The sequence below is a fragment of the Schistocerca americana genome, chromosome 7 (assembly GCF_021461395.2).
Source record: "Schistocerca americana isolate TAMUIC-IGC-003095 chromosome 7, iqSchAmer2.1, whole genome shotgun sequence".
Taxonomy (NCBI): Eukaryota; Metazoa; Arthropoda; class Insecta; order Orthoptera; family Acrididae; genus Schistocerca; species Schistocerca americana.
The window spans coordinates 262734181-262806269 of NC_060125.1; positions in this window are offsets into that span (position 1 = coordinate 262734181).

Genomic DNA, 72089 nt, shown 5'->3' on the forward strand with positions numbered 1-72089 from the left:
CCTAAGTAACCTAAGCACATCACACACATCCACACCCGAGGCAGGATTCGAACCTGCTACCGTAATGGTCGCGCGGTTTCAGACTGAAGCGCCTAGAACCGCTCGGCCACCTCGACCGGCTTTCCAGTAGTTCTCTATCTTCTCTTTAAGTTGGCTTTTCCTTTCTTCTGCCTTTGTTGCTACCAATTTCTTGTTTCTTCTGCATTGAAAGCCTTCTAAATTTAATATTTTATTCTTAACAAGATTTTTGTCTGTTATTTTCGATTCTTTGATTTTGTTCCTTTCTAGGTCATTTCTTATTTCTGTAATCCATATATTGTTGATTTCTTCTTCGAGAAACGTAGGAATATTTGTTTCGTGAGCATGTTTTCATTCGTTCGATAGAGGTGTCCAAAAAAGATTGATGCTCTTTTAGCCGTTACTTCTGATATTTTCCTCTACGTTTTCGCGGGTCCTGTCATTACTTCTCATTTTGCAGCCATCTGTAAGTTGTGACTGCACCCATTATTTTCTAACTACCCATCTTTCACGTGCCTCTGTTCTGTCCCGCTTAAAGTTCATTATTAAGCATTAAAATTCATATAAACATTCTGGCCGTAGCACTGTGGTGTAGTGTTTTAGTTTTTCTCCTCAACAGATGCAAGATAGTGTCTTAAGGCTCTCATCTGGTCAGGCTAAATGAGCAATAAATAAATAAATATTATGAATAACGATGAGACATATGAAGATGACTATGGAAAGAGATTATTTCAGGACGGAGCGTTATATAAAAACTGAACAAGCTTTTATGGACCAATAAAATCTGAATGACGTCCGTGATTGGAGTGCGCTGAGTGGAGCGTGGTGTGTGGGCCAGACCAGGGCACACGTCCGCAGAGCTGAAGTGCGTTTTGCACCTGGCGCCTAGGGCGGCCGCCATCGCCACCGCCACCCCTGCCGCCGCCGGCCGCCCGTAATAGCAGCGGCCGATGCCATCGCAGACGTCGCATACATCTGTAATGAAGCAGCGGCGACGTAGCGCGGTGTGGCCCGCGGCCGGGGGCGGTGTTGGCGGCGGCGGCGGCGGCGGCGGCGGCTGGCGTCATCCGCCGAGTGGCGCATCGATCCCTGGGCCGCCTCGCCGCCTCTCGCCTGGCTGTGGCGGCCGGCGCCGCTGAAACGAAAACTCGCCTCGGAGCAGCGGGGCCGTCTCGCCAGTGCACCAGCCGCCTACCACCGACCACCTCCTCCTGCATACCGCCTATGATGCAGAAGCGAGCCGTCCAAGGCACCAAGTACTCTCTATCAGCAACCGTGATGTTACTGGTGGAGGCCATGTGGCACTTCTAGTGTATCTGAGTCATTTCAATCCATTCTAATTCATTCCAATTATTTGGTTCTTACTTTCTCATATGCTCTCTCTTAAGAGGTATCAGTCCACTTACGACAGGACTGCCTCTCTCCCCTCACTAATTTCTGAAGCTGTCAGTGGTTGAGAGGAGGTCTCTAACGCACGCTTGTAAAGTGTCGCTCGAGTCGGTCTAATCCAGTTATAACACTACTGGTGAATGAAATTTTCACTGGACTCTGACGAAACGTTCACACGTCAAGATCGCAAGTGAAACATTAATTACACTTAGATCTCCGGTTTCGGCAAGACTATGTCGCAAGCGTCGGATCATAGGCCTCATAAGATTACTTCACCTTTTTCCTCACTACTGTAAGTGATATTACATCACGTATCTATGTGTCAGCATCATGAAATTTACTGGAACTTTGGTATGCTGACTTCCTGTGAATTCCACAAGCTAGCATAAAGGGTGGTTCGGTAGCCACGACCGACGTCGTTCAATGCAGCCAGCAACGTTATATCTAGCCTTCATTAACCACGCTAGAGATTTTCATGTTCTCTCGCTCTCTACGTGCAAGCTATCAGCCCAACAGAACAAAATGAGCAGAATCTTTTGGAGGAAATTTAACGCATTTAAATTATGAACTGGGACGCCTTTTCTCTAGAGACCGCTGTGGCAGAGCGGTTCTAGGCGCTTCAGTCCGGAAACAAGCTGCTGCTACGGTCGCAGTTTCGAATCCTGTCTCGGGAATGGATGTATGTGATGTCCTTAGAATACTTACGTTTACGTAGTTCTAAGTCTAGGGGACTGATGACCTCAGATGTTAAGTCCCATAGTGCTTAGACCCATTTGAAGCATTTTCCGAGCTATTCAGGAAAAGCCTAAAAAATAACCTTCAGACGCACCCACATTCGCACACTCAGTCAATTCCGCTCAGGATTTCTCCTATGTTGCTCATCACACTCCCTCCTACCACTGTAGAAAAAATTTGCGATTGTAAGAATTATTTCCCACATTCGACCGGTTTGGTCCTCATAACCTTCCTTATTACGGCACCAACTTACTCAAGCACTATACAAATTGTAAAAGTGACGTTTGTGTAAATTTTACCTAACAGTTCCGTAAATTACGTCGCTGAATTCGTCAGATCTTCTCACTACGAAACTGCTGTGCTTGTAAGGATTAAATTTGGACCGAACTGTCAAATGCAAGCAGTTTTAGCGTTACTTTTACAAAAGTCGTTTTCGGTTTTTATTACCCTCACTGCACAATTAAATTAACTATTTAAACGAAATAGCCGACTACGCTGGTGACGTAATCACTCAGTGAATAGAGACCAAATACGATCCAATTTCGGGAGTACTTCGTGTGGTCGTAAATCTTCGTGCAGTAACTGGAGGGAACAACATAGTACAGAGTCATATATGATGCAATTTTTAACAATGCAATAATTATACATTCTCTCAAAATGAAAGTGAAACTTCCCCTGTAAAAAATTAATGAACTACTGTGCTGCTAAACCTCTTACGTTATTTGATTTTCAAACAGCCGAGCCAAACTGAACGTAATCAGACATTTCTCTCTTTATTTATTCTGATCATCACTAAACTGACACACAATATTTTTTTTAGCGCAACGCAATCTGACTTTCAATAATACCTACAAAAGAATGGCCATGACTAACAATAACCTATACCTTTCATGAATCACTTACCTCACAAAAATCTTCGTTACACAAACTATTGCAATACAGCGTGCGCCAGTACTGCCAGCTGAATAAAAGATTCTAACTACTGAAGGCCTACTTACAAAAGGTTCACCTGATTTTGATGGGGCTTCCAATAGAGCAGTAAAAATTTGTTCTCACATACTTATCCGAAGTATGTAATGCATCACTAACTGAAGGAAATTTTCGAGAGAGGCTGAAATATTCCATTCTTAAACTCCTCATTAAGTAAGGTGATAAGGGAGATGACAATAATTACCAACCTGTTTCACTGCTGACATCACCGTCCAAAATTTTTGAGAAAGTGATTAACTGTGGAAGGTGATGTTGGTTCAAATGGCTCTGAGCACTATGGGACTCAACTGCTGAGGTCATTAGTCCCCTAGAACTTAGAACTAGTTAAACCTAACTAACCTAAGGACATCACAAACATCCATGCCCGAGGCAGGATTCGAACCTACGACCGTAGCGGTCTTGCGGCTCCAGACTGCAGCGCCTTTAACCGCACGGCCACTTCGGCCGGCGGAAGGTGATGTAGTATCTCACCTTAGCAACAATAGTCTCCTTAGAAAATCAGAGTCTGGATTACAGAAGTGTTGCTCTACTGAGAATGCCGTTGACAGATCCACTCACCAGATTTTACAACATTAAATAATGAAATAACACCGGCTGGTATTTTCTGCGATTTCTTCAAGGCATTTCACTATGTGAATCGCAGTGTTCTCCCAGATAAATCAACATTTTATGGTGTAGCCAATCAATGGATAATATCATATCTAACTAAAAGAGTGCAGAAAGTTGTAGTTAGTAATTCATGCAATATAGTCCACGGACATAATTCTGACGGGGGAGAAATCACATATGGGTTTCCCTAAGGTTCAGTATTAGGTTCACTACTGTTCCGGTTCAGTATTAGGTTCACTACTGTTCCTCGTATAAGTAAACGACCTTCCATCTAGTATACAACAAGCAGAATAACATCTTTCTGTAGTTTACACTAGTATTGTAATCAATCCAAGCAAGCATACTGAAGCAGAAGAAATATTAAACAAAGTTCTTAAAAGTATAACTGTTTGGTTTTCTCTGCAAGGTTTCACCCTCAATTTTAAATTGACACAAAATATTCAGTTCTGCATATCTAGAGAAACGACACCAATAATAAGTGTAACACATCGTGAGGAAATAATAAATAGGGTAGAAACTTAAAATTATTACATGTTCATACTGACTGAAAAAAAACACACTTTGAAACTCCTAAAACAACAGAGTTCAGCCACATTTGCGCTTAGAATCATTGCAAATCTTGGGGTAGAGAGAAATCATTACGATGACATGTTTTGCGTATTTTCGTTCAGTACTATCATATGGAGTAATACTCTGAGGAAACTCACCTTTAAGAAAGGAAGTCTTCAGGGCGCAAAAAGGTGCTGTTAGAATTATATGTGGTGCTCACCTACGATCATCTTGTAGACATCAGTTTAATGGGTTGGGCATTCTGACTACTGCTTCACAGAATATTTTTACCCTCGTGAAGTTTGTTGTAAATAATCCATTACAGTTCAAGAGGAATAATGACGTGCAAAATTACGACACCAAAAGGAAAAATGACACTCATCACTCCACATTAATGTTTTCTTTAACACAAAAAAGATGCACAACGCTAAAAATAAATTTTTTATACTTATTCACTGATATAAAACGTCTGACAGCAATATATAGGGGGAAATGTATAGGGCAGCCAAGTTTTCAATACAGTAAGCAGGTTCAAGTAGATGTAGCAAGCACAGATGAAGAGGCTTTCGCAGGGCAGACTAGCGTTAAAGGTCCATCAAACCAGTTTTTTTTTTTTTTTAACTTGGGACTTGTTTGCTTGAGGAAAAAGGGACTGATGATCCTATAGTTTGATACCTTTATACATTCGTCGTGCGTTGTTAATGTTTTACTACTGACGCAAACCAGTCTTTGAACGACGACCGCAAAAATAACAACAAAACTGCGACATCTTACCAAAAATGATTAGGAGGATCAGTTAATATTCCCATGTGGCTTCCCTCAATACCTACCAATAAATGATTTTCTTTTTAGCACGTTACAGTACTTAATACATTAATTTTATCTATTAACACTTTCCTTTATTTCTAATTAAATTTTTGTATTTGCTTATCATTCAGGTTCTTGGGGGTACATAGGTGTTTACCGGGCTGTCACTTGAGTGTTTTTCGAGTTCGAAGCAATTATGTTACTCTCGACGATCGGAAGACTCGTGGTAGACGCTCTGTGTCATTAGCTACTCTCCTGATTCACTGCTTCATATTTCGTAGTTAATTCATTACTTTTACTGTCGATGTAATATGTAATGGCTTTATTCCATGTGGTGTACATTTCGTATATTCCTTATAAACAATATTCCACAGTATTTGTTCAAGTTTATGTTCAGTGTTACTTTACACAACTTCGTACAATAAGTGTCAGTATAAACGTGTATGAGAGATAGCATACGTTATGCTGGCATCGAGAAATAAATGAGCCACTTACGCAGAAAATTAATTACTCTACAGAAGAGTTCGATACTTGGTAAGTTTTTTGTTTAGTACCACTGTAGAAACTATATTTTCCACCTATGGAAATGAAATTACTCTGAGCACTATGGGACTTAACATCTGAGGTCATCAGTCCCCTAGACTTAGAACTACTTAAACCTAACTAACCTAAGGACATCACACACATCCATGCCCGAGGGAAGATTCGAACCTGCGACCGTAGCAGCAGCGCAGTTCCAGACTGAAACGCCTAGAATCACTCGGCTCCACCTATAGAAAAAGAAATATTCTTTTTAAGTGTGGCGATAGAGTTAAGAGGCAGCGAAGATGGCTAACCATGGAAAAAAGTCAAATAGGACCTTAGTTAATCAGATTCGGTCATTTGTATTTTTCATTGGAGGAATGGAGGCGTTTAACGCCCGGTCGACGGTGAGACAGAGGTTTCAATTTCGTGATTTAGTAAGCAGCTGTCTTTCCATAATGGATTGGATGTGGTTTTAGGCTGTTTTCCATACGCAGCTAAGTAAGTATTGGCATGACCCCCACGTCTCACAACAGTTACATGAAGTGCGAACGCTTTGGAAAACAATGTCACATTTGACTATGTGATTACAGTTGACGCAGACAGACAGGGTACATGCATTCGACCCCTCTCCTGGCTATACTCTAAGACAAAATAAACGATGCACCATAAAGGAATTGTACGAATGGGACGAGAATCTGTAGATGAGATGTACAGATAAACAAATTATTACAATTTCAGAAAAATTTAACAATTTATCAGCAAGAAAGAGCTTCACCAAGTCAATAACGGACTGGTCCACCTCTGGTCCTTATGCAAATGTTTACTCCCCTGTGCACTGATTGATAGAGCTGATGCATGTTCTCCTGAGTTGCATCGTGCCAAATTGTGTCCAACTGGCACGTTAGATCGTCAAAATCCAGAGCTGGTTGGAGGGCCCTGCCCATAATATTCAAAACTTTCTCAATTGGAGAGAGATCCGACGACCTAGCCTTCCAAGGTAGGGTTTGGCAAGCACGAAGACCAACAGTATAAATTCTCGCCGTGTGTGGGGAGGCATCTTGCTGAAATGCAAGCCGAGGATGGCTTGCTAAGAAGGGCCACAAAATGGGCGTATAGCGTCGTCGACGTGCCGCTGCGCAGCGGCTGACATGAAATAAAATAGCATCCAACACCATCGCTGTTGGGCTGTACAGCGAAAGACAGCCATGTTGGTATGAACCGTTGTCTGAATCGTCTCCAGACACGTGTTCGTTGGTCATCGAGGCCCCTTATCTAAACGGAACTCATCATTGAAGACAATTCTACTCCAGTCAGTGAGATTTTAGACTGAATGTACCCAACACCACTCCAGATGGGCTTATTAGTGTGTAGTTGTCAATGGTAGTCAGTGCAAGGGACGCTTTGAGCTCAGCCCCTTTCTATTAGCCCCCTAATAATGGTCACTGTGATTACTGAAGTACCAGTTCCACGTCGGATGGATGGTGATGGTGATGGTGGAAGTCAGCTGATAGGTATTCCTGCTTAAGGGAAGTCTCTCTAACAAAGAAACCACTTTCTACAAAGCTTGGGTATCCGATTAATGAGGGAATTAGTATATTTCATCAAAATATACAAGGTATTAGAGATAAAGTTAGTGAACTGCTTATAGATGTTGACTCTGAAATTATTGGTATATCTGAACACTTCTTAAATAAGGAGATAATTCAGAGGCTTCCTTTACCAGGATACAGGTTGGCTGGCAGCTTTTCTAGGAGCTCTTTGCGGTGTGGGGGAGTAGCCATGTATGTGAAAAACGGTATCCCATTTGAGTCAATTGATGTTTCAAAGTACTGCACTGAAAAGGTGTTTGAATGTTGTGCAGGTGTGGTTAAATTTAGTGGAGCTAAACTTCTTACTGTTGTTATTTATAGATCCCCAGACTCCGATTTCACAACATTTTTGCTAAAGCTAGAGGTGGTTCTTGGTTCACTTTATAGGAAATACAAAAAGTTAGTTATATGTGGTGACTTCAATATTAATTGTATAAGTGATTGTGCAAGGAAAAGGATGCTGGTAGACCTCCTTAATTCATATAATCTTATGCAAACCGTATTCTTTCCAACGAGAGTGCAAGGGAACAGTAGAACAACCATAGACAATATTTTTGTTCATTCGTCATTATTAGAAGGGCATTCTGTTAGCAAAAAGGTGAATGGCCTTTCAGATCATGATGCACAAATTTTAAGTCTAAAAGATTTTTGTGCTGCAACACATGTTAAATATAGTTACCAACTTTTTAGGAAAGCTGATCCAGTTGCTGTACAGACTTTTGTAAACCTTATCAAGGAACAAGAGTGGCAAGATGTTTATAGTGCTGATACAGTAGACGATAAATATAATGCTTTCCTCAAGACTTTTCTCGTGCTCTTTGAAAGTTGCTTTCCGTTAGAACGTTCAAAACAGGGTACTAGCACAAACAGGCAGCCTGGGTGGCTGACTAAAGGGATAAGAATATCTTGTAGAACAAAGTGGCAATTATATCAAAACGTTAGAAACAGTCAAAATCTAAATGCAGCAGCCCATTACAAACAGTATTGTAAGGTGCTTAAAAAAGTTATTAGGAAGGCAAAAAGTATGTGGTATGCAGATAGAATAGCTAAGTCTCAGGATAAAATTAAAACCATATGGTCAGTCGTAAAGGAAGTGGCTGGTCTGCAGAGACAGGTCGAGAATATAGAATCAGTGCATGGTGGGGATGTCCGTGTTACTGATAAGTCACATATATGTACAGTATTTAATAATCACTTTCTGAATATAGCAGGTGAACTAAATAGAAACCTAGTCCCAACAGGGAATCATATAGCGCTCTTAGAGAAAAGTGTTCCGAGACTGTTACCTGAAATGCTCCTCCATGATACTGACAAGAGGGAGATTGAGTTAATAATTAAATCACTAAAGACCAAGAACTCTCATGGATATGACGGGGTATCTAGCAGAATACTGAGGTATTGTTCCACGTATGTTAGCTCAGTACTTAGCCATATCTGTAACTTTTCCTTTAGGAGTGGTCAGTTTCCTGACCGATTAAAGTACTCGGTAGTGAAGCCACTTTATAAAAAGGGAGACAGGGATAATGTTGACAATTATAGACCTATTTCTATGCCATCGGTGTTTGCTAAAGTTATCGAGAGGGTTGTATATACAAGGTTACTGCAGCATTTAAATTCACATAATTTGCTGTCAAATGTACAGTTTGGTTTTAGAAATGGCTTAACAACTGAAAATGCTATAGTCTCTTTTCTCTGTGAGGTTTTGGATGGATTAAATAAAAGGTTGCGAACGTTAGGTGTTTTCTTTGATTTAACGAAGGCTTTTGACTGTGTTGACCACAAAATATTACTGCAGAAGTTGGAACATTGTGGAGTAAGGGGAGTAGCTTACAATTGGTTCGCCTCCTACTTTAAGAACAGAAAGCAAAAGGTAATCCTCCGCAATATTGAGAGTGGTAATGATGTTCATTCCCAATGGGGCACTGTTAAATGGGGCGTTCCCCAAGGGTCGGTGCTGGGGCCACTGCTGTTTCTTATTTATGTAAATGATATGCCTTCTAGTATTACAGGTGATTCAAAAATATTTCTGTTTGCTGATGACACCACCTTGGTAGTGAAGGATCTTGTGTGTAATATTGAAACATTATCAAATAATGTAGTTGATGATATAAGTTCGTGGCTTGTGGAAAATAATCTGATGCTAAATCACAGTAAGACTCAGTTTTTACAGTTTCTAACCCACAATTCAACAAGAACTGACATTTTAATCAGACAGAATGGGCATGTTATAAGCGAGACGGAACAGTTCAAGTTCCTAGGCGTACGGATAGATAGTAAGCTGTTGTGGAAAGCCCATGTTCAGGATCTTGTTCAGAAACTAAATGCCACTTTATTTACCATTAGAACAGTATCTGAAATAAGTGACATTTCAACACGAAAAGTAGTATACTTCGCATATTTTCATACGCTTATGTCATATGGTATTATTTTTTGGGGTAATTCTTCTGATTCAAAAAGGGTATTTTTGGCTCAAAAACGGGCTGTTCGAGCTATGTATGGTGTAAGTTCGAAAACCTCTTGTCGACCCCTATTCAATAGTCTGTGAATTTTGACATTGCCCTCACAGTATGTATTTTCTTTAATGTCGTTTGTTGTTAGCAATATTAGCTTATTCCCAAGAGTTAGCAGCTTTCACTCAGTTAATACTAGGCAGAAATCAAATCTGCATGTGGAATGCACTTCCTTGACTCTTGTGCAGAAAGGAGTGCAGTATTCTGCTGCATCCATTTTCAATAAGCTACCACAAGAACTCAAAAATCTTAGCAGTAGCCCAAACACTTTTAAGTCTAAACTGAAGAGTATCCTCATGGCTCACTCCTTCTATTCTGTCGAGGAGCTCCGGGAAGAGCTAAAAAATTAAGCAAATTCCAGTGTTACATTCTTGATTTTCTTTATTTAAACTAACGACTTGTCGCCTGAATATGTTTCTTATATTTCATTTTATCTGTTTCTACAATCGTGTTATAATTTCATGTATTGACTCGTTCCATGACCATGGAGACTTCTCCTAAATGTGGTCCCACGGAACAATAAATAAATAAATAAATAAAATAAAAATCCGGGGTTCTGAGTGCCTCTCTGACGACTGCTTGGTCTTCTCTTTCTATCGCCTCTCTAAGTCGACCGCTTCCTTAACGCTGTGTTTGGCCATGGTTCACCCATTCCTGCCAACATCGCCGAATACTGCCATCACTCCTAGACAAATGTTGAGCGATCCGTCAGTTACTCGAACCGGCTTCTTTGAAGCTAACTACACATTCTCTCCCAAATAATTGCATCTGTGCATACTGTTCAAGTGCAGTTCTGCGAGGCATAGTTACTGTCTATTGGAGTAAGTCGTATGAAATTCGGAAACATTTTATGCCCTGGAATCGACAGCTATCATTTTTACAACCTTTGCCAGCTGTGCTTTGAAACTGGTCTGCCACGTCACACATTCACCCATCGATCGCCGAAGTTTAGAATTTTGCATTTTGCGTTGTTATCAGTATGAATATCGACGTATGACCAATCTGCACAACTTCTTCGTGGTGCACCTTCATTATTTGATAATAAGTTATCTTCTGTTACCGCTGATAATAGGAGCACTCATTTTCGGGGTATGTGAAGGTCTTTAGCCGCCTGCTGTCTTCATAGAAACTCTGGTAGTCACCTATTGCTTGTGTAATGTCATCAGCTCTGTGCCATGGGACAATGGACGAAGCTTGAGAGCAACAGTTCACCGGAAGTGTCACGAGAGATCCACCTGGTTTGTGGATCACTAACATGAGACACGACCAGAGACATAATGGAGTTCGATGCAGAACGCCGTTTGCCACGAGGATATCGAGTTCGCTTCCTACAGACTCTCTGATGGCATAAGGTAGCACAGAGTATAGGACGAGCACATGTGAGCCATGGAATGTCATCGTCACGAACTCTGTATTGTACTGAACACTCTTCTACCCTGAATCTTCTTCAAAGAGTGGTGAGGAGTGACTTCTGTTACCACATTAACATAGGGTGTAATGATTTGGGATCCTAATGATTGGCTGTTACAAGCCTAAGACAGCAGGTTCCGTATTTTTGTCTGACAAACGGCTAAAATTGTAATACGAACTTTGGCGTATCAATGTCCGCAGCTCGTGGTCTTGAGCTAGCTTTCTCGCTTCCCGCGCACGGTGTTCCGGGTTCGATTCCCGGCTGGGTCAGCGATTTTCCCTGCCTGGAGATAACTGGGTGTTGTGTCTTCTTCATCATTATCATTCATCCCCGCTACGGTCGGAGGAAGGCAATGGCAAAACACCTCCGCTAGGACATTGCGCAGTCAGTGGTGCTCTTCTCCAGCATCGTCCCCTGCTCTCCTTGGAGTATGGGACCTCATCATCATCATCCTCATATCAAAGCAGGGGTGTAACGCATGTCCCTGCACGTCTTCACAGACAACAAAACTGATACAGCACCACTGTCTAATTGACGGCGGCTGCCGATGATACGTACTAAAATATCCAAATGTGTGTGAATTCTTAAGGAACCAAACTGCTGAGATCAGCGGTCCCTAGACTTACACACTACTTAAACTAACTTACGCTAAGAACGACACACACACCCATGCCCGATGGAGCACTCGATCCTCCAGCGAGAGGGGTCGCACAATCCATGAAATGGCGCCCCAAACCCCTCTGCTGATGTGTACCCATAGGCGTCGGTCGTGGAACCCGATATGAATCGTGTGGACGATGTCTACCTTTGTTGGTGAATGGAATGTGCAATCTGTCACCTGTCGCTGTGACAGATGGTGGCCATATGGCCTCGCCGACAATGAACTGTACAAACAGGTGTGCAGTGGGGCCAGGCTGTGGCGGCGGAAGAGTTTTGAGCTGGGGGGAAGCCCCCTTCCATACAGGTGAGGAAGGCTGGTCTCTGATGCACGGAAACATTTTTTCTATAATTAAAGTTGTTTTTGCTGTTATTAGTGCGGTTACCAAATACTACCTGCACCCTGCTTTTCCTTTACGGACTAGTAATGTTTATGGTCACTGATCCTGTAGACATCTTGGGCACATGAGACTAATATGTGGTCGTCATATCCTGTAACCTACAGCAATAAAAACTGTCATATACTGTGAACACGTTTACACTGAGGTGACAAAAGTCATAAGATAAAGATATGCAAATATCAGATGACGGTAGTATCGCGTACACAAGGTACAAATGTTCAGTGCACTGGAAGAGCTGCCATTTGTACTCAGATGATTCATGTGAAAAGATGTCCGGCGTCATTATGAAAGCACGACGGAAATTAACAGACTTTGCAAGCAGAATGGTAGTGGGAGCTAAACGCATGGGACATTCCATTTCGGAAATCGTTAGCGAAATCAGTATTCCGCGATCACATTTTCAACAGTGTGACGAATATGGCAAATTCCACGCATTGCCTATCACCACGGACAACACAAGTACCGACGGCCTTCACTTAACGACCGAGAGAAGCGGCATTTGCGTACAGTGGTCAGTGATAACAGACATGCAGCCATGCGTGAAATAGCCGAATAAAGTCATGTGGGACGTGCGACTAACGTATTCATTAGGCAGTGCGGCGAAATTCGTCTTTAATAGGCTACGGCAGCAGACGACCGCACCAATGGCTTTGCTAACAACAAGACAGTGGCGGAAGCACCTCACCTGCGCTCGCGACCATATCGGTTGGATCCCAGACGACTGGAAACCCATGGCCTGGTCAGATAAGTCCCGATTTCAGTTGGTAAGAGCTGATAGTAGCATTCGAGTGTGGCGCAGACTCTCATGGAGGCACTCTGTAACCCGCTGGTGGCTCCATAATGGTGTGGACTGTGTTTACATAGAGTGTACTGAGTCCTCTGATCCAACTGATCCCATCATTGAGTTTAGTTAGATCATTTTCACGATTATTTTATGGATATCATGTGGAACAAGTCAGATTACAAGACATATATACAAACATGAACAGTGCTAAAATTAATATTACTGAAACTTTTAGTTCTACACATGCAACTACGTTTAGACTGGAAATGGTTACAATCGGCTATATCCTTTGTAACCATTCATGGAATTACTGCTCACAAAGAACGATGGCACCAGGCCACATTTGTTCGCGATTGATTTGAACAACGATCTAGGAGCTACAGTCTGGAACCGCGCGACCGCTACGGTCGCAGGTTCGAATCCTGCCTCGGGCATGGATGTGTGTAATGTCTTTAGGTTAGTTTGGCTCAAGTAGTTCTAAGTTCTAGGGGACTGATGACCTCAGAAGTTAAGTCCCATAGTGCTCAGAGCCATTTGAACAATTTTTTTTTTTGAACGACATTCTGAGCAGTTTATGCAAATGATTTGGCTATCCATAATGCCCGACACGAATTCCATGGAACATTTATGGGACACAATGGAGAGGTCAGTTCATGCACAAAATCCTGCATCGGCAACCCTTTCGCAATAATTGACGGCTATAGAGGCATCCTGGTGGTGGTGGTTAGTGTTTAACGTCCCGTCGACAACGAGGTCATTAGAGACGGAGCGCAAGCTCTGGTTAGGGAAGGATTGGGAAGGAAATCGGCCGTGCCCTTTCAAAGGAACCATCCCGGCATTTGCCTGAAACGATTTAGGGAAATCACGGAAACCTAAATCAGGATGGCCGGAGACGGGATTGAACCGTCGTCCTCCCGAATGCGAGTCCAGTGTGCTAACCACTGCGCCACCTCGCTCGGTATGAGGCATCCTGGCTCATTACACTGTTCGACATGGGTTCTATTTCTGATATTAAAGTATGTGCTTCTAGACCATTTTACCGTGGGAAATTCAAATATGTAAACAAAATAACGTTGTCAGGGATACTTTTTATGTAATATGTACATATATGTATATTCACAATTCATGGCAAACACAGAGACGTTGTAGAGAAATACGGGTATGTTGCCGCATCCAGTAGTGATAGAACGTGATAATTTCTTGTGCAACAGCAGGTGGGAAGAATCAGACATCATTAGGTTCTCCCCCGCCACACCTATGCCATTAAGACCACCTTAAACATCTCATTAACTCGAACGGTGACAGCCGGTCGCTGCCTCGGCAGTAAAGCTTCACGCCTCCTAGGGGCAGGTGCATCGAGTTTACAACAGTGGTGTTAGCCGCAATTTGTGTCAGTCTTAACGAGTGGGTGTTTTGGCTGCCAAGTAACTGTCTGTCATATTTCCGAGCACGGTTGAATTTTTTAGTTCCTGTGTGTAAACTGATTGAGCCTGGTGCTGAAGGTAAAACGACTGCTTGTTTTCACACATCAGCGTTCCTCTAGTTCCCTACTATTAATTTAATACAGGTGTATCACCAAAGTGGTATTTTTAAATTTGCAGAAATGCCACGTCGTCGTGGATGTCGATATAAGCCGGACAACGTCTGCTATATCTGTGGGAAGTTCATTTTTGCCAGAAATAGGAAGAAAATTTCTTCAGTCATAAAGAAAGCATACAAACATTACTTTGGAGTAGAGGTAGGACACCAAGATAAAGAATGGGCACCACATTTCTGTTGTGCTACATGTTGCTGCAAACTAATTCAGTGGTGGAAAGGTAAAGAGAACGTGGCATTGTTTGCTGTTCCCATGGTGTGGAGGGAGCCTAAGGACCATGTTACTGATTGTTATTTCTGTCAATCAAAAATTCAGGGTTTTACGATTGTTATTTCTGTCTAACAAAAATTCAGGGTTTTACAAACAAAAAGTCAAAGAAGCACATTGTTTACCCAGATCTGCCTTCAGCGGGAATGCCAGTGCAGCATTCCGACAATCTTCCAGTACCTTCAAGAGCTCGAGGTCAAATTCCGAATGACAGTGAAATAAGTAGTACTGAAGAAATCACAGATGATGATTCTTTATATCACTGCACAAGTGAGTCATCGCCACATTTGTTAACACAGGCAGATTTAAATGATTTAGTACGTGATTTACGACTAAGTAAACAAATGGCGCAACTGCTTGGTTCAAGATTACAAGAGTATAATCTACTGCACCAAAGTACTACAATCAGTGTGTTCAGGCACAGAGAACATGCCTTTATTTCTTATTTTTCAACTGACGAAGCACTGACATTTTGCAATGACGTTGCTGGCCTGATGAAAGTGCTGAACTTCACTTATATTTCACAGGAATGGAGACTTTTCATAGATGCATCGAAAACAAGTCTGAAGGGTATTTTGCTCCATAACGGAAATAAAATACCCTCTGTTCCAGTAGCTTATGCTAGTTTGACAAAAGAAAATTACGAATTCGTACAAAGGATGCTAAATTCATTAAAATACAATGAACACAAATGGAAAATATGTGCAGATTTCAAGGTAATTGCTATGGTACTGGGAATGCAACAAGGGTACACAAAGTATGCCTGTTTCCTTTGCGAGTGGGATAGTCGAGACCGAAATTCTCACTACGTGAAAAAGAAATGGCCTAGGTGAACATGGAAAGTTGGCGAAAAGAATGTACAACGTGAAAGTCTGGTAGCTCCTGAATATATACTACTTCCACCGCTTCACATCAAACTTGGCCTGATGAAACAATTCGTGAAGACCATGGATCCAACAGGCTGTCGGTTTGCATATCTAGCTACCAAATTCCCCCGTCTTTCAGCTGCAAAAATAAAGGAAGGTGTACTTGTGGGCCCACAAATCAGGGAGCTGCAGAAAGATGCAAATTTTGAAGCATGTTTAACTGATAAAGAAAAAACCGCATGGGACTGTTTCAAGATGGTGTCGGAAAACTTCCTCGGAAGAAGAAGAGCTACTAACTACAAAGCAATGGTGAAGGATATGATCAAAGCATATCAAGATTTGGGGTGCAATGTCTTTGAAGGTACATATGCTGGACTCTCATCTGGACTACTTCACAGAGAGTTGTAGTGACGTATCGGATGAACATGGGGAAAGATTCCATAAAGACATTTCTACCATAGAAAGGCGCTATGAAGGGAAGTGGGTACCTTCTATGTTAGCAGATTATTGCTGGAATATCATTCGAGAGAAGAAAGATTCACAATACAAGAGAAAAAAGTGATGTGCATTACAATGCAGTGGCTCAGTGTTTCACAATTTGCTGTAATTTCGTATGTCAAATAAATGCTTCAAAGTGTATACACAAAGGTTACTGTGTTATATGTTAGATGCCACCCTCCATTAATGTGATGAACATATAACATCATAAAGATGCGCATTTGTTTGTCGAATTTCACCTCACGTTTGCTGCACTATATCAGAAACTGAAAAGAGAAATAAAATTGCGATTACTCATAAACTATCCCTGACAGAAAAAAACCAAAAACAGTTTTCAATTCAGCACTCAAAATACAACTAGGATCACAATATTTTTTATCAGAAATAGAAGAAAAGGTTTTTTTTGTAGAACAGTGTTATTTCTATACCGGACTTCCAACGACTTGTTGAGTGCATGCAACGTCGAGTTGGTGCACTACGCCAGGGAAAAGAGAGCTGATACGATACTAGAAGGCATCCCAGAACTTTTGCCACCTGAGTGTACATAAATGACTGTGACGTTACCCCTGGAAATGACGGGAAATGACCAGTCTATGTCCAACTGCCAGAGAGGAAGATTAGGTTAGTGTACGTTATTTATTTTTGGCGGGATACAGTAATTACATGCTGGAGAGGAACGCAGGTATTTAATTTATTTATTAATAGCTCAAATAGGCTATCACCAACAACCTAGCTGGTGAGTTCACATCAGTGTGCACGGACTAACTGAGCTGGTGTTAATTACAGCCAGTGGAATTCACTGTTGACGTACCCCTCCTCCCACACCTCTCCTCCACTCCTATGATATCACCCGTATGCCACCACCACACCTCCTCTGAAATTAGCAGAAAACGGTCAGTCTGTGCCGATCTGCCGGAGAGGAAGGTTATTTAGTGTACTTTATTTATTTTTGATACAAAAATGACATCTGATTTCACATCTATATGCATCGTGCTATACAACAACTGAAGTTGCAGAGCAGCTCAAAACTGACGATGTCATACAACTCGTTTTATCCTGCAAGAAAGAAATTCACAATACCATTCAAAACTAGTAGCAGAAGGACTCAAAATAAATAGTTATTCCACATAGGAAGGGCAATGGCCTTGCTTGTGGATACACCGGGTCCCGTCAGATCACCAAAGATAAGCACTGTCAGGTGTGGCCGGCACTTGGATGGGTGACCATCCGGGCCGCCATGCTCTGTTTCCATTTTCCTGGGTGCACCCAGCCTCGTGATGCCAATCGAGGAGCTACTCGACCGCACAGTAGTGGCTCCGGTCACAGAAAACCATCATAACGGCCGGCAGAGTGGTGTGCTGACCACACGCCCCTCCTATCCGCATCCTCAGAAGAGGATCACACGGCGGACGGATGGCCCCGATGAGCCAGTTGTGGCCTGAAGACGGAGTGCCACCTAGGAAGCTCCTTTCAGCTCCAAGTCGAAATAAATCACTCTGCTCCACTTGTAAATTGGCAAGAAAAATATTCAGACTAAAATGATATCTGAAACAACACCCTGAACTGATACACGCATAGATATCACAGAGTGTTAAAAAACGAGAACTGCAGTGATGTTAAAAGAATCAAACCACACATATTCGTGCTACTGTGATGTTCATCATTTTTCTCAAATGCTGAGCAGGCTTAATTTATATTTGCTGTTGGGGAAAGGGATGTTATGGCACTTATTTTTTATTTTCCTCACTTTTCGAAGCACAGTTCTACAATGGGAAACCCACATTGGTGTCTAAACACAGACCCAACCAATTATATACCGAAAGGTTCATGACATATTTCGAAACACACAACAAATCTTGAGAGAAAACAAACACACACGGCAGGTCAGATATGTAAAAAATTTTCTTAAATTTCGAAGCACTCTACTAGAAAAGACAAAAATGGCTGGAATTGTCTATGAATTTTAGATGTCCTGCAACTGCTGGTCTACAGATGCCCAAAAGCTACGATTGTGGGTGAGGGGCAGCATCTCATCTGTTCGAACCAGAGGAGGCTGGTCTGCCTGGACTTTTCTCTCAACACTCGATCAAAGAAGATATCATGTGACTCTCAGACATCACAGAACTTTCCATAGAAGCGTTGTTCTGTCCCTGTCTAATTCGGACCAGTCTTAGAGATTCCTGTGTACCCCTCAAAGGATGTCTCGTGAGTTCCTGATGTCATGGAACTTCCTGTGAATGGAGCATCCTGATTGGTTCTTACAGCATTTATCTGGCAAACAGCTGCTGCTGGTATGAGAGCACTGTCGGCCACTTTCCAAAGGTGAACAAATTACGAGAATTTCAGCGGAAAACAATATTTGTACAGATTTAAAACAAAACATACAGCAGTCACAATGCATTGACAGTTAAGTCCTGTAAAAGCGATCTACAGATCGTGTATACGGAAACAATTGCCAAAGTCACTTAGTCAGTTACACTGGTCTTTACTATCGGCGAAAGCTGCAATTTGTTGGTTATTTTGAATTTTATATTTACTTAGGATTACAGCTACTTACGTTTTTGGATAAAGTAGGTTATTATATAATTGTGAAACCGATTTCCAACTAGGCTATATCATCACAAACGATTGTACCACCATTTCATATCGCTAGGTCTCTGTAGTAAACACAGTACATATCATGCAGGACACAAAACCATCACTTTTACATACTGCATATAGGTATCGACCGCCAGGCACTCCTACATATACCGCAAATACACAAAAATCCCAGAAACAGAAGCACATGCCCAATATACAGTCGCAATCCTGAATATCCGCTGCAAGGTCTGTCGGTCACCACCATGGTCAACGGTAACGAGGCAACTGGCCGCTCACGCACTGGCCCGATGCGCGATTGGGGCACTGTATGTGGACAGCGGCCACTCTCCAAATTGGTGTACAAAGGCTGGGCTGGTTCCTCCGGCACAAAGGTCTTCGCTAAAAGTACTGTTTCCGACCGGGTCTGCGTGTTGTTGTGGTTTCTGCAACGAGTTACGATCATCTCCAGACTCAGCGATTACAAGCATATTTACTTTCTGAGCTCTGCCGATGAGAAATGCTTGCTCACTCGTGAATTAATTTACTGACATCGAAATCGATGTCAGCTGCAACATCCGATTTCACACACCAAAAAACGGTGATATTTGCAACTGAAGTCCTCGAGTAGCACGTAAAAGTTTATAGAGTTTCCCGTATTTTGACGTGATTTGCCTTTTCTGTAATATCATACCGTTTACCGACTGTTCTCGATATCAACCGCAATACAGGACACTACCGACTGCCTGCACAGTATAATCCTTAAGATAAAGAGTGGAAATTATATCTTTAGAGAGCCACTTTAAAGCGGACGTGCTGCAAACAGTTAACTAGAAATTTATCTCATCTGCTTAGATTTTTATGTGAAAACTCCAAAACAGAGGAAACTGGCAGTTCTTCTTGTATTTTTTAACGAATACCGTCGTCAGTGATATAACAAACTGCATATTATCCTTGTACTTTACAAATTCAAATAAGGTTTCAGTACTGATAAACATATGTGTTTATCATGACTAGAGAATCAGCAAATGTCTCTTCCACCTGTGTTTCACGATCTCAAGGCCTAAATCACAATCGATGTTCTCCCAACCAAATGAAGGCGGGAAATGTGTAGAATGGTAGTATACCCCATAGTCGAACAAGACGCTTCTGTTTCCAGTCTGTAGCAATCAATCACATATGGACAAAATACTCAAGAACAGGAAGCTTCCTTCAAGCCGTTAAACGTTTTTCTCAGAAAGGCTGCCTCTCTCCCCCCCACATGGAACAATAGCCAAATGTCTTGAAAGGTGATGTGGTTTCGAGTGTTCTGGATGTGACAGAACTATCTGAAAGTGGTCCTCGGCTAAGTGAAATTAAGCTCATGAAATAAAAAGATTGGCTGGTCAAAGCAACTCTTTGGTACCTCTGATTGCTGATACCTCTATTCCTTCCTCATACATACACCTGCCAGAAACTTTTAGCACTAAAATGTGTTACCTGTGCATATTCCCGTTCGTCAGATGATTACATGTCAAACAAGTGTTATTTCATGTTAAAGTTTTTCGGAACAATTTCTCTGCGTCCCTTCAGCCAGTGTATTAGACTGGTCAAAGCTACTCTTTGACGCTTCTCAATGCTGATACCACTGCAAACTTTCATGATCTGTCGTTCATTGAATGCAGTGTCACGTGACATGTTCACAATACCACTTTCGAAAAAGATAACGAGAATGCTGCATTGCTTGATAACCTAGTCCACATGAATGTGACGACGGAGTTCACTCAACAATCCTTCCTAAACGCGCTTACAGATCACGCGCAAAGACTGCACACTGAACGTTTGTTGAATTGTCCGGCCTGAGCCCACAGCGGCAGATGGCAAGCATGGCCTCAGCTGCAAGATGAGATGGCATGTGGAGCCCTGTTATGATTTCACAAGAGTGACGTGGCCCACTCTGCAGGATCCAAAGACAAATATGCATTCAGTCTCACAAGTATAGATGAACGAGAAGAAACAGAAGCTGTCGCTGGTCTAGAACAATAGCATACTTCCACAGAACCTGTTCGTGCGTGTGTGTGGGTGGGTGGTACGCAGCCAGCAGTCCTCTTCATTCTTAAACTACGAACTCTGTCGATCATTTTCACACACAAAAACTGCTCTCTGACCTCCCCATTGTCAAAACTTTCAACAGCTGCCTTCAATAAGATGGGTCTTTCCAGAGCGTTCTGTCATTAATGCTAAAAGCTTTCTTAGCAGATAGAGAGAGGCAACACCTGTCGAAACCAAATGGTTCTTTGTAAACAAAATTCCTGTCTATAATATCCCACGAACTGTTTAGCAATCTGGCTTCAAAGATATTCCAGGGAGCCGAGGGGAAATGCTTTCTGCAAATGGAAACATGCCGGTCTTGTGAACAATAGCAAAATACGTTTCTGATCTCAACCCCTATCCAAATGTATGTCCCCACCTCGTATTCATGCGACTGAGCAAACGCACGTTTTCACATCTCTACAACGATGTGAAAATCATGTACAACAGTATGTCATAGATTATATATTATTTCTATGATTACTATGCTAGAAATACGACAGTATAATGGTGTCAGAGTGTTCGTTGACAGGACAATGTTCCGTGAGAAGTACGTCACTTTTTTTTCAAATGTAGCATACCTCCTCCATACGAATCTGAATGTATCACAGAGTTTCCAGTGCACTATCCACTGAATCATTTACATTGGTGCAACAACCTCACATCTGCACGCATAGATTGGAGCTACTGCAAGAGTAGGGAGCGATTTGGGACTTAATCACAATATTTCTCATTCCTTACCCACACAAACTGTTCGATAGTGAACTGACCATGACACATTATTCTGTCTGGAGCAGAATATATCCACATGGGTAGTAGGCATACGTGGAGTGGTAATTATTTATTTAGAAGGAAATCCAGTCCTTACACTCTCATCCAATTGTCGTACATTGAGAGCTAATTAACAAACAAGTACAAGTGGGCAAATATCAATGTCAGTGTTTCCTGCAGCAACAGCAGTCATCTTACTACCTCTTACACTTCGATCAGAATTGTAGCGCCACAGACTCTATGCGACATACCAACGGGATTTGCAGTCACTCGCCTCCTATGCAGTCACTCACTTCTCAGTGGAAGAATTACACTCCTCTTAAAAATCCATGTAAGCGAATTTCACCCTGACATATTCTTTTGTTGTAGGTTACTAACGTGTCAGTTCCTAGCGTTTGAGTTGCTTTCCTTAAGAGTCCAGCAAATGAATCAGAACCCGCGACATGCATTCTACTTCATCTCGCTCCAGGTGCTTACTGCTAGGCATTATACGGGAGTGAACTCTTCTAATGACTTTGTATCCAATTTCTAGTCCTTTTAGTGCGAAACTGATTTAGGTACGTTGAGGTCAACAACCAACTCCATTACAGGTCTTCCCGCATTCTTGCAGACAACTCCATCGCCAATGAACATCCTGCATCTGAAACAAATACACTGCAAGGGGCTGCACAGTGCATCGTAGACGGTAGATCACACCAATGTTACCGATTACCCGTCCATCCCAGTCTCACACGCCGATCGAGAAGAAAGTATCCTCTATAAAGCCATAATACCCAAATCCACCCCCATAATTCCAGGAGGAATACATTCTCTTTTCCAGAGATTTTTGCCCCGCCACATATTAGAAAGAAGTATGCCAACCTATATGGTCTTAGCAGCATCCATAGGATGCTTTTCCTTTACCGATACGTCATATAACACGAACAGATGTGCGCTCACAGGATTGGTAGACTGCGACTATGCAGTGTTGAGCTTTCGTGTCGATGCTACTGTTCACCAGTATGTATCATTTAACCACAAATGCGTCTATGCATGTTAATGTCAGGATAGCAGCTGACAATGACCTCGAAGTTATAACTGCCGCGTGGGGTAGCCGCGCGGTCTAGGGCGCCTTCCCATGGTTCACACGGCTCCCGCCGCCAGAGGTTCGAATCCTCCCTTGGGAATGGGTGTGTGTGTTCTTCTTGGAGTAAGTTAGTTTACGTTAGATTAAGTAGTGTGTAAGCATAGGGACTGATGGCTTCAGTAGTTTGGCCCCGTAGGAGCTTATCAGTTTGAAGGTATAATGAAAATTGAGAATGTTTAGTGAGGTATGAAAGTGGGACTCGTTCAGATCGAATGGCCTCAGCATTTTGGTCCCATGGGAACTTACCACAACTAATTTGTATGCAATCGCCCTCAAGCCTCTCATCAGTGGCCTTCTATCTTGTGTTACAGGATTTGCATTGCACAACCACACGCCCCATTGCCAGGCCTCTATGGATGACTTCCTGTTTCTCGCACACTCATGGAACCATTATTAAGGAAAATTGTCAGGTAGTAACCTTAACGTTACCAAATCGACGGTGGTGAAGGTTGGACGCAGACTACAAGACAAGAAAGCAGTACCGTTTACTCACTGTGGCAATGCTCCATTACCCGGGTATTGATTTTGCCAGCTAAACCCTCAATACTGCGTCAAAAACATATCGGTGGTTGCTGCAGTCAATCTGGTACCACATTGGCCACAATCTCTTTCACAGCTAGGGAGTCAACCTCAACAGTTCCTTCGGTATTTCATTTCAGCTGGCACCACCTCCAAATTCGTATGCAAGGCCCTCACCCTTCTTTTTACAAAAAATGGCCTCAATCATTTCCATGTTCAGACCAGACCCGCTGCACCATATATATATATATATAGATGCCCAACTGATCAATGTGTCACATGTTGCTCTGAAGCTGTCTCACGTCTCCACCTATCTTGTGGTGGTGGTGGTTAGTGTTTACCGTCCCGTCGACAACGAGGTCATTAGAGACGGAGCGCAAGCTCGGGTTAGGGAAAGATTGGGAAGGAAGTCGGCCGTGCCCTTTCAAAGGAACCATCTCGGCATTCGCCTGAAACGAGTTAGGGACATCACGGAAAACCTAAATCAGGATGGCCGGAGACGGGATTGAACCGTCGTCTTCCCAAATGCGAGTCCAGTGTGCTAACCACTGCGCCACCTCGCTCGGTCACCTATCTTGTCAAACTTAGTTATGTATATGATGACCATACGCCAACCATGGGCGAAAGGTTTTTATAAGTCGTTGTTGATACATGGACCCACAACGCAGTGGAGTTACAACACCCAGGCATAAAATGTTCAACGGTGTTGAAGACAGCACTTCACGTTTCCTCCCGTCTGCACAAGGGTGTTTTGGTACCACATTGTATCTGTGGCCAAGCGGTTCTAGGCGCTTGCTTCCGGAACCTAACTGCTGCTACGGTCGCAGATTAGAATCGTGCCTCGGGCATGAATGTGTCTGATGTCCTTAGGTTAGTTAGGTTTAATTATATCTAAGTCTACGGGACTGATGGTGCTTAGAGCCATTTGAATCATTTTTGTACCACACTGTAAATGGGGAGTTTCCCAATAAGCATCTACTACAACCTATTGGTCTAGTTGTGTCGCCACATTGCACAAGTTGCTTATGCAAGGACACCATTTTTGCACCACCTTATATGCACTAGTAAAGGCGATGTGTGCTTGATACTCCACCCCCCCCTCCCTCTCCCCACCAGTAATGGCCCAACCTCATCTCCCACTCCTTTCACAAACTTCTCATCCGCCCCCTCCCCCCCAGTTACGAACCACGTTATCATGTTATTCTGAGATAAGGCGACCTACCTTTCCCAGAACTTTCAACATTCCTTCAGCGTTTGCTCATACATTGCGGTAACACTTTCTAACAACAGATTCGCTACCGTAGATTATCACTGAAGGAAGATTGGGCGCTACGATATCCATCCATGCTCGCTGCTGCTATGCTCGGCAAGGGGTTGACCTATATGACAACACAAATATGGCCATGGTGAGGCCACTCCGCACTAGACTTTTGGTGTTATGTACTGGAAGCTCTCTCACATATCGTCTGATTTTTGCCAATTATTTGCGCAGTGTGAGCAACAACCTCCGCCCCCCACTCCCCTTCGAAGTAGCAAAGGTCCCACGTTCTTGACCGATGTACGATCATTTTAGGAACGGTGGCACACCATCAGGCCAGGACGACGAAATGAATATGTGCAGGGGCGTGCGAGGGACTGCTTATTTTTTTTTCTAAGTTTAAATTCTACTTCATATGTTTTTTTCCACCCGCGAGGTGCAGGGCCTCGCCCCACTCTGTCCTCCCTCCCCCCGCCCCACCGCCGCTGCCACCCCCGCCCCCATCCCTAGGAACGGCACGATAAGCCGAACCACTCTCATGTCGTTTATACATTGAAAAAGGTCTTGCTGACGTATCTTTCCGCAGCATCCGTTGTAGAGGGGGCGGTTAGGACGTCACAGCGTGGCCTCGGGTTGCGACCGCTGCACGCTTCGTCCCCCCTGCCCTCCCCATCACGACTCATAAGAAATAAAGGAGATGGTAACACTTTTACCAGGAAAAGGAAAGGATTACGGTCTGGTACGGGGTTTTAATCTACCAAGAAGTTTCAGTAACATGTCTGCTTCTCAGTAGTTCTTAATATGGACTAGGTCAACGGTAAGTGGTTGTCGCTACAATCATAATCACAAAAATTGAAAAGAGTCAACAATTGGAAATTTATTTCAATATCTCAAAGAACTGTTGACACGCAATTGTATACAGGAGAACATTACTTCGAACTGAGTACTGTAGACGAAACTGAAATACTTGAAAAAATTGCTGCTGCACTAACATTCTCCTAAGGTTGTTACTGTTTTTTCAACACTTCCCTTAGGCTCAAATGATGTTATGTAATAACTTTATCGAAATTTACTCTTATGAAATCTCATGGCATTACCTGCAGCGATCATTACTTTCTGGGAATCGTTCCGGTACCTACGACAGGCAGCTCTCTTAAACATAGAACTGTAACGTTCTTGCAACGGATGACGTAAAAAACTCGCTACACTTAACATCTCATTTCTGTACCCCTAGACAACGTTCTTACCCATGAATTCATTGGCTATAAAAAAGGAAGATGATGGTGATATGTCTGGTGTACTGGAATATTAAACTCTTTCCTCAGTCCGCACTCGCTTTTTGTCCTTATTCATTCAATAATAATAATAAAGCATCTGAGTGAATTGCTCGATGTAGTTGTCAGGAGCTTGATTAGCAATACGTCTCGCGTTGAAGTATTTGTGGAGCCAGATCCACCTTGTTCATAGAATGGAGGCAGACTAGCTGCCAGGCTGACACACGAATTCTCAAATACAGGGCATGTGTGGCAGTTTTACACTCTTAGAGATATAGTTTGTGAATTGTCCGTTACGGCTGACGATGTTTGTCATTTTTGAAGCTAGATTTCCTTCTAGTTCATCATGAACCATTGAGTAGTTTTGTGAAATTCTAACTATAACTCCAGTCGGTGTTCTAAGTTGCACTAGTAGCTTCAGTCAATTTCTTCAATAGATAGACAAATCATGTTCAATTAGCTGGCTGCACAGTACTAATGAATACACAGCACTGGTGTTGTACACGTTTTAGCGAAATGTATCAGGCTTCATAACTTGTGGCAGACTCTGGTTACAACACTGAAACGATGAAGTGGAAATATCGTGGTCTCTTTGTTTTCATAATGCCCCCCTCAGTGACTGATAGCGTTTAGTGTGTAGCAGAAGCGTTATTGTGACGTGTGATGTACCGCCCGTTTGCCACAGTCCACTGCGACTGCAATAGAAATGCACAAAGAGGAAATAACTCTGCGGTTTCATTGGTACCTACACGTGAATCTGCAATGAAGCCGTTCCTCATCACATGCTTTGGATTTGGCTTTAGCGGTCGCATGCTATTCTTCATTAAACAGGTCTGTACGTCGGTGGGGGTGAAAACTGTGTCCTCCTCTTCTCTGCACGTCCAACGATCTGTGCAGTTTTTGCAGTTTAGTTTGTGTATGACGTGTCAGATTCGAGGAAACAGTTGTGAGAATTCTGATAGTCTAAACGTACGCAGGCGCTTGAGCAAGTAAGTGGTCACCGTGCTGGCAAATGCGATGCGAAACTGCGATAGAAACGAGCGATTTAAGGCACGGGCGTCATTACCTAAGGCGAAGGCGTGACTCTTTCGCGGGAACAATAACAGTGGCTCAAACGTACAGTAATTGACGAGTTCGAATTAATAAAAAGTCGCAGAAACAGCAATAACTAAGAGAAACACGCAGCAACTGACACTAAACTGGAGTGAACCTTTACGAAAACAGTGTTAAAAAGAGCTGCCACTCCCAAACCTCAGTGCTCCAATGTGTGTGACATTAGTAAATTGTTTACAGCGCCGTGAATGTTGCAGTAACCACCTTGGTCGAATGTCGTAAATTCACCATTTATTAGGCGAACTGCAGAGAAAGGCTGTTGACAGAATGAAGACTGCTCTATCTCAGGCAGACGAAGCCACGACTTTAAACATTCCTTGAGCTGTTGCTCGTACACTGGGGTAACGTTTTCTAACACCAGGTTCGCTACCCAAGAGGACAGTCGAAGGAAGACTGGGAGCTACGATACCCGCCCATGCTCTCTGCTGCTGTGCTCAGCAAGGGGTGGACCTACCCAATGTAACAACTATGGCCTTTGTTAAGCTACTGAAAGAGAAACAATGCGAATAACGAGCGCAGCTGTCTTCATATAAGTAGGATGGATCACATAATAAAACTAACGTTTGTAGCTGATGTGTCAAAATATACACCGTGCACGTAGGTTCTTTTCGTTGTTGAATCATTGATAAGTCGCGACCCGTTCTGACAGTTTTACTTCCGGCGGTGTCTCATCTATAGCTACCAAACTTCATGAGGGTTCTCCGGCGTACTTTGCAAGACTAGCAGTCGTGGAAGAAAAAATATTACGGAGAAACTGGTTAGCAACTGCCTGCGGGATTGTTTTCTGAGTGGAAACAATGCCTTTGACTGTGGAAGCCATGTCTCCGCGTTGTCCTTTCTGTGAGGGGTTTCATCCCGCAAAGCATGCAGGAGAACCTCTGTGATATTTGGAAGTACAGATGACGTACTGCCGGTAGTAACGACAGGCTGGATCGTCGTTCTCGTATTCGAGTTATTGCTCAGCCGGTAGAGCACTCGCTCGCGAAAGGCAAAGGTTTCAGATTCGATAGCAGACCGGCACGCAGTATTAATCTGCACGCGGACTTCAGAAGTGTTTTGATTTGACAACAAACCGGAAAATAATACGCTTATTAATGGAGAATGAAATTTTCACCCTGCGGTGGAGTGTGAGCTGATACGAAACTTCCTGGGAGATAAAAACTGTGTGCCAGAAGGATATTCGGAATCCGCGACTTTGCCTTTCGGGGGCAAGTGGTCTACCGTCTGAGATACCCCAAGCAAGACTCACGACTTGTCCGCGCAGCTTTGTCTCCACCAGTATCCCATCTGATACCTTCCGAACTCGACAGAATCAGTCCTACGAAACTTGCTAGGCTAGAACTCGTAGAAAAAGAGTTATTGCGGAGACGTGGTTTAGCCACAACGTTGGGGATGTTTCCGGAAGGAAATTTTGGCCCTGCAGTGGAGTATGCACTGATATGAAATTTCCTGGTAGATTAAAACTGTGTGCCGGAACGAGACTCGAACTCGAGACTTTAGCTTTTCACGAGCAAGTGATCTTTCGTTGAGCTACCCAGGCACGACTGACGAGCCGTCCTCGCAGCTTTACTTCCCCCTGTACCTCGATTCCTACCTTACAAAGTTCACAGAAGCTTTCCTGCGAAGCTTAGTAGACTAGTACTCCTGCAGCAAAGGATATTGCGGAGACATGGCTTAGCCGGAGTCTAGGGTATGTTTCCAGAATGTGCGCGCTAATATGAAAATGCTTGGCAGATTAAAAGTGTGTGCCGCACTGAAAGACCGTTGCATTTTGCGGGCAAGTGCTCTACTAAGAGAAGTCCGATCGAAAGTCGTACCTGCATAGCTCTGTCGGTAGAGCACTTGCCCGCGAAAAGCCGAAGTCCCGATTTCGAGTCTCGGTCCGGCACCCAGTTTTAAGCTACTAGTAAGATTCATATTTGTTTTTTCCATTGTCACTGTAGCTGCACAAATCATTACAGATATAGCTAGAGTGTTTTAAGGTCTCTTTACGTCGGTACATAACGTGATCGAAGGGAATCGCATCTCATTCAAGCAGTGCGGACAAACATATGTAAGAGCACTCAATTTAAACCCTATGTACGCCGTTTTTTGTGCTAAGTCGATAGCTGTTGGCAGCTCAAGCATTCTTCTCCAGATCCTCACCTCTCTGTTTGAGATACAGTGGCATTCACCACTGCTTGTACTTTATAGTGTCAGGTAATCGCAGACCTAACGAACGTTACTATCTGAAAAGAATACTGTGGTGATGAGACAGCCGTAGCAAATCTCGGGGATGCAGCGTTGCTACGGCGAGATTTAAAAGCAAGTATGACTCTAGAACCGCAAAAGGGATCTGAGCCACTATGGTTTGGGGAAAATATGTTGTACAACTGCCTTACGACCTGGCAAAATTAATACAGCATCGCAGAAAAGTGAAAATGAGAAAAAGTAAACGTAAAACTAATAGTTCTGGAACGTATCGCGCTATTACAACTGGACGGGTCACACATATGACTTACGATATGTATAAAAAAAATAAGAATAATGTCTGTAGACTCAAATCAGTACTCTTCTCATTGCATTACTCTGAAAAGTCTGCCGCTACTTCTGCGAAACTAGGTCATACATATGACTTGTTAAAGGGAAACGTTAGTCTGGGTGCAAGAAACCTTATCAGTCCACTGGACTCGCATTCGGCAGGACGACGTTTCAATCCCGCGTCCGGCCATCCTGATTTAGGTTTTCCGTGATTTCTCTAAATCGCTCCAGGCAAATGCCGGGATGATTCCTTTGCAAGGGCACGGCCGACTTCCTTCCCCGTCCTTCCATAATCCGATGAGACCGATGACCTCGCTGTTTGGTCTCTTCCGCCAAAACAACCCAACCCTTATCAGTCCCAGTGACACTGTGAGAAAGCGGTGACACTTGAGGATATGCGTAAGTTAGTAACTGTTGAATCAGTTTCAGTCATACTGTCATAAACTTCTTGAAATAAAATGCAGTGTAGGTGAGTCACGCTTGGTGTGGGATGGAGATAAAAATTAAAAGTAGTAATAAATGGCTTACTAATATTGTGTCGGTGTCTAGACTCTAGACGGAATCGTGACAGTTATATGCAAATATAGCTAAAAAGAGCATTACAATACTGTCAAATATTCTGGTAGATTTTAAAATGAATAAAAATGTGTAGTACTTTCTAGAAATAACTAAAGGCACAAGGTGTTTTCCTATGCCAACAGTTAGAATATAATTCCCACTCTTGTTGACGTCCACACATACACAGAATTTTTTAAAAGGTGTTTGAATTGTCGCCAGGTGAAAAGACAAATAAGAAATGGACAGCGTCAAATAATCAGCTAGAAAGAAACAAATTGCATGCTGTAATAGAGCATGCCTTGAAGAGCAAATCTATAGAATGATGTAAAGCTAAGAATGAATGTAACCTATATTAGTAAATACTATTCTAAGATGGAGAGACTGGAACATTCTGCGTCTCATCAGACCAGTCAAGAGACTATCAACCCCCACCCCCACCGCCTCACCATTCAATACGTAAAATCCTAACAGCACTATGCTCTTGAGTAACTCATTACGCAGAAATACTTGTAATACAAAGGCATGGAAGAACGTTTAATATGTGGTGCTCAACCATAGTAGAACCCACACACAATGTCTGAAGTTTTTGAGGATTTGATGAACGTTATGATGTAACGCCAAAAGCTACTGACAAACGTTCTTTATTGAGCAACCTGTTTCAGTCCATAGACCATCTTCAGGATCATAAAAGCAGCTACAACATCATACTATGCGATTAAATCAAAGGCGTCACATAATAAAAATCCATAAATTTGTCATTGTTGCTAAATGGCAAAGAACTACTTGTCAATCATAAAAATGTGCAAAACAGGGTTCTCGTTCAAAGCAGCGTATTCATTCTCGTTATATAAATAGTAGGTACTAACATCACGAACAGAGTATTCTATATGCTGTTTTGCAGATTTTTATTGTGGACGACGTTAAGTTTTTCCTATTCCACAATAGTGACAAATTCATGGGGTTTACTCTTCGACGTCTTTGATTTTGTCATCACACACGATGCTGTAAATGTTTTGCTTAAGCCGATTATGGTGTGTGGACCGAAACTGCTTTTCAATAAGAAAATTTTATTAGCAGCTCTATCCGGTGAATCACGACTTTCTTCTAATATACAAGTGCTGTGGGTCACCACCTTCCTATAGTATATTCTTTGAGGGGATTGGTACAGAAGCGTGAATCAGTGATCATGATGAAGTCGTAGCAACAGTGGGCACATGGTACGAAGAACTAGCAAAGTAAGCAGTCACCTGAGCCTATCTTGATGAATGTGAAAGGAGGAAGACAGTTGTAATATACGCAGAGGTTGGATGTGGAGAAGATGGCGTAAATCGCAAACTGTAGGAAGAGTGGGAACAGCCGATAATTCTGAAACTAACTAATAAATAATAGGAACACCATTCACGAAATTCATGTGCTCCAGGATGAATACGACAGTGTGGTACGAGCAATACCGCTATAATTAGAAGCACACTACAAAAATTACATGAGTTACGATAGCACTACTACATGAACTTTATTAGATAACGTTTTAAGTACAAGTGAATTCACAACACAATAATTATAGTTAAGGCGTCAGACATTAGCTGAGGGAGGCCACTGTAGTCATTGATGATCGAGTAGTGCTAACTAACACACATCCTAAATTATAGTATATTCTGTTTACAGCTTGGTCCCTCACTGGGATCTCCGGGAGGCGAATTCCAAGTGGGAGATGGCCATGAGAAAAAAGTGAATAACCAACGAAAGGATAACGTTCTGTGAATCGAAGCATGGAGTTTCAGAAGGGACGCTAGAAAACTAGAAGAGGGAAACGCTAAGGTTCAGTCTAAACATAGTGGTTTCAGTGAAGTGGAATGGAAGAAAGACAAGGATTTCTATTTAGAAGAATACAGGGCAATATCGAGAGATGCAAAAAATGGTATAACGGGAGTAGAATTCCTCATGAATACGAAGGTAAGACAGAGAGTGAGCTATTGTGAACAATTCAGTAATACGGTTTTTCTCATCAGAATCGGCAGCAAACCATGACCGACTACGATAGTTCAGGTATACATGCCGACGTCGCACGTCGAAGACGAAGAGACAGAGCAAGTATATGGGGATAGTGAATGGGTCATTCAACACGTAAAGGGAGATGAAAATGAAATAGTCATGGGGGACTGGAATGCAGTTGTAGGGGAAGGAGTGGAATAAAGGATTACTGGAGAATATGCGCTTGATAGCAGAAACGAGAGAGGAGAAACTTTAAGCGTGTTCTGCAATAAATATCCGTTAGTAATAGGGAAAATTCTGTCCAAGAATTGCGGGAAAATTTCAGTTAGATTACATCGTGCTCAGGCAGAGATTCCGCAATCAGATATTGGATTGAAGGCGTACCCAGTAGCAGCTATAGACTCAGATCACAATGTAGTAATTATGAAGAGCAGGCGGCAGTTTAAGAGACTAGTCAGGAAGAATCAATGTGAAAAGAAATGGGATTATGTAGTGTAAAGAAACAAAAATTTGCGTTTTATGTTCTCTGATGCTTTGGATACTGCGATAATGAGTACGTCTTTAGGCAGTACAGTTGAAAAGGTATGGACAGCTCTAAAGAGGGCCGTCACAGAAGTTGAAAGGGAAAACATAGGTACAAGAAAGACAACTGCGAAGAAACCATGTGTAATAGATGAAGTACTTCAGCTGATCGGTGAATAAAGGAAGTACACAAATGCTCAGGGAAATTCAGTACAAGTGACTTGGATACGAAATAAACAGATGGTGTAGGAAAGCTAAAACAAAATGGTTGCGTGAAAAATGTGAAGAAATCGAATAGGATATGATTATCGGAAGGATTGATTCAGAATGTGGGAAAGTCATAACCACTCTCGTTGAAATTAAAAGCAAGGTCGATAATATTAAGAATTCAATGGGAATTCTACTGTTAAATGAAAAGGAGAGAGCGAGTACAGGCAAAAAGAGTATGCTGAAGGTATTTACGGTGGGGAAGACTTATCGGATAATGTGATAGAAGAAGAAACGGGAGTCGATTTGGAAGAGATAGGGGATCCAGTTTCCGAATTATAATTTAAAAGAGATTTGGAAGTCCTAAGATCTAATAAGACAGAAGAAATAGATATCACTCCATTGGAATTTCTAAAATCTCTGGAACAAGTAGCAACAAAACGACTATTGACGTTTGTGTGTAGAATGTGTGAGATGGGCATATAACATCGGATTTACAGAAAAAGTCATCCACACCGTTCCGAAGACAAGAGCTGACATGTGGGAGAGTTATCGCACAATCAGCTTAGCAACTGATGCATCCCAGTTGCTGACAGCAATAATATACAGAAGAATGCAAATGAAAATTTGGCTTTAGGAAAGGTAAAGACACCGTGTAAAATGGTGCAAGATGTTCGAAATTCTGAGAAATTTAGGGCAAGCTATACGGAAAGACGGGTAATATGCAATATGTGCAAGAACGAAGAGGGAGAAATAAGACTGGAATACCAAGGACGAAGTGCTCGGATTGAAAAAGGTGTAAGACAAGAATGTATTTTTCCCCCCTGCTCCTCAATATATACATCGAAGAAGCAATCAGAGAAATGAAAGAAAGATTTTATAGTGGGATTAAAATTCAGGGAAACTGGGTATCAATGACAAGATTCACTGACGACATGTCTGTCCTTAGTGAAAGTGAATAAGGACTGCAGGATGTGTTGAATGGTGCATCACTAACCGCCGTCTGCTTCACGTCTGCAGTGCAACGAGCTACCTTAATTTAAGTGGTAACTGTATTTTTCTTACTTGTCACTTCTTCTTCCGTGTGTTTTTGCTTTTAGGAAGCTTTAATTATCGAGTGCTATTAATAGTGTTCCATAGATTTCGTGTTTGTTTTGAATACAGTCGGAGAGAGTCCCTTTAGTCAACCATAGGTCCAGTAGTGCTAGTTTTCAATACGGTCCAGAGACAGGTAGTGCTATTTTCATTGTTTTCTACAAGAAGTGGCTAGCAATCACAGTTTAGTCAATAATTAGCCGCCTTTAGTGAATTAGCAGTCTAGTTAAAAGTTGATTAACTCTCTTGAGTAAATTGATTCCTTAGGATGGATAGGATGTGTGACTGCTGTGTACGGACGCAGGAGGAGCTGGCCACTGTACACCCCAGGTGTTACATGCTTCACCCACTGTCCCTGCTGTCGAGACATCTTCGCTGGCACCGGGCGCGGTTGGGCCACCCTCTCCCCAAGGGGAGTGGCGAGTTCAGCGGCGTTCGCGGCGCACGAGGCGGAGGGCAAATGTGGATGCTGGCCGTGTGGCATCGCCCGCTCTGCCTGTGAGTGAACATGTGGCTGCTCCTTCAGCAAGGTCCGAACAGGCCCACGGGGGGAGGGGTTTATTAGTTATTGGGAGCTCCAACGTTAGGCGGGTGATGGAGCCCCTCAGGGAAATAGCGGAAAGGTCGGGGAAGAAGGCCAGTGTTCACTCTGTCTGCTTGCCGGGGGGTCTCATCCGAGTTGTGGAGGAGGCCCTACCGGCGGCGATAGAGAACACTGGGTGCACCCAACTGCAAATTGTTGCTCATGTCGGCACCAATGACTCCTGCCGTCTGGGTTCAGAGGTCATCCTCAGTTCGTACAGGCGGTTGGCGGAATTGGTGAAGGCGGAAAGCCTCGCTCGCGGGGTGGAATCAGAGCTAACTATTTGTAGTATCGTTCCCAGAACCGATCGCGGTCCTCTGGTTTGGAGCCGAGTGGAAGGCTTAAACCAGAGGCTCAGACGATTCTGCGGAGATCTGGGATGCAAATTTCTCGACCTCCGCTATCTGGTGGAGAAATGTAGGGTCCCCCTGAATAGGTCAGGCGTGCACTACACGCCGGAAGCGGCTACAAGGGTAGCGGAGTACGTGTGGAGTGCACATGGGGGTTTTTTAGGTTAGAGAATTCCCTCCCTAGGCCCGACAAGATGCCTCCTGAGACGCGGCAAGGTAGGAGTAGGCAAAATGCTACAGGGAATAACAATATTAATGTGATAATAGTAAACTGCAGGAGCGTCTATAGAAAGGTCCCAGAACTGCTCTCATTAATAAACGGTCACAACGCCAATATAGTACAAGGGACAGAAAGTTGGCTGAAACCAGACGTAAATAGTAATGAAATCCTAAACTCAGATTGGAATGTACACCGCAGAGACAGGCTGGACAGTGAAGGGGGAGGCGTGTTTATAGTGATAAGAAGTGCAATAGTATCGAAGGAAATTGACGGAGATCCTAAATGCGAAATGATTTGGGTGTAGGTCACGGTTAAAGCAGGCTCAGACATGGTAATTGGATGTTTCTATAGGCCCACTGGTTCAGCAGCTGTTGTGGCTGAGCACCTGAAGGATAATTTGGAAAATATTTCGAGTAGATTTCCCCACCATGTTATAGTTCTGGGTGGTGATTTTAATTTGCCGGATGTAGACCGGGAAACTCGAACGTTCATAGCGGGTGGCAGGGACGAAGAATCCAGTGAATTTTTTTTAAGTGCTTTATCTGAAAACTACCTTGAGCAGTTAAACAGAGAACCGACTCGTGGCGATAACATATTAGACCTTCTGGTGACAAACAGACCCGAACTATTTTAAACAGTTAACGCAGAACAGGGAATCACCGATCATAAAGCGGTTACGGCATCGATGATTTCAGCCTTAAATACATATATTAAAAAAGATAGGAAGATTTTTCTGTTTAGAAAAAGTGACAAAAAGCAGATTACAGAGTACCTGACGGCTCAACACAAAAGTTTTGTCTCAAGTACAGATAGTGTTGAGGATCAGTGGACAAAGTTCAAAACCATCGTATAATATGCGTTAGATGAGTATGTGCCAAGCAAGATCGTAAGACATGGAAAAGAGCCATCGTGGTACAACAACCGAGTTAGAAAACTGCTGCGGAAGCAAAGGGAACTTCACAGCAAACATAAACATAGCCAAAGCCTTGCAGACAAACAAAAATTACGCGAAGCGAAATGTAGTGTGAGGAGGGCTATGCGAGGGGCTTTCAATGAATTCGAAAGTAAAGTTCTATGTACTGGCTTGGCAGAAAATCCTAAGAAATTTTGGTCTTATGCCAAAGCGGTAGGTGGATCAAAACAAAATGTCCAGACACTCTGTGACCAAAATGGTACTGAAACAGAGGATGACAGACTAAAGGCCGAAATACTAAATGTCTTCTTCCAGAGCTGTTTCACAGAGAAAGACTGCACTGTAGTTCCTTCTCTAGATTGTCGCACAGATGACAAATTGGTAGATATTGAAATAGACGACAGAGGGATAGAGAAACAATTAAAATCGCTCAAAAGAGGAAAGGCCGCTGGACCTGATGGGATACCAGTTCGATTTTACACAGAGCACGCGAAGGAACTTGCCCCCCTTCTTGCAGCGGTGCACCGTAGGTCTCTAGAAGAGCGTAGCGTTCCAAAGGATTGGAAAAGGGCACATGTCATCCACGTTTTCAAGAAAGGACGTCGAACAGATGTGCAGAACTATAGACCTATATCTCTAACGTCGATCAGTTGTAGAATTTTGGAACACGTATTATGTTCGAGTATAATGACTTTTCAGGAGACTAGAAATCTACTCTGTAAGAATCAGCATGGATTTCGAAAAAGACGGTCGTGTGAAACCCAGCTCGCGCTATTCGTCCACGAGACTCAGAGGGCCATAGACACGGGTTCCCAGGTAGATGCCGTGTTTCTTGACTTACGCAAGGCGTTCGATACAGTTCCCCACAGTCGTTTAATGAACAAAGTAAGAGCATATGGACTATCAGACCAATTGTGTGATTGGATGGAGGAGTTCCTAGATAACAGAACGCAGCATGTCATTCTCAATGGAGAGAAGTCTTCCGAAGTAAGAGTGACTTCAGGTATGCCGCAGGGGAGTGTCATAGGACCGTTGCTATTCACAGTATACATAAATGACCTGGTGGATGACATCGGAAGTTCACTGAGGCTTTTTGTAGATGATGCTGTGGTGTATCGAGAGGTTGTAACAATGGGAAATTGTACTGAAATGCAGGAGGATCTGCAGCGAATTGACGCATGGTGCAGGGAATGGCAATTGAATCTCAATGTAGACAAGTGTAATGTGCTGCGAATATATAGAAAGATAAATCCCTCATCATTTAGCTACAAAATAGCAGGTCAGCAACTGGAAGCAGTTAATTCCATAAATTATCTGAGAGTACGCATTAGGAGTGATTTAAAATGGAATGATCATATAAAGTTGATCGTCGGTAAAGCAGATGCCAGACTGAGATTCATTGGGAGAATCCTAGGGAAATGCAATCCGAAAACAAAGGAAGTTGGTTACAGTACGCTTGTTCGCCCACTGCTTGAATACTGCTCAGCAGTGTGGGATCCGTACCAGATAGGGTTGATAGAAGAGATAGAGAAGATCCAACGGAGAGCAGCGCGCTTCGTTACAGGATCATTTAGTAATCGCGAAAGCGTTACGGAGATGATACATAAACTCCAGAGGTAGACTCTGCAGGAGAGACGATCAGTAGCTCGGTACGGGCTTTTGTTAAAGTTTCGAGAACATACCTTCACCGAAGAGTAAAGCAGTATATTGCTCCCTCCTACGTATATCTCGCGAAGAGACCATGAGGATAAAATCAGAGAGATTAGAGCCCACGCAGAAGCATACCGACAATCCTTCTTTCCACGAACAATACGAGACTGGAATAGAAGGGAGAACCGATAGAGGTACTCAGGGTACCCTCCGCCACACACCGTCAGGTGGCTTGGGGAGTATGGATGTATATGTAGATGTAGATGTAGAATGGAATGAACAGTCTAATGATTACAGAGTATGGATTGAGAGAAAGTCAAAGTAAGACGAAAGGAATGTTAAGTATCAGAAATGAGAACAGGCAGAAAACATTACACTCGGTATCACGAATTAGATGAAGTGAAGGAATTCTGCTACCTAGGTAGCCAAATAACCTAAGACGAACGGAGCTAGGTGATTAGCACTGGCGAAAAAAGCATTCCTGGCCAACAGAAGTCTACTAGTATCAGACAAACTTGAGGAAGAAATTTCTGAGAATGTACATTTCGAGCACATCACGGTAATGTAGTGAGACGTGGAAACCAGAACAGTAGAGATTCGAAGCCTCTGAGATTTGGTACTACAGACCAAAGTTGAAAATTGTGTTGACTGATATGGTAAGAAGTCAGGAGGGTCTCAGCAGAATCGGCGAGAGAGGAATATGTGGTAAAGACCGACAAGAAGAAGGGACAGAATGATAGGACATCTGTTAAGGCATCAGGGTTAAATTCCATGGTACTAGAGGAAACTGTAGATAGTAAAAACTGTGGAGGAAGAATGAGACTGGAACACATCCTGGAAATAATTGTGGACGTAGGGTGCCATTTTCACTCCGCTGTGCAAAGGTTGACATAGGAGAGCAATTTGTCGGGCAGCATCAATCCGGTCAAAAGACTGATGACTTAAAAGACAAAAAGAGGAAACTATAGTTTTGACATCTTAGTTACTCTTAATGTTACGAAAGAAGATGCTTCCACTACAATTTTATCAGTATTGCTTGACTTACAAATAGAAGTTTGTTGATTTCCGAAGGTACGTAATCTGTTTTCGTAAAATTCCATGGGTTTACTTTTATGAGCTAGATGTTTAGTTCCCAAATGTCGAACTAATTTTCATGGCTTAATGCATTTTTCGGAACAAACTTTAAAGTAAACAACGCTCTGTGGCTTTTCACCCACTGAAGAGAACCATAATTTAAATAGCGCTCATTGTAAAACCTTGTCTGTTCTCTGGATGTAGATGGCTCGCTTCCTTTTTTCATAAATTTATCTACTTCGCATAAGAAACGAAAAAAAATTACAATTCAGTTTCATGGGTGACCGCACACAAAAACAAAATCACAAAAGGCTTACTTCCCATTCAAAAAAAGTGCTTTGGCCAAGTGCAAGCACCTCTTTTATCTCTTTTATGGTAGTGACAGCGTGACCTGTTCAAACGTTTTCATATGCATGTCCAGACACGCTGTCACAGCGAGTATTGTGGTTGAAGACCATTTTACATGTCGACTTGAAACTTGTAAATCGGCCATGTATGCACACGTCATACTTGCATTTTCATTGACGTAAACGCAGCAACGTAAAATAGTAGGACTGTTATTAGATTTTGAATACTGTCGGTATTGTGTTAATGTATAAAATTAGTGCCATATGAGTGTATAATACTAAATATTTTTTTACATTGATAATTACGGTCAAAATTCAGTTACTAGTTGCACAGCTTCTTGTTGTTATTCATTTTGGCGGGGGACCGGGGTCGCGAAATATCAACTTTATTGACATTTACTACATGAAGCCGACGCGGAGCTAAGAACGATAAGAATCATTGCTTCAGACGATCGAATACTGGCTAGCTAATCAGTTTAAAATCCCGGTGGATTGTCAACATTTATTGCACCCGCAGAATGGATCAGGATCTTTTAATTTTTGCAGCATGGGAAAGCCAGAGCCGTGAGAGACACGTAGGCGAAGTACGGCAGCAAGTCATTGAAGTTGGTGCACTTTATGTGTATTCTGAAACACCCACTAGAAGAGCACGAAAACACACCCCTTAAGAATAGGCCGTATTAATTAGTATTTCTGTATTCAGTATGTTTAATTTATCAGAAGCGTGAAGGACATATGTGTATAGTACAGAGTTATGCCGTCTGTCCAAACAGGTTCGAGGCAGGATTAATAAAAAAAAAAAAGTGAGTAGTAGAGATAATTATATTAATGCTTAGATGCTCCCTCCCCCCACGCACATACATTAATTTAAGAGCAATGACCAGAACATACATAGAACCATGTGAAACTGTCAGGAAAGTCCTTTTTTCACATGTGCTTCAGTGATCGATATGTCACACCTCAAGGTGAGTATCTGCACTTCGTCGTTTCTTGATAGGTTCGTGTTGATAACAGCAAATCTCGTCGCCTGTAATGATATTTACAGAAAGTAACTGTCCACAATTTGCATTTCAATCGAGTCGCTGCAGGTATCGACCTGTAGTTGCTTCTGTTCGGGAGCAAAGGAGTGTGAAACAAACTAACTGTTGCTTGCTTTTCCGTTTTTTTCCCCTTTCACTTGTTTCATATTTAGGTTGATGGAACCTTGTATGTTTGGGTGTGGGTACCTTATTTTTTATATAAAAACTTCGGAGAGAAATGCGACTTACGATCACTTACTGGGTTGTTTGTGTGTTAGGTAATCAGTGTAAACAGTGAGTGGTTAGTCATTTAACATTTAACAGTCCTTTTCTCCCATTATTTTGTATGAACGATAAGAATATGAAGGCTTTCCGTGGGTGTTCCAGATGGGGCAAAACTGCGTGGTTTTCAAATATCGAATTAGGCGCATTACTGTAAATATTTTTTCCGTTTTACTACAGAAAAACTTCCGTCAACTGTTCTTAAAACTGTAACCAATACATGACAATGAAAATCTCATTTATTATTTCAGAACGCCCAGTGGAGATGCCTTCTTAAAAAGGTGAAATGCGTCTGGATGCGTAAATAAAATTTAAAAAAAAATATTTGCAGCATGCAAAAGGCTTTTTGTTGTAAACCACTGAAACTTCATTGTCAATGTAAAGTCATTTTAAGAAAGAACTGCAGGCAGAAAGTATCTTAATGTAGCGTTCACATCCTCCGTTACTGTTTTTAAGACTTTGCAACACATTGCATCATGTAGCTGCAGTAGGAGTCTATACGTGCTGAAGGTTGTTAGTGATAAACCGCAGATTTTGAAATCGATGCTTAATCTTTCATACTCGGCACACTCCTTCTATCCACTGCAAGAATACTTGAAGTATAATTAAATTTTATGGAAACAGAATTCTTTGAAATGATGGACCTGTTCGCAATATCTGCGCGACTGCATTTTTTTTTTTTTTTTTACTATTAATCATTAAGTTACGTTATACGGATGTCGTTTGGTCTCTACTACAGATCTCTCGACGATACTTATCCCATTGCTTTCCCATTATTAAGATTCAGTAATAGTAGTATAATTTCATAGCAGTATTCATAGTATATGATTATTATTATTTTCAGCGTTACTCTCGTCCTGGTACTTTGTATTTTTTGTTATTCTATTATTCTATTTAATTTTCTTCCAATAAAATACGTCAATGTTATATTTTGCAGCATAACAGCACTGACATAGACGTCGAGATGAAAATTACTTACATAAATGAACTTAGTTTTCTACCAGAAATATATTTTCATCAGATATGTTTTTGGAGGAAAAAAACCGAAGATATAAACATTGCATTATGGATTACAGTACCACTGCGTGGCATTTATGGCTGCAAAAAATCAATGGTTAATATCGGAAATGGAAGTCGTGTCGGCTATGCCTCGTTGTTTCCCTTCGATCCGCTGGGAAGTGGCGAGTGCGAAGAGGGAGCGTTGACGTAGCCGTGACGTAACTAAAGTCCTGGTCTGTTCCCACGGACGACGAACGCTCCGTCGTGCGGTGCATCAGCCACTATATTTCTCGCCACAATAGGGACATTGCTCTACTGCACAGTATTTGATGTGTTGGACATCTGCCAACGCTTAACATATTCATACTGCTACTCACCTGAACTCAATGAGTAGTATACAGAATTTGTCTCATTTGTCGAATTAAGGTAACACAAAGTGAGTGCTGACAGTCTTGCAGGGTGTTTCGATATGACAAATCATTGGCAATCTCCAGCAATACACTGACATTATTGTTGAGATCATCAGTCCGAAGACTGGTTGGATGAAGCCTTCAATGCTGCTCTTTCCTGTGCGAGCCCCTTCCCTACGAATAACTACTCCGATCTACATCTATTTGAACGTGCTTACTGTAGTCGTTTCTTCGTCTCACTCTGCAATGTTTACTCCGCACACTTTTCTCCAATACTAATCTCACGATTTCTTGATTTTAGTCAAATTACGATACAAATTTCTTTTCTCCCGAATTACATTCATTCATTATTTCCCCATTAAAAACACTATGTAGCCGTCTAAAATTGAGCATTCTTCCGAAGCAAAACGTTGCATTTCTGTGCAACGCTACAATAAAAACATTTAAATAGATATTCGTTGTTAACTGATTTCTCTTCTTCAGAAACGCTTCCTTGTCTTTGTCGGTCTACTTTTTATATCTTCTCTACCTCGGCCATGATCAGTTCTTCTGCTGCCCAAATATCAAAACTCGTATACTACATTTAGTACTTAGTTTCCTAAACTAATTCCCTCAATTTCACCCCTTCAATTCGAGTACGTTCCGTAGTTTTTGTTTTGCTTTTGTTGATGTTTACCTCACATGCATCATTCAAGACTGAATTCCATTCAACTGCTCTTTTAAGTCCCTTACTGTCTCTGGGAGAACTACAATATCATTGGTAAACCTCAAGGTTTGCATTTCTTCCCTCTGTGCTTTAATTCCTTTTTCCAAATTTTTCTTTGGTTACCTTTAGTGCTTGAATTATGTACAGCCTGAATAACACCAGGGATAGACTACAACCTTCTCAGTCACCGGTCTTCTTTTTATGTGCTTTGATTCTTGTAACTGCCGTCTGGTTTCTACACAAGTTGTATATAATCGCCCTCTCCTTGTAGTTTACGCTTCCTACTATCAAAATTTCAAAAGGTGAATTCTAGTCACTATTTTCAAAATCTCTTTCTAAGTCTACAAATGTCATAAACGTGGGATTACATACCTTAGACCAATCTTCTAAGACAAGTCATGGGATTGGTATTGCCTCCCGTGTTCCTCAATTCCTCCGGAACCCAAACTAATCTTCCCCTAGGTCGTCTTCATTCCTTTCATCTGTAAATAATTTACGTTAGTATTTTGCCACAATGATTTATTACACTGACATTGCAATAAATTTCACATCAGTCAGCACCTGCTATCTCGCACACCTTGCACATCATGTGGAACAGTTTTTTCGTGGCTAACCTTCCCATAAATACCAGTACTTCTGTTGGAACGCCGTCTGCTTTTACCTTGTTTAGACTTTTTGGGACAACCAAAGCTGTTCTGGTAACATGTTAGTGGTAAACAAAACCGCCACAGTTGTAGAGTATTTTATTGTATCTTACATGATACATGTCCCTATACAGTACCATGGTTTCGAGGTCTTATCTCCATCATCTGGTGTATCTGAAACCTTATATACCAAACATTTCTTATTAAATTTTACATTTGACTAATGTATGACGTTAAGATTCGTAAAATAGGTCCCAACATGCTGCTAGGCATCAGATAGCATAAATATTTATTTTTGGCCCATCCACAACTGTTCTGCAACATGTTAGTGGTAAAAAAAATAAATCAGCCACAGATGTCAATTACTTTACTGAGCGAAATCTTGCACCACGGAAGTCACTACACACTACCACGGTTTCCGGGTACGTATCTAAATCTATGTTCTAAGTTAGTCTAATGTTGTACTAATATGAAATTTAATAAGAAATATTTGGGCTATAAGAGTTCAGGTATACCTGAGGATGCTGCTAACACCCAGAAACCGCTGTAGTGTATTCTGTCCTGCATGATTTCGGTCTATACAGTCTGTTTTCAACAAATTGTCGTCAGAGCGCACATCTGCCACTGGAAATACGTTACAGTTTAAAATCTGGTCCCGAAATCTCTGTGTTATCACTGAGTAATTAATTTGAAATATTCCAGTGTTTCCAGGCCTCTTCCAGACTTTCATCATAATTCAAATGTTAGCGAAGATCAAATTACGCTATGTGTAAAATTCTGCCGCGTGGATTAATATTTCATTCCCCTCCCCTAGTCCATATTCTCTTCCTTTTCCTGCTATCGGATTCTAGTACCGCATCACAATTAAATTTTTCTTTTCCTTGATTATCTGAACAGTTTGGTCTCATCACACGTTCTGTCAACCCCTTCATAATCTGAGGAGCTAGTTGCCACATATACTTGTACTATTGTTACGGATGTTGGCTTCGCGCCTATGTTGGAATATGTAATGCGGTCACTACGCAGTTCGTAGTATCTTATCGTCATTCCTGATTTCTTATTCATTGTTAGACCTCCTCCTCCATAACCCTATTTGATCTCGTATTTACAACTTTGTACTCGTATTGCTGGAAGTGCTATTCATCGTGTCAACGAACTTAATTCCTACTATATCAACCTATCTGTTTCCCTTTCTAATTTTTTAATCCTACCTGTCTGATTAACGGAGCTAACATTTCACACTCTGACCCGTAGAATGCAAGCATTCTTACGAGTAAATCCCGCGTGGAGATCCAGACGTAAGGCTGTGTTACTTCCAACATAATTTATCCGAGAGGGTGCCACCATTGTTTGACAATGCAGTAGAGATGCATGCCCTCAGGAAATGTAAGGCCATTGTTTCCCCTTGCTGTCGGTTGTTTGCAACAACAATACAGCAAAGCTACGTTACAAGACCAGGTCTGTCAGTCATTCAGAATGTTTCCCTTGCGGCTACAGAAAAGGCCGCTACCGCTCTTCAGGATCCACACGCTTTTCTGGCCTGTCCACGGATATCCTTCCGTTATCGTTGCACGTTCGGTACTGCTATATGTATCGTTGAGGCACGCAAGGGACCCTACCTTAGCAATACGATATTGCAGTGGCTGTGTTATTCTGCTTACGATGCAAAGTTCCTTTGGACAATCATGAATGTCCCAAGGAACAGGCACTGCGGTGACTACAGCCGTTATGAAATACATTAAATATATTCGCAGCTGCGAATGGGAACAACCGTCAGCTGTATAATGCAATGCCGACAGGAAAATGTGTGAAACTTCGTGGCAGATTAAAACTGTGTGCCCGACCGAGACTCGAACTCGGGACCTTTGCCTTTCGCGGGCAAGTGCTCTACCATCTGAGCTACCGAAGCACGACTCACGCCCGGTCCTCACAGCTTTACTTCTGCCAGTATCTCGTCTCCTACCTTCCAAACTTTACAGAAGCTCTCCTGCGAAACTTGCAGAACTAGCACTCCTGAAAGAAAGGATATTGCGGAGACATGGCTGAGCCACAGCCTGGAGAGCTTCTGTAATGTTTGGAAGGTAGGAGACGAGATACTGGCAGAAGTAAAGCTGTGAGGACCGGGCGTGAGTCGTGCTTCGGTAGCTCAGATGGTAGAGCACTTGCCCGCGAAAGACAAAGGTCCCGAGTTCGAGTCTCGGTCGGGCACACAGTTTTAATCTGCCAGGAAGTTTCATATCAGCGCACACTCCGCTGCAGAGTGAAAATCTCATTCAGGAAAATGTGTGCCGGACAGGGACTCAAACCCGGATATCCCGTCAATCGCGAGCGGTCGCCTTACCATGCACGACTATCACCTATCCGCCCACGATTCGCGGCCAGACACACATGCACGTTCAAAGGAAACGTGCCTCGTAATCAGAATAACACAGGCCCTGCAATATCGTATTTCTCTGCCGATACCGGGCAAGCGACGTTCAAGTACAACGTCTGACCTGTAAGGGAACATACATAATGGACGTACGAATACATGTCGTAGACGTATGGTTGACGACATGTGGAAATTTGGGTCTGGCCGTGAGTCCTGCACGGATAGCCAACTGGTAAGGAAGCCGCTCGCTATAAAACGGAAATCTTGGGTCGAGTGCCGTTTAATGTACTACCTTAGGGAGGTCCTGACTCGTGCGGCTAGCAACACAGTAGCGGATTTTAGTTCGACTAATAACAGATGATATTGGCAACACAGCCTTCTTTCCCTTTCAGACAGTGATATCAGCTGTCTTTTTTCCTCGAGATTGTGTTAGTAACGTGTACTGAATGTTAACTACGAAAGTTGTGAATTTCAGTTCCAGAATTGACCCATAAGTGCTCTTTGCCCTAAGAGGTCCACCATTCATCGCTGCACAATCTGTCGTGAAAAGTGGCGGTAAACCTCAAGAACAGATCCTGTAGAGAAGGAATTTGTATTGTTACGTACTGTGCTGCACCAAAATTGCTATTGGTTCACTCTTCATTTTGGAAGTTTCAGTATCTTTTCTCGCACTCATAATTACATCCTTAGGTTATTAGTGGCAAGTGCTAATTAATCTGAACCACGAGTGACATGATTTAACGAAACAGCGCACACGTTTAGGTTCCAACACGTTTAAACTTCTGCGGAGACAGTTACGACTTTGTACGCTCGCACCGGTAGTTGCAGTAAGACACCGAAAAAATTACTCCTCAACGAACGACTACAGGCCAAAGTTTCGTTCATTACAGGGACTCTGACTCACTCTGCATAGCAGCAACCACCATACAAAGTGGCTGGAGCTGGAAAACTGGGGAGATGTTCCTATTGCTTCGTGGCCACATTTTGAACTGCCCACTCCTCCACTCACACCTCCCCAACCCAAATAATGTAATGTTTTGCTGACGCATGGCCGTAGAGCAGCATATCTCCAACTGATTTACTTCGTAATTTCGTATAAAGAAGGACACTACATATCTTATCAAACCGTCCTTATCGTCGTCTTCCTTTAAACAACAAATGAGACTGATTTTCCCACACTAGACGGTTTTTGAAGCTCTTGTTTCTCCGAAAAGAAAGACGACTTTTGCGAAACTGTTTGACTACCTGGAGGGCTAGGCACTACTGAGTCAACAGCAGAAACAGTAAAAAATGGCTCTGAGCAATATGGGACTTAACATCTAACGTCATCAGACCCCTAGAACTTAGAACTACTTGAACCTTGAAATGCCCCCTTTGAACAATTATACAAGACTGTCCTTAAACTGACACACAATATTTTGTTAGCGCAACGCAATCTGACTTTCAAAATTCCCTACAAAAGAATGGCCCTGACTAACATTAAACTATACCTTTCACAAATCACTTACCTCACAAAAATCTTCGCTGCTCAAGCTACTGCAATACAGCGAGCGCCACTACTGCCAGCTAAATAAAAGATTCAAACTATGGAAGGCACTAACTACTGATAGGGATAGTTAGCAAATGAAAGATATTAATAGAGAACAAACAATGTATTTACCTTGATATCATCATATATAAATATAGCAGTTCATGACAAATTTCAAAACTCCGCCATCTCTCTCCCTACATCCACCACTGCTGGCGGCTCACCTCCAACTGCGCAACGCTACGCGCTGTTCACATCCAGCTGCCGCTGCCCAACACTACAATGGCGAGTATTACAACAATGCAAAGCAGCCACAGACTGCACACAGCACAGCCAGTGATTTTTCATACAGAGGTGGCGTTACCGATAAAGAAACCTAAACAGCCTACTTACATAGAGAAAACATAAACAGCCTACTTACATAGAGAAAACATAAACAGCCTACTTACATAGCCCCCATGCTCCCCACAAAAAATTTTACAAATTGGTTTGGGCAGTGCCCAATACAGATTTGAAAAAATTTTTCATCATTACAATAACAAAGATATCAAATGCACACACTTATTGATACAACGTTGGTCAAAAGCTAAAATTTTGTCACAGTCCATAAAGACAGTCCTGATCATTCATTACGGTAAAATATAGTGTTTTTCTCAAAGTCTGAGCAGTAGAAGAAAATGCACACGGAAGTAGTGGATTTCCATGCAGTCTTGAAGAAGTAGTGTTGTCCTTCCAACGGAAAGACAGTGCTGACTCTCGACATGCAGACAAGTATTGGTTCACAACAGAGCAAACCCACTGCAGAGTCAGTCGAAGTTTTGATGAATATTGGTAGGTAGGTCATCACAGAGCAGACCCACCGTAGTCCTGGTAGAGATTACGATATTGGTGGGCCACCAGAGGTGCAGACCCACTGCAGTCCTTGTAGAAATAATGGTATTGATGGATCGTCAAAGATGTAGACCCACTGTAGTCCTTGTAGAGATAATGGTATTGGTGGGCCACCAGAGGTGCAGACCCACTGTAGTCCTTGTAGAGATGGCCAGCAGCCATCTGTTGCGATTGTGCAGGTGCACATTCACCATCGAAGAGTCTTGCGGAGAATATAGCAAGTCCATAAACCACCACTTGTGCACTCACAAAGTTTTTGGAATTGTCCTTAGAACCAGCAATGCTGTTATCCAGTCCCTTGCTGAATTATTAACACACGTGCAAACACTAACAGTCCCTACTTCTCACATATTATCCATATACTATGTCCAACAGAAACGTGTGCAGTGAAATGTAACTTACAAGTTAATAATAAGATGAACTGGTGTCAATTACAATTTAATAACATAAGAATACAATTACAAAGGTACAAAATACATCATTAAAAACATAACAATACAGATAACATTTGTAGTACCGGCTTTACAACAGAATAGAAATAAACATATACACCAGTGGAATTATGACATGAGTACATACATAAAAGATCACAATAACTTTTGAAACATCAACTTCACACATGAGCATTAAACAGAACAGAATTAATAATGTCTAACATCTTTACAAAGTAAATAACATAGTATCAGAAAAATTCTACAATGTAACTCATATCCGCTAAACACATAAAGACAGGAAAAACACAAATATACAAGAGTACACAAACACATAGCAGAATAACACAAGAGGAAAGGGCAGGGTTTGTTTTCAGTGTAACATTTGGTACTGCAGTCCAACCTAAAACTTCATTCCATAGATCTTTCGTCTTATTTCAAAATTTGTTTCCACTGAAAAAATCCTATCAAAGCATGCTTTCTGTATTTATATGTTCACATATTTCTTACCTCATGATTTATTTCCAAGAAAATGCTACGTAAACCTGTTGTCCCTAAACCCTACTTTTTTTACTCATATCCTCTTTCAAAATACTTTTTTTTGGCCAAACCATTTTCTTATAGCTTCTCAATGCATTTCTTCCAATTCATCACATCTCGTTCTCTCATATAGCCTACCCCATCTTAAGCTAACTTAAATCTACTGAGCTCAGATGCTAAACTAAGGGACGAGGCAATGCATCAGCACAAAACAATTAACACAAGCAGCAATGACAAAAAATACAGATTGGCAAAGCTAGCAGCAGCAAATGTAATAACTTATATCAAAACATGACATAGCTCAAGCAGAAAAAAATATTACACTAAAAATGGCCATGTCTAATACCTATGTCACATCTTAACACTAGAGTGATGCATCACAATTTATTCTACAAAAGAAATTACCAAGTACTTGAAAAGAAAATTATGAATGCAGTTCCTGTGAAGGTAAATGTCGCTTTGTGCTCCCTCATTTTTTTGAAAAAAATTATTATATACTCGATCTGTAGACAGAAAATATTTATATTAGTACATCTATAAAATTTTATTTTAACCAATGCTGCAGTGCAGCTAGAAACTAGATATCAAATGAAATAAGCAACTATGTACAAAGCAAAGCATAAGAACATCGTACAATAGTCATGTGGCATTTCATAAGTAGTAAAAAAATCTCTCATCTAGAAAGACAGTAGTCATAGTCAGGTGTGTAGACAAACTATTTCTTGTCATTTCATTAGGCATTTCAGTAAATATCAGAAAGTACGATGTGTTTCCAAGTAATTAGCGTGTCGGATTTGCGATGCTTTCTCTAAAGGAATGACAATGGCCAGGATAATGGCCTCCCTTTTTTTTTTCTTCCTGTGCTCTGAAAGGCACGCGCCAATGGCCCTCTCTCCAGGCATCCAACACAGCTGGGTGCCCACGACGCATTACGTGCAGGTGGTCACTTAACTTTCTTACGGAAATATTTACGACAGCAGTTTCCGCTACAGTGACAGTCTCACATAAAAATATTTCACAGGTCAAGAATTAGCGTTGCAAATCTGTAGAAAGAAAATCCTATAAATATAAGTGTCCAAATAAAATATTCGTCAGCATTGTGATACAGTCACGCATTTACGCACATTTCATAACTCTTAAAGTACGATTCTTGGTTTCCAACATACTTCTTATTCCTCATATACGGTAGCAACATCTTATTGATCATAAACATATCTCAACAGCATAGTACACATCGTCGTCGTAATAATATCATAACACCTCAGTCAAATCTCAAAATCGTCGTAGCTTCCTCCAATAATTTCAAAACCTAAAAAAAATTCTCTGCTCATTTCAATAGTGTCATCTACCTCAAACGTACTTTAAAAATCATGAATCCATACGAGATATATCATTCAAAGCTCTCATAGTATCACAATGATTCCGAAAAAATATGAACAGTTTACAAAGTACAGACAAAATACAGTTTCATAAGTGTGAAGTTACCCAACTGTGTATTGCGTAAACATGTGTCACTGATGTAGTAAAAAAAATGTTTATCTCTCAGTTAAATGATCAGATAGCTGTGTAATTTATGTGTTAGAGAAATATGGTACCGATGTGTAAAGTTGTATAAGCAAATACCATATTAGCTAGGGTTCCTTGTGGTTGCCACACACATGGTACACAAAGTAAGCGTGTACCCCACTGAGGACAAATGTAATTATACCCTCAGGTGTTATAGATTATTGCAATGGAATGAAATGTATCACGGAAAACCTTCTTAGTAATTCAAAAATCTTTAAAAATAAATGGCTTAAGTACAAAATTAATCTCTCAAATGCGTGTCCTGTAGCGCTAAATGTGCATCTTGCTGTAAGATAATTCTGTGGAAGTGTCGTAGTTATCGTCCTCCGAAAGCTAAGTTCTGCAGAAGTCAATGTACTTACCTCATGATAAACAAAAGTGAAATGCTTTGCGTATAGATATCATAGTTATTATGCTTATTGGCGTGATGAAGAAAGTACTGTACAGTAATGTATTGTTGTGCCATGAAAAAGGCTGTCTCATTGTTGCTATACCACAAAAGTTACTACTAAAACATGTTTTTCTTTCCAGAAGAATTCAGAAAACTGTGCAGATATAAAACAGATACACCGCAAAAGCAACATTGTAAATTGTCACTCATTAGTAGTGTCGTGATAAAAATCGTGTAGCTGTCACATAAACTAACCTCTGTGTCATCTGGTATCTCTCAGAAAGCACTTTAAATTCAGAATTTATTTTCAAATAAACCAAAATGTTGCATTAAAATCTCATTAGCAGTACTGGTAAATGTTCTAAGTATGTAAGCCTTATAGTCGTTACGTAATCGTGCAACAAACAAGCAAGAATGTACACACACAATAACACTGTGACGTCTGTTCACTATAACAATGCATTCGTCATTTCTGTTTAAATAAGTTCTCTTGGTTCTTGATTGGATATTTAACTTCAAACATTGTTGTATGTTAACAGATTCTAAGTCTGACAAAGCATATTAGTAATGTGAAGCGAAAAATTTTATGGCAAAGGCAAAGTTAAAAAGCAGATTATCTTTCAATAAACGGTTTTACGTGTGAAATGTGCTGTAAACCTTTACTCTTCCTAGTACGCAGAGTTTCAACTTCAACGCAATTATCATGTGGTATACGTCGGATTCTGTAAGGTCCATTGTAAACTAGAAATAATTTGTGACTCAAGTGTTTCTTCTTATGTGACAATGAATGAGCTTTAATGAGAACTTTCTGACCAATATACAATTTCTTTGCATTTGCTTTACCGTGTAGTTTTCTCCTTTTGTCTGCTGCAGATTTTATATTTTTAAGAGCCAAATCAATTATGTCTTTGTGTCGAAGTTTACGTGTATTTGGGAAAGGTACAAGCTCTCTGATTCTGTTCGTTGGTTCTTCATTCTTTAGTACAAGAGTAGGTGGTAAAGCAGTGGAATCATGAGGCATTTCATTCAGCACATTTTGAAATAATTGTAGATATCTGTCCCAATGCTGATGCTTTCTGTGACAATAAAGTCTGCAAAGCTTATTGATTTCTTTCATAATCCGTTCAGACGGGTTGCAATGTGGTGAGTACAATGAAATAAAAACAGGTTTGATTTTATGATTCCGAAGCGTGCGAGACCAAACTGCAGATCTAAATTGCGGTCCGTTATCTGAAATGACTTTAGCAACGTGGCCAACTTCACGTAAGAAATTTTTTAACAAAGGCGTTGGAGACAGATCGTCCAGTGGCTTTACGTAACGGTGTGAAAGAAACAAATTTTGAAGTAAGTTCAATAGCGACTAGAACGTACGAAAATCCATTGGATGTTCTGACAAGCGGTCCCAAGAGATCAACAGCAGCAAATTCTTTTAATTTAGAAGGAATAATAGGAAACAACGGAGCACGATGTGAGACAGTAGATGGTTTCGCCTTTTGACAAAGTTTACAAATAGACAAGACTCTTCGAATTCTTTTTTCCATATTGTTAAAATAACAAGTCGTTCGAAGAATATGATAACATTTTCGTGGACCAAAATGTGCGTAGCTGAAATGAATGTACCAAATGAGCTTATTAACAAAATCGTCAGGAATGCAAAGTACCCATAGCTTGTCATCAACAGTGCAGCGTTTGAACAGTATGTTGTTTCTAACGAGATAATAATGCCGAATCTGTGTGTGTGTCTTTTCATGCCATTTGCTCTTGATGTCTTTCCAAATCGGATCTTTATCTTGTTCATGAGCAATGTCCTTTAAAGATGTGGTGATGAAGTTTTCAAAGGCGACTTTCTGAATGTAAAGAATACAGAAATTTTTCTCGAGGATGCCTTCTGTAGTACTTTTCTCAAGCCCAGCCGGTGCGCGTGACAGTGCGTCCGCAACAATGTTCTCCTTGCCGGGAATGTAGACTATTGTGAAGCGGAATTCTTGCAGAAACAATGCCCAACGTTTTAACCTGTCATGATTTAATTTTGAAGACATAAGAAATTGTAATGCACGATGATCACTGTATACTTTTACGTGCTTACCAGAAAGAAAGAAACAGAATTTGTTAAATGCCCAAACGATAGCTAACGCTTCTAATTCAGTAACGGAATAATTTTTTTCAGATTTTGTTAGCACTCGGCTAGCAAAAGCAATGGTTTTCTTAATGGTAGTGTCATTTTCTATGGCTTCTTGAAATAAATGGGCACCAAGACCGACTTTAGAAGAATCCGTGCTAAGGCAGAAATCTTGTGACAGATCTGGATGAGCTAGTATTGGCGCGTTAAGTAGCGATACTTTCAAAGAATTGAATTCCAACTGTGCTTGTTCGTCCCAGTTCCAAATAGTATTTTTTCCAGTGAGAGAACAAAGTTTTGGTGTAACAAGAATTTGCATATTCAGAAAACGACGGTAAAAATTTACGAGACCTAGAAAACTGCGGACTTGTCTTTCTGTAGATGGATCTGGAATGGCTCTGATTGCTTCTAACTTTTCGGGATCCGGCTGAATGCCTTCAGAAGAAATAATATGTCCCAAAAACTTCACTTTTGTCCTACCAAATTCAGACTTTTCCAAGTTAACTGTAATTCCAGATTCTGCAAAAATATGTAACACGCTGTTGAGGATGCGATTGTGTTGTTCCCATGAGGCTTCTGCTATCAGAATATCGTCTACATATAAGGTGATGTGACGTTTTAAGAATTCAGGTAATATGGAATTTAGCCCGCGAATGAATGCTGCTGAAGAAATGTTCAAACCAAAAGGAAGTTTCCGAAACTGATAACAAACGCCGAAACAAAGGAAAGCTGTGTATTTTCTACATTCTGGATGAAGTTCGATCTGATAAAAGCTGGATCTGAGATCAATGGAAGACAACACTTTTACACCATTAAAATTTTGAAGAAGTTCTTCCATCGTCTGCGGCCTGTCTGTTTCAGGAATAATGATAGTGTTGATTTGTCTCGAATCTAAGACCAGCCTGATCGATCCATTTTTCTTCTCAACAACATGTAACGGATTGTTGTATGAGCTTACTGCAGGCTCAATAATGCCCTCGTCAAGCATAGGTTGTATTTCTATTCTAACACGGTCCCTATAATGTGCTGGAATTACGTATGGTCTAACACAAAATTTAGTATGCTCACGAACAAGAAATTGGTATTGAAATCCCTTGATTGTTCCTGTTTTGTGAGTAAAAACTGTGGAATGTGCTTGTAAAATCTCAAAAAGGTCCTGCCTATCAGTGTCATTACAATTCTCAATTGTTTGAATTTTATTCTGAATTAACTTATTAGTGTCAAATGCGCCGTCGATATCATCCCTGTCAGTACTTGCAGAATGATTGTTAGCGTCAAGTTCCGTCGAAAATTCCGAACTGTTGTCTAACAGGAGGTAAAGCCGATTAATTTCTTCGTCATGGTTTGAGAGCCAATCTTCAAATTTCAAAGCTACTGACTTACCTTCTTTTTCTAAAGTTATTTCAGCATCGTGAAAGTTTAAGATTGCTTTGTATTCATTCAAAAAGTCTACTCCCAGTATAATTTCCGTCGACAATAATGGAACAATAAGAAAGTTCATAGAGAAGCTGTGGCTTTGACAAAAGAATTCTAAGTTGGTTTGTTGGCGTAGATCTACACTTTTTCCAAAGATTGCACCTTGTAATTTAATCTTACGTAACGGAAGTGTGGGGCAATCGTTCGATTTGTTGCATTTGCTAAAGGCTGTTTCACTGATTACTGAAATGGGACTGCCAGAGTCAAGTACTGCCGTAAATTTTACGTCATTTACTGTAATGTGAATCACAGGATATGCAATGTTGTTATGTTTTACGTCGTGTTCTTGGAGTAAGATGTCCCTAATGTCTTCCACTTTTACGTAATTACTAGCTACGGCAGCTGCGTCGTTTGTTTCATACGTGCGTTTTGTGGCTGCCTGCGGTATGAGTCATTGCCTATTGTCTCTTTGTTGGCGCGCGTCGTTATTGGGATTTGGAGACCTAACTTCTACAAATTCACCGTGACGAGAGGGCCCTGCCCTGTTTAAATCCCGCCAGTTCTGATTCAATTCAGGTCTGTCGTTACGATCACATCGTCTGTCGTCATGTTGGTAGTTCCTGTAGTTTCTTTCTTGTCGGTTAAGTGGTGGAGAATTTCTCCCTGAATCGTAACTGCGCGCTGGACCGTTGCGTCTAAAGTTATTCTGTCTCCCGTAATAATAATTATTTTGGTTCCCATATTGTCTGTTTCTCTGATTGTCTCTGTAATAGTCATTACCGCGGAGAGGTGATCTTTCCCTGTAATTATTACTACTCTGCCAACGGTTGTCATACGGGTGGTGTCTGTTTTGGTCACGATTTGTGTTGTGAGAATAGCCTTGTCGCGTCCAGTTATTATTTCTTTCATCGCGGAATTGCGACTGATGTGATCTGTAATTGTTGTGCTCCTGTGTTCCGCGATTTCCAGTTCTTGTAACAGTCCCTGAAAAGCTTCAATGTCGTCTTTGCAAAGTTCTGCCAAAATAATATGTCGTAAATGTTCAGGTAATTTGATTAAGCAAATGCGGATGAGTTCTGAGGGGCTGTATGGGTTTGACAGGTACTGATTCTTGTGCAACATGTCTTCAAAATATTTCACAAGACTGGAGAATTCTGATTGTTCGAAATGTTTCATCATTATGATACCATGTTTTACTCAGTCTTGTGTGGCTTGAGACCAATATGCTGAGAGGAAGGCATGGTAAAATTCTCCTTCACTGTGGCAATCGTGAATGACCGATCGCATTCTTACAGCTGGTTCATTCTCTAAATAGCCACACATGAATTCTAATCTGTGTTCTAACGACCAGTTGGGAGGAAAACAATGAGAGAATTGATGGAGCCACGCTTGTGGATGAATGTCGTTGCCAGAATTCTTAAATGTTTTGAATTTACGTGTAGTAATGAACAGCTTATAGTCAAAATCATCACGTCGGCAAGTCGCATGTCGGTCATTGTTACGTCGTTTCGGCGGTTCCATCTCAAAATTCGGCGTACCTTGCCAACTTCTTTCACAATTTCCGAAGTGCCCTGTGTTGTTATTTTGTGTCTGTTCCGTATTTGTATGTCCCTCTTCCCGTATTGGGGCGCGAGTGTCCTCTGAAATACGTAATTCTTGTACTACTTGTGCCAACTGATCTTGCACTTCCCGGATTTCTCTTTTGTACTGTGTATTGATTTTCATTTTGATTTTGTTTGAATTTTCTAATTTGTTCATACTCTTCAGTGTCCATGAAGGCTACAGGTGTTGTGTCATTCAGATCATCATCTACCTTTGTAGATAAGTTAGTGAACTGATCTGAAAGTTCAGCTACTTTATCCGATAGTGAAATCATTTCCTCTGTATGTTTTTCTGAACCAAGTTTCAGAGTGTCCATTTGTGTTGAAATCGTGTCTACTGTGACCTTTAAGTTTTCCTGAGTTTTTGCAAGTTGCATAACCGTATCGGTAGATGCAACTGAGTCAAATTTTGCTTGCAAGGTCTCATGATTTTCATGAACAATAGTTTGCAGTTCTTTTATGGCTGCTTCGTGATTCTGTAGTGCATTTTCATGACGCGAAAAAATAGGTTGGAAATGCTCACAAATTTGTGTTTTTACGTCATTACAGACTTTTTGACATTTCGATTCAATGTGATGTAACTCAGCAGTTAAATCCTCACGTGTTCGTTCAAGAGTTTGCTCCAATGAGTCTAACTTTTTAAGATTTTGTTCCATTGTGTCTAACTTTTGAAGCTTTTGCTGTGTTTGTCCCATTTGTTGTATTAATTGTAATAACAATGCATTGGTGTCTGAAACATGTTCCTCAGTGCTTTTCGGCAGTGAATTTACACCGGAAACATTCACATTTTGACAAGCAGAAAATGTGTCTTGACTTATTTGAGAAAACGGTGAGGATCCAAAACCTGAATCTACAGTATTTGCGAGATCGTGTCGTGTCATTTCGGCTTCCTGAGAAGAGCTATTGCCGACCGATCGATCGATAATGCTTCCCTCTTCACTAACTGTTTCACTGTCCACGCCATTGTTTGCCGCCCGCTCCATTTCCCTATTCACAATTACCAAATTACTACTTTGAACATCAGTTAATTCATTACTAGGTGGCGCTAACACACTGCATTCATTTTCACTGTCATTTCTCAGTTTACTTTGGAGCCTAGTATTACGTTTTTCACACGCCATTATTGTCACAGTATTTCACACGACAACACAGAAAAACACAATTTGAAGAGCAAAAATAAGAGAACACATTACCATAACACTGAAAATAATATCTAGTTAATTGCAGCTGCGAAATACTTGGTGCAAATCTACATGCATGCCACAACTGTTTTAATGTACAACAATGAAAGACTGCAACTACAAAGGAGATTCTCTCTACAGTTACGCGCTAGCAATAAACAAAATCTACACTAATTACACAAACTACAAGAAAAATCAGAAGATTCCAGTGAGGTATCCTAGGCTAAGGGTCGACATATGAAATGTCCCCTTTGAACAATTATACAAGACTGTCCTTAAACTGACACACAATATTTTGTTAGCGCAACGCAATCTGACTTTCAAAATTCCCTACAAAAGAATGGCCCTGACTAACATTAAACTATACCTTTCACAAATCACTTACCTCACAAAAATCTTCGCTGCTCAAGCTACTGCAATACAGCGAGCGCCACTACTGCCAGCTAAATAAAAGATTCAAACTATGGAAGGCACTAACTACTGATAGGGATAGTTAGCAAATGAAAGATATTAATAGAGAACAAACAATGTATTTACCTTGATATCATCATATATAAATATAGCAGTTCATGACAAATTTCAAAACTCCGCCATCTCTCTCCCTACATCCACCACTGCTGGCGGCTCACCTCCAACTGCGCAACGCTACGCGCTGTTCACATCCAGCTGCCGCTGCCCAACACTACAATGGCGAGTATTACAACAATGCAAAGCAGCCACAGACTGCACACAGCACAGCCAGTGATTTTTCATACAGAGGTGGCGTTACCGATAAAGAAACCTAAACAGCCTACTTACATAGAGAAAACATAAACAGCCTACTTACATAGAGAAAACATAAACAGCCTACTTACAACCTAACTAACCTAAGGACATCACACACATCCATGCCCGAGGCAGGATTCGAACCTGCGAGCGTAGCAGTCTCGCGGTTCCGGACTGAAGCGCCTAGAACCGCACGGAGTAGAAAAAGTACAGCTACCTACACTCCTGGAATTTGAAATAAGAACACCATGAATTCATTGTCCCAGGAAGGAGAAACTTTATTGACACATTCCTGGGGTCAGATACATTACATGATCACACTGACAGAACCACAGGCACATAGACACAGGCAACAGAGCATGCACAATGTCGGCACTAGTACAGTGTATATCCACCTTTCGCAGCAATGCAGGCTGCTATTCTCCCATGGAGACGATCGTAGAGATGCTGGATGTAGTCCTGTGGAACGGCTTGCGATGCCATTTCCACCTGGCGCCTCAGTTGGACCAGCGTTCGTGCTGGACGTGCAGACCGCGTGAGACGACGCTCCATCCAGTCCCAAACATGCTCAATGGGAGACAGATCCGGAGATCTTGCTGGCCAGGGTAGTTGACTTACACCTTCTAGAGCACGTTGGGTGGCACGGGATACATGCGGACGTGCATTGTCCTGTTGGAACAGCAAGTTCCCTTGCCGGTCTAGGAATGGTAGAACGATGGGTTCGATGACGGTTTGGATGTACCGTGCACTATTCAGTGTCCCCTCGACGATCACCAGTGGTGTACGGCCAGTGTAGGAGATCGCTCCCCACACCATGATGCCAGGTGTTGGCCCTGTGTGCCTCGGTCGTATGCAGTCCTGATTGTGGCGCTCACCTGCACGGCGCCAAACACGCATACGACCATTATTGGCACCAAGGCAGAAGCGACTCCCATCGCTGAAGACGACACGTCTCCATTCGTCCCTCCATTCACGCCTGTCGCGACACCACTGGAGGCGGGCTGCACGATGTTGGGGCGTGAGCGGAAGACGGCCTAACGGTGTGCGGGACCGTAGCCCAGCTTCATGGAGACGGTTGCGAATGGTCCTCGCCGATACCCCAGGAGCAACAGTGTCCCTAATTTGCTGGGAAGTGGCGGTGCGGTCCCCTACGGCACTGCGTAGGATCCTACGGTCTTGGCGTGCATCCGTGCGTCGCTGCGGTCCGGTCCCAGGTCGACGGGCACGTGCACCTTCCGCCGACCACTGGCGACAACATCGATGTACTGTGGAGACCTCACGCCCCACGTGTTGAGCAATTCGGCGGTACGTCCACCCGGCCTCCCGCATGCCCACTATACGCCCTCCCTCAAAGTCCGTCAACTGCACATACGGTTCACGTCTACGCTGTCGCGGCATGCTACCAGTGTTAAAGACTGCGATGGAGCTCCGTATGCCACGGCAAACTGGCTGACACTGACGGCGGCGGTGCACAAATGCTGCGCAGCTAGCGCCATTCGACGGCCAACACCGCGGTTCCTGGGGTGTCCGCTGTGCCGTGCGTGTGATCATTGCTTGTAGAGCCCTCTCGCAGTGTCCGGAGCAAGTATGGTGGGTCTGACACACCGGTGTCAATGTGTTCTTTTTTCCATTTCCAGGAGTGTATTATCCACAGAACAATAGCTACTGAGAACAGAAGAGCGCAGTGCATTGTAACCGGCGTGTTAATTTGTATCAAATGTGGTGCGAAATTACTTCAGGAACCTGGTAGAAATTCGTTTTATTTTAGTTATGTCCTTCGGATTATTAATTTTAATAAGATTATATTCGATGATTTTTGTCTTATACTATGGCGAAATAATTATGAGGTGAGGAGCTACCCTACCTTAGGCTAATCCGCACGTCGTGTTTGCTGCAGTTTTGACTGGTCAGTCTGTCTATGGGTTTTAGGCTGTTTTCCACAGTCCTAGGAAGAGTGGTCTATTTTCTAATGTTCTAATGTCGTCCTTCGAAATACCACATACAGGCAGCAGGAAAACATATATTTAGCTACAAATACACGATTAGGATTCATGAACCGCACATAGGTTCCTCGTTTAGTGTCCTAATCTGTGTGTGTATGCGCGCGCCATTGTGTGTGTGTGTGTGTGTGTGTGTGTGTGTGTGTGTGTGTGTGTGTGTGGTGAAATATACAGGTATAGTACACTTATCTTCTTCCTACGGTGTTAATTTTTGTGCTTTCACGATGAAATATAAAGGCAAAACATTCGCGAAGGAAGGGAACATCACATTGACAACAAGAACAGACTAATATTTGTAAAAATTGGAGGAAAGGCATTGAACCTTTCACTGTCGTTGTTGCCTAAAATATTTCTGCAAGAGAGCATTTCGTTACTCACAAATTTTTCTACAGGCCAATAAATCATCGTTGGAAAGCAATAAACTTGACGATACAAAACCATGTAACTGCTAAGTATTAAATGCAAGGAAATAGTTTGCATAATAATAAATAATAATAATAATAATCTCAGGTTGTGAGAAACATAGACTGCAAGTTCGACTTATGAATGCTGAAATGGGAATACGATAGCTCGCTTTTGGCACACGATAGTTGCTTCACCAAACTTGCTACTTCCAAATACTTTTGAAGTCTGAGAAAGATACGCAAAACATTTCATTAATAAAGGCTTACGGGGTTATGCATTTAGCTACTAAAATAAAGTCTTAAATTACTCAAGGAGATTACTATTTTACAACAAAATTCATGTACAGTAAATCGTACAACCTTCTAGTAGCGAGGATCGAACAATAACAAAGAATTAATAATAGTCGTCTTATTTTTTTAAGTCAAGAAAACCAAAATTTTACAGATAATTGTAAAAGTGAAGTATTGTTCATACTCTGAGATATAGTCTGATCGCCATCGCTGAAATGCAATGTTTTACATCAATAGGTATTGATACAATAAGCCACAATATTCTAATTTTATACTGAATATAAACATGTAATGCCCAAATGAACGGAGGTAGTAACGCGATCAGACTCGAAGATTGGTCAAAAATAGTCACATAGGAAAAGTCAGCGCAGCAAAAGGAAAAACAGGCCTGCATATCCAAGTATACTATGTAGCACCTGCCTGAAAAGTTTCATGAAAGCCACAGATTACTCTGAATGTGTGTGAGCTTACTGCTCATAGTGTCAAACTTTGTTAAGGGTCAGTCTGGCCTGCTCTGTGCACATGAATTCAAAATACAGAAAATAGTTAATTAGCTGAGAGATCATTTGACATCCTACAGTAATAATAACCCTGTTGCATATATAACAGTTCAGTGAAGCAGTGCAACTAGAAATGTCATATCAGTTGAAAAGTACAAATACGAAGAGAAATGGGTGTTGTTGTTGTGGTCTTCAGTTCGGAGACTGGTTTGATGCAGCTCTCCATGCTACCCTATCCTGTGGAAAGTTCTTCATCTCCCAGTATCTACATCCTTCTGAATCTGCTTAGTGTATTCATCTCTTGGTCTCTCTCTACAAGTTTTACCCTCGACGCTGCCCTCCAATACTAAATTGGTGATCCCTTGATGCCTCAGAATATGCCCTACCAACCGATCCCTTCTTCTAGTCAAGTTGTGCCACAAATTTCTTTTCTTTCCAATTCTATTCAATACCTTCTCATTAGTTATGTGATCTACTCATCTAATCTTCAGCATTCATCTCTAGCATCACATTTCTAAAGCTTCTATTCTCTTCTTGTCCAAACTATTTATCGTCCATCTTTCACTTCCATACATGGCTACACTCCATACAAATTCTTCCAGAAAAGACTTCCTGACACTTAAATCTATACTCGATGTTAAGAAATTTCTCTTTTTCAGAAACGCTTTCCTTGCCATTGCCAGTCTACATTTTATATCCTCTCTACTTCGACCATCATCAGTTACTTTGCTCCTCAAACAGCAAAACTCACTTACTACTTTAAGCGTTGCATGGGGGCTTAATTAAATGTAAGATTGAAAATATTTTTAGTTTTTAGTAGCTGTAAGTCCGATTACGCTGATTCGTAATCGGTTGGCCCTGACTAATATTATTACGCTATCTGACTGCAAAGAACAACAACAAAGAATGAAATGAAAATTTTCATAAACACAGTTAATTAATTAAGTCCGCAGCAACTATAAAACCTACTAAACCAAAGCACAAGTATAACTGTTCTGTATGTGGGAGTGTGACTCAACGTACATCTGGCACGGTTCTTCTTCAACAAGACAAGAATTTTTTTAATACCAATTATACTGACGTGATAAAAGAAAATTAGAAATACTATAATTGCGTAAGGAAAGCAGAATTACACTCTAATACAAGAACACACGCCAGATGCTTTGTTGACTGAACCTGTAATGACGCATTATTTAGGACACTGAAAATAAAAAAAACAAACGGAGTTAATTACCTCATTTATATTGATGAAAATCATTCTAATCCTTACATTATATCTCAACCAGAACTCTCCAATATCACATCTCAGCAAGCACTGCCTAATAGCACATCTCAACAAACACTCCCTGCTACAACATCTCAGCACAGACTACCACGAGCTCTCGACAAGCACTGACAACCACAAGCTCTTAACAGGCACTGACTACGACGAGCTCTCGACAAGCACTGTGGAGGCGGCTTAATAATACTCTTTGGCGCAATCTCTGGCGCAGTGGCTCAGTGTAGCCACCTTTCATATGCCCCTCCTCCACAGGCCAGAATTTGATGGTATTTTTGCCAGCATTGGTGGTGAAAATACCACCAAATTCGCCCAGAAAAATACAGACAAAAATAAAAGATAATATTAATACCTAAATATCACATAATTAGTTAAAATTTTGGCTTTGCACTGACCTTTCAATAACCTAATATATAAAATACAGTAGGCAATACAAATTATTTTCATACATGTGGCTTTACATAATAGTTAACACAATACATAAAAAATCAGTTTATACAAATGTTCACATAAAATACTTTTAATTATTAAAAAAAAAACAAATAGTTGATAATTCCAGCCCAGCAATGGTCAACAGGTGCAAACACCAACAAGTGACATCGTTTCAGCAGAAGCAGTCCATCAGTTGCACCCAGCAATGTTGAGCAGGTGCAGACACCAACAAGTGACATCATTTTAGTAGAAGCAGTCCATCAGTTGCACCCAGCAATGTTGAGCAGGCGCAGACAGCAACAAGTGACTTCATTTCAGTAGAAGCAGTTCCATCTGTGGCACCCAATAAAGCTGAAGAGGTACACATAGCAACAAGTCACATTAGTTCAGTAGAAGCAGTCCATCAGTGGCACCCAGCAATGTTGAGTAGGTGCAGACACCAACAAGTGACATCATTTCAGTAGAAGCAGTCCATCAGTTGCACCCAGCAATGTTGAAGAGGTACACACAGCAACAAGTCACATTAGTTCAGTAGAAGCAGTCCATCAGTGGCACCCAGTAATGTTGAGCAGGTACACACACCAACAGGTGACATAATTTCAGTAAAAAGCAGTTCCATTAGTGGCACCCAGCAATGTTGAGCAGGTGCAGACAGCAACAAGTGACTTCATTTCCATACAAGTAGTCCATCAGTTGCACCTAGCAATGATGAGCAGGTGCAGACATCGGCAAGTGACATCATTTCCATAGAAGTAGCTTCATCTGTGCACCCAGTAATGTTGAGCAGGTGCAGACACCAACATGTGATTTCATTTCCATACAAGTAGTCCATCAGTTGCACCTAGCAATGATGAGCAGGTCCAGAGAGCGGTCCATGATATTCACTATCACTAATCACACTGTTCATCAGCAGAAATTAATCATTCCTAAGTGTCACCAATCATGTAGAAAAAGTACAAGTAACAGTCCATAATGTTCACTATCACTGATCACACAGTTCATCAGCAGAAATTAAACATTTCTAAGTGTCACACACCATGTTGAAAAGTGCAGGTAACAGTTCATAATATTTATCATCACTAATCAGACAGTTCAGGCATGAACAATAGTTTGAATGCACATACAAATGCTTTTACACTAAACATACAAATCATAACAAACACACAAATGATGTCAGATAATTTTCATATTAACTATTACAAATACTCAAATATCAGTAAACCTATAATATTTATGGGTGTCAGTGCAAGCCACTACAAACAAATAAAATAATATTTACGAGATAGGTGGGTAGGATTAGGAAAGGAAAACACACAAAACACACTCATTCATCTTTCATCCACATTAAGTACTACTGTGTAATTGAATGGTGTTAACTGTGTAAATGTAATTCTGTCAAAATCTGATGTTCATCATGTGTATCAAGTAGTAGTGGCAGCAATGTATAATAGTCAATAATAGTTAGGTCAACGTCATAGTCATCATGTCAAGACCAATGTTTGCCAAACCGGATCAAATGTACTGTTGCTGAACAACTGTCAGTGAGCCAATATATGCAAATACTTCCTCTCTTCAAAAAAAAAAGTATATACTGCTTAGTGATTTAACAAAGTGTGTGTATAGACTATCTTCCTTCTACTTTAGTGTTCTAGTCTGCTATCTTCATCCTCCTTGTTCCATAAGACCAACAAAAAAAAATATGCATCTCACTTACTTTACCTCTTATCCACCAAAACTCCAATAATCATCAACTTCACACAATCTCAATAATACCTCAATAATACCTCTTCAATACGTCGATACATATAAACCTTATTGCCAATATATGCTCCTCACTTACTTTACCTCTTATCCACCAAAACTCCAATAATCATCAACTTCACACAATCTCAATAATACCTCAATAATACCTCTTCAATGCGTCGATACATATAAACCTTATTACCAATATCATTTCACTTCCATAACAACTCTTTCCTCTAGTCAGTCTCCTCGAACAAGTACAGATAAAATCCTAATGCAAACCTCATCATCCCACACAATCCGAAGACACATTGTCAACACACAACCTCTGTGTAATCCATCTGACCCAAATCTTCTGCTCATTATGAATTATAAACAAAGAAATGCATACATGATCTCTAACAGACTTAGTTCGAATAACTCTCAGTAATTAAATACGATTACGGAGTGTGAATAATCATAATATTTCACAGTGTGTACACCACTTCAAGAATTATGGCAAACAGAAGCAAACATGTGGAGTATTTCTTGTGTCAAGTGTCACTTCCTATGTCAATTGCTCACGAAAAATGCAGTGTAATAATTGTCAATGGTCTAAACCTATTTTTGGTATGTCATGTCGTTAGCCTCCTTCCTATTAGCATAAATTTATACAGCTTCCATAAAACCTCAGCTCATGTGACTTCAACGAAGTTCCTTGTACCAATGTCGTTCGTCGAATTATAGCAGTTCATTTTCTTATCTTAAAAATATAAGGCACTTAGCGTAAGCAAAACAAGCAATAGCGAGTAAATATACCAGTAGAGAACAGAATGTCAAAAAGTGGATGCAGCACAATCCTTACAACGAGGCTCTGCCAAGCGAACAATCTATAATTAATACCATAGTGTGCCCTAAACTCTATGTTTGTACACCTTATATCAGCATTTCTATATACCAAATTAAAGAGTAGTTATGACAACAACAGATATGTATAAATATGCAATCCATACGCATAGCAGTAAACATGTTATCTAACATAATAAACAGGTCATTAGCATCATATCAGCATAAGCAAATAAATGTTCATATGTCGTCTTAATAAGTAAACATGAAGGCGCAAGCAGATAAATCACAAAGTATAACTTACATACCTAACCACATCAGCACAATTAATCAGGTGACAATTATAATTTAAATAAATAAGCACAGCAGGCACATAATTTAAAAAAAAATATGACATCAGTGAAAAAGCAGTGCAGCCAAGCGATGCATAATATATACAAATAACAATCCTGTTCACTAATAAAACATTGACAAAAATCAGAAAATGTACACAAGCACGTCGCTTCACACGTAAATTCATAGAACATGAAAGTAGCACAAAGTATGAATCACGTAATCGGGAGCAGCAAATCACGTCTAAAGTACGTACCTAAGTGGAAATATGTTACCTGAAAAATGAACTCAATTAATAGTTACCCTTTTTTAGTTTATTAGTTTCTTCTTCGAAATTACATTCTTCCTGAAAATTTCTCGATAGCAAGTCTTCTTAACGTCGGAGACACACAGAATTTACCTGAAGTTCTTAAATATTTTATAGAACCGTATCCTGAAAAATACTGAATGTTAATAACATAATTCATCAAGTCACTATAGCTTTATACTGAATTTAGTCGGAGAAATTAAACTGTGTATTTGTTTACGGCTGTCAGTGCATTCGCACTGAACGCTCGATCAGCTGTAGGCGCGTGACGTAGGAAGCAATTGTTCGCGGTCAACGACTGCCTTGTGCGGCGCGCAGACTTGACTGTTGCTTTGAGTATGTGCCGCCGCCAAAACACAGCGCGGTATCCTTGTACTATCTGCATGTTTACATGTAACTGTTCGTTTCTCACAAGTATGTCATTCCACAAAAATTTTGACGTTTGATATATGATGTATTCCCTTAGAGCGTCGAGATTTAAGAGTTTCTACTTCGACAGTGTTATCATGAATAATTTTACGAATTCTATATGGACCGTTATAAAGCAGGAAAAATTTGCGACACAATCCTTTTCCTTTGTGAGACAAACGGTGGGACTTAATTAACACCTTCTGACCAACTGACAAGATTTTTGAACGACCAGGACGTTTAGCTGATTTCTCTCTTCTAGCAGCCGCAGATGCAATATTTCGTAGAGCCAGGATGACAACTTCAGAATGCCGCAGTTTCCGTGAAGGCGGAAAAGGATCTATTTCAGAAATGCGATTTGTCGGTGCTTTGTTTTTTAATATCAATATAGGCGGCAAAGAAGTTGAATCATTAGGGAGTTCATTCAGAATGTTTTGAAAAATATGAAGATACTGATCCCACGTTCTGTGATTCTGATGACAATAAAGACGACACCTTTTATTGATTTCCTTCATCCATCTCTCTGAAGCGTTAGATTGAGGGTGAAAAAGTGAAATGAAAATTGGTTTAATTTTACGATGCTGTAGAGTACGAAGCCAAATTTTAGAACGAAACTGTGATCCATTATCTGATATAACCTTATCAACATGACCAACTTCTTTAAGAAAATGTTTGATGAAAGCATTAGATACTGAACGAGCTGTTGCTTTGCGTAAAGGTGTAAAACACACATATTTTGACGTCAACTCCACTGCTACGAAAATGTACGCAAAACCATTAGTAGAACGAACCACTGGACCGAACAAATCGACTGCAGCCATCTCCTTTAATTTCGCTGGAATGATAGGAAACAACGGTGCTCTGTGAGAAACTGTTGGCGGCTTAGCCTTTTGACATAATTTGCATTTGGCCAGAACAGATCGAATACGTTTTTCCATATTACTGAAATGACAATTTTCTCGTAATTTATGAAAGCATTTCCTGGGACCAAAGTGTGCATAACTGAAATGCGTATACCAAATCTATTTATTGACCCACTCATCAGGAATACAAACTAACCAAACAGAGTTGTCGACCGATTTTCGTTTAAAAAGAATGTCATTGCGGACTAAATAATGCTGTCTAATCGCCACGCTTTCCTTTCTCCTCCACTTCTCCTTAATGTCCTTCCAGATTGGATCCTTATTTTGCTCCTTAGCGATGTCCTGGAGCGAAGACGAAATAAAGTTCTCAAACGCAACACCTTGAATATACATCAAACAATAATTGTTTTTTATGCAGTCCTCTTCAGCACTTTGTTTCAAACCCATAGGTGCGCGTGATAAAGCATCAGCAACAATATTTGAAGAACCCTGTATGTAAACAATACTAAAATCAAATTCCTGTAGATGCAACGCCCATCGTGACAATCTGCCGTGAGTTAATTTTGTTGACATAAGAAATTCCAGAGCTCGATGATCGGTGTAAACCTTAGTATGTCTGCCAAACAAAAATGTCCGAAATTTTGTGAAAGCCCAAACAACAGCCAAAGCTTCAAGTTCCGTAATCAAATAATTCTTTTCTGATTTAGAAAGAACACGACTTCCAAATGCAATAGTATTTTGTACTACAACGCCGTTTTCTTCTATCTCTTGAAATAAATGTGCACCTACGCCCTTGTATGATGAGTCCGTCGCCAAACAAAAATCTTTAGATAGATCCGGATGTGAAAGAAGTGGAGCAGCAACTAAAGCGTCACGAAGCTGTTCAAATTCTGACTGAGCTTCCTCATCCCAACACCAATTAGATTTCTTTCCAGATAGTTCACATAAACGAGGTGTGGCCAAATCGTCCAATTTAACAAAGCGTCTTAGAAAATTACAGACACCAAGGAAACTACGAACATCACGTTTTGTGGTAGGAACAGCATAATTACGAATAGCGTCTAATTTTTCTGGATCAGGAAGAATACCTTCTGTAGAAATAATGTGACCGAGAAATTTCACCTGTGAACGACCAAATTCAGATTTTTCTAAGTTCACTGTAATGCCAACTCTTGCAAAGATACGTAACAATGAATCCAAAATTTTGTTGTGCTCACTCCAAGAATGTTTAGCAATAAGAATGTCGTCAACATATGAAGTAATATTGTCACGAAGATAAACAGGTAAAATTTCATTTAAGCTACGAATGAATGCTGCTGAAGATACAGTAAGTCCAAACTGGTAACAGTTACCAAAGGCTACAAAGGCAGTATATTTTCTACAATCAGGGTGGAGTTCTATCTGCCAAAAACTTGCGCGCATATCAATCGTCGAAAAAACTTTAATTCCATGGAAATGTTGAAGAAGTTCATCTAAATTTTGTGGGCGGTCAGTTTCAGGAATGATGATATTATTTATCTGTCTGGAATCCAGAACCAAACGAATTGACCCATCCTTTTTAAGAACAACGTGTAATGGACTGGTATAAGGACTGACTGCAGGCTCAATAATGCCCTAATCTAACATGTACTGAAGTTCATTCTTAACCTTGTCTCTGTAAGCCAAAGGAATAGCGTACGTTTTCCCGCGAAATGGTGTGTGTTCTTTTACTTTACATAAATATTGTAAGCCTTGTATAGTTCCTGTGTGATGACTAAACACTGTAGCATGTGAAGTCAAAATGTGGTGCAGCTCTTCTCTTGCAACGTCATCTGGCACTTCAGCTTTCTTAACCTTTTCATTAATTAATTCTTCGCTATTAATTATATCATCCATCGCGTCCCTGTATCTATTGTCATTGTCGTGAATGAACACATTGTCGTCATAATGCTCAACGAAAACATCAGAAGTAAGAAACCTTAAACATTTTGTATCTGACTCAGATCTTGTTAAACACTCGAAAAATTTCAAACATTTCGGCATTCCGGCAACAGTCAAATTTACACTTCCTTCTTTAAAGTTCAAAATTGCCTTGTGTGCGTTAAGAAACTCCATACCTAATATAATTTGGGTACTGAGTAATGGAACAATAATAAAATTAGCAGAAAATTCGTATCCTTGACAAATAAAATTTAAGTTGGTCTGTTGTTTGACTTCCACACTTTTTCCAGAAATCGCACCTCGAATTGTAGTTTTAGAAATAGGTAACACAGGACAGGCAATAGTTCTTTCACATATACGAAAAACTGATTCACTAATGACATTCAATGGGCTCCCAGAATCTAAAACTACAGTGAACTTATTCTTACCCACACATACTTCAATAACAGGATGTAAAAATGCGTCTACATTATTTTCCTTTTCGTCTAGCAAAATGTCTCTCATGTCTTCCAGGCGTACGTAGTGTAAAGTCTTAGTGTCATTACTTTCTGAACCGTCTATATTGCTGCCAGAAGCCGAATCTACAAGTCATTGTCGATTGTTTGCGTCACGTCTTTGATTATTCGCGTCATTTCGCGGATCAATTTCTACTATTTGCACTTGTCTTTCTGAAGTTCTGTCACGTGGAGGATGCCAATTAGGTCCCTCCTGTCTGTTAGATGCAAATTGTTGGTTGTGTCTGTTATTAAAATTTCTGTTTTCCTGTCTGTCTGCATAACTACTTCTTGTGTAATTTCGACTGTCACTTCTGAAATTATTGTTGTATCTGCTACCCTGATTATTTCTGTAGTAAGAATTTCTATTACTGTTTGAATAATTTCTGTCTTGATAATACCGATTACTGTTTCCGTATGATTGATCATTCCGGTACGAATTACCGTTGTTATAATTGTCTGTATAATATCTGTTAGAACGTCTGTTATTGTCATAAGGCTGGTATCTATTGTCCTGTCTGTTACGTCTGTCATTCTCAAAATTACCCATATAACGCCCGTTCCGATCACTATCTCTTTTCTCTGAAAATCTATTGTAATTACTGTTACTGAAAAAGTTACAAGAAGTCCCGTCGTCGTTGTCATACTCAAGTTCTTGCAACAAGGTCTTAAAAGTCTCAATGTCGTCTTTACATCTTCCAGCTAGAGCAATTTGTCTAATGGATTGTGGCAGCTTAGTCAAACAAATGCGGATTAATTCAGTCGGGCTGTAAGGGTTGGACAGGAACTGATTCTTTCGAATCATATCTTCAAAGTATTCTGCCGGCGTGCGGAACTCAGACTGTTTAAAATTACGCTGCGTAATAAGACTGTGTTTGACTCTGTCTTGCGTGTTTTCGGACCAATATGCCGATAGAAATGCATGATAAAATTCATTTAGATTATTACAATCTCTAATGAGTGCGCGCATCCGCGTCACCGGTTCGTTTTCTAAATATCCACACATAAATTCCAGTTTGTGACTTAGTGGCCAATTTGGTGGAAGTGCGTACATAAATTGATCTAACCATGAACATGGATGTATGTCATTCTTAGAATTGCGGAAGATCTTAAATTTCCGAACAGTCAAAAAGTGTTTATAGTCAAAGTTTTCGCCTCGTGGCGACAAAGACCTACCGCGTCTGTCCCAGTCCGAATGTCGATTATTGTTAAATTCACGCGCCTGGCGCTCTCTTGTTGCATCTCGTAAATGAAATAAATTACTTTCTTCAAACCCTTCTGCTATCTGTGATTCTAAATTTCCTCTACTGTCTTTTCCTACAATTTCGCCTTCGATTTGTTTGACTTGCTTTCGTAATGCCTCAACTTCCCTTTTAACGCGTTCATTAAATTTTCCCTGATTCTCAACATGCTTATTTATGTTCTGATACTCTTCGGTTTCTGCAAATGGTAATGGAGCTGTATCATCCGAATCTCTGTCCCCATGTAAACTAAGATTTGTCAATTTATCTGAAATCTCCTCAACTCTTTCCGATAAGTCACCTATTTGTTCTTTCTGTTTATTTACGTCTACCGTAAGTGTCGTGACTCGGGTTTCAGTATTGACACATTTGGTAGTTAACTGTTCATATTGTTGTGATAGGTTATTTAATCTGTCATTTGGTACGGATTCCTCGATTCTCTCAAATATTTCTTTCTTATCGTGTGCACGTTGTAAATTTAACTCTGAAAATTTTTGTACTATCACGCGATCTCTTTCCTCCTGTTCTCTATCCTGTTCCCTTTGTCTAATCTCTACAGCAATTAATCTATTATTGTGAGAATTCAAAATCGGTTGTACTTCTTCTCTGATTTCTTTCTTTAATTCATCTTTCATATTTTTGAAACATGTCCCTATTCGTGAATCTAACCGTGTTTCCAAAGTTCCCATCTCTGTTTTAATTGTTCCTATCTCTGTTTTAAATTCAGATCGAAACTGCTCCATCGTTCCCCTATCTGTTTTTAATTCAGATCTCAAAGTTCCCATTTCTGTTTTAATTGTTCCTATTTGTGAGCCTAACAGTGTTGCCAAAGTTCCCATCTCTGTTTTTAATTCAGATCGTAACTGTGATCCCAAATTTAATATAGCACTCATCAACTGCTCCGTACTAACTTGTTCTAAATTCTTTTCGCCCCTAACATTTCCCGCAAAACCAGTTTCCTTCGTCATAGCTGCAAAACTATCTGTGTTCGATACTATTCCAGAATCTTCTATCGTTAATCTCGTATTCTGTGAATTTTCTGATTGAGAAAAATTTTGAAATGGTTCCGGACTATCTTCCCGACTTATTAAATTGTTTTCCACTTCATTATTCATCATACTGTTGTCCTGTGTTGGCGAGTTCGCCATGTCAACAATTTCATCATTCTCACTATTCATCATTTTCGCCTTTTTCATAGATCACGTAATGATTTACAAAACATACAAAAAATTCGTCACTGTACGAAAA